Source organism: Scardinius erythrophthalmus, assembly GCF_964197995.2.
Source record: "Scardinius erythrophthalmus genome assembly, chromosome: 3".
Lineage (NCBI taxonomy): Eukaryota > Metazoa > Chordata > Actinopteri > Cypriniformes > Leuciscidae > Scardinius > Scardinius erythrophthalmus.
This window is the reverse complement of record NC_138223.1, coordinates 21,290,526-21,362,614: the sequence shown is the minus strand read 5'-3', so window position 1 is coordinate 21,362,614 and position 72,089 is coordinate 21,290,526. Positions and strand designations below refer to the sequence as shown.

The 72,089-nt window shown below is 38.0% G+C and overlaps 4 protein-coding genes across 14 annotated transcripts in view; 2 read left to right on the top strand and 2 right to left on the bottom strand.

Annotated features, from left to right (window-relative positions):
* LOC308688695 (uncharacterized protein) overlaps positions 1-1,019 on the top strand; it is an 11,872-nt gene extending 10,853 nt beyond the window's left edge. For 9 of the 10 annotated variants that reach the window (XM_081361950.1, XM_081361945.1, XM_081361947.1 and 6 more), the window contains one exon: positions 1-1,018. This exon is cut by the window's left edge and continues 411 nt beyond it. In XM_081361950.1, coding sequence (XP_081218076.1) covers positions 1-556 — 556 coding nt within the window. In that variant the 3' untranslated portion in view covers positions 557-1,018. The other variant, XM_081361953.1, reaches the window with a different exon arrangement.
* Positions 1,020-1,287: 268 nt separating this feature from the next.
* On the bottom strand, positions 1,288-5,455 carry LOC308687828 (uncharacterized protein). The gene is made up of 3 exons (XM_081360655.1): positions 4,726-5,455; positions 2,755-2,878; positions 1,288-2,389 (listed from the first exon to the last, which is right to left on the bottom strand). Exons 1-3 carry the CDS (start codon positions 5,334-5,336, stop codon positions 1,637-1,639), a joined length of 1,488 nt encoding a protein of 495 aa, XP_081216781.1. The 5' UTR covers positions 5,337-5,455; the 3' UTR covers positions 1,288-1,636.
* An 8,818-nt stretch (positions 5,456-14,273) lies between these two features.
* Positions 14,274-43,239, bottom strand: LOC308688538 (periodic tryptophan protein 2 homolog). 2 transcript variants are annotated; one of them, XM_081361668.1, is made up of 21 exons: positions 43,046-43,239; positions 42,715-42,827; positions 42,491-42,585; positions 36,905-37,004; positions 36,664-36,807; positions 36,255-36,390; positions 35,125-35,390; positions 34,322-34,465; positions 33,533-33,603; positions 33,307-33,443; positions 33,085-33,233; positions 30,461-30,608; positions 29,227-29,377; positions 28,939-29,119; positions 22,580-22,727; positions 17,433-17,541; positions 17,240-17,305; positions 16,849-17,067; positions 16,595-16,745; positions 16,096-16,170; positions 14,274-14,776 (listed from the first exon to the last, which is right to left on the bottom strand). In XM_081361668.1, the coding sequence occupies exons 1-21, from the start codon at positions 43,061-43,063 to the stop codon at positions 14,629-14,631; spliced, it is 2,769 nt and encodes a 922-aa protein (XP_081217794.1). In that variant the 5' UTR covers positions 43,064-43,239; the 3' UTR covers positions 14,274-14,628. The 2 variants fall into 2 exon arrangements, with proteins under 2 accessions (XP_081217794.1, XP_081217795.1); XM_081361669.1 differs by having other exon boundaries at positions 43,156-43,219.
* Positions 43,240-46,745: 3,506 nt separating this feature from the next.
* LOC308688977 (thymosin beta-11) lies at positions 46,746-49,021 on the top strand. Its single transcript, XM_081362467.1, has 3 exons — positions 46,746-46,842; positions 47,804-47,916; positions 48,136-49,021. Exons 2-3 carry the CDS (start codon positions 47,817-47,819, stop codon positions 48,165-48,167), a joined length of 132 nt encoding a protein of 43 aa, XP_081218593.1. The 5' UTR covers positions 46,746-46,842; positions 47,804-47,816; the 3' UTR covers positions 48,168-49,021.
* The last annotated feature ends 23,068 nt before the right edge of the window (positions 49,022-72,089 follow it).

Genomic DNA, 72,089 nt, shown 5'->3' with positions numbered 1-72,089 from the left:
TCGACCACGGCTAACGTCCTCACACTTTAGAGAACTGTGCCATGTTCGAGGTGAGAGTACAGCACAGCAGCTCGCTCAGAGGATTTTGAAGGGCACTGTTCAAACTGCTGCCATGAAGAGGGGCCTGGTACTTGAACCTGTTGCCATTGAGGAGTACTGCAGGGTCAAGAACACAAACTATTGGCCCTGTGGGTTTATCATCCACCCCGATGCCCCCTGGTTAGGGTCTTCTCCTGACGGGGTTGTATTTGACCCAACCGAAAACCCTCCCTATGGTTTGGTTGAGATTAAATGCCCAAATTGCAAGAGCTATGTTGATTGCAAGTACTTGAAGTTGCATGGCAACACAATGCAATTAAAACGGCAGCACAGCTACTACTGGCAGGTCCAAGGCCAGCTTCTAATAAGTGGAATGGAGTGGTGTGATTTTGTGGTGTTTGCAGAGGATGACATGGTCATCCAAAGAATCTACAAAGATGCAGAGGTTGCACAAATCATTAGGGAGAAGGGGGATCACTTCTTTTTTTATTTTTACATGGCTGTGTGTTTGAAATAGATACTGTTACTATTTACTGTTACTCTTAGAATAATTTACAGTAAATCAGTTCTAGTTTTGTATGTAAATCTATTAAATTTAATCAGTTCAGGTTTTATAAATTTGTAAAAATAAATCAGTTTTGTATAGATGTGTAAAATTTATGCCCATTTTTTTGGAAAATACAGTTTAAAAACAAAACAATTTAACCACTAGATGGCTATTGTCACATTCACCATCTGTATTCTCAGCACTATACTTCCCAGTATCCTCCGTCATCATCATCGTTGTTATAACCGCCTTCACCTGTGTTTCACTCATCATCATCACCGTCACCTGTTGTCTTTGTCATTATCTCTGTGTATTTAAGCTCCCCCTGTTTCTCTGTTCACTGGCCGGTTATTGTTTGTGTTCATACACACAGTTTTGGTTGTTGGATTGTTTGCCTGTTGGAATATTAAACCTTGGTTATTTTTGTACTTCGAGTTCGCCTTCTTCATCTACCCCGAGACGTTACAGCTATAGGGCTCCATTATGCTATTTGCTATTTGACTACCTGAAAGATATCTTTTCACAAGTTGGATTCAGTTTGAGTCATATCTTAATATTTATGAAATCACAATTATAACAAAAATAAAGAAATTGTCAAAGTTTAGCATTTTTTGTACAAAAAAAAAAAAAACCAGTCTCTCAATAATATTACATTTATGATTAGAATCAAACCTGAACAAAATGTTACAATGAGAAATGTTGGAGTCTTAAGATGTTATAATTTATTCCAATCATCTATTACTAACTGTAACAGAACAGAAATGAACAATTATATTACATATATTACATATTGGGTAAAAATACATGACCATCAAAATGGAATGAATAGCAATAACAAATGAGCAAGTGTGTGTGAGTGCATATAAAAAGATATGTATAGATTTTTAAAAATGAACAATTAATAACATCACTACATTTGTGGATGTTTGTAAACATACAACATATACAGTAGCAGTTCAAGTTTTGTATAGATTCGTAAAAATGAACAATAAAACTTGAACAAAGATATTGGAACTGATTGTAAACTGATACATAAAAATTCTAGACCATTCATTTCTGTGTTGCCCATGCCTTAACCAGTGGTCCATTTTGGTAATTCACCAAGAGACAAGCGACGGTGAACAACTGGTCAATGCTCCCACACACTGACAGAGGTATTTCTTTATCAAACAGTTTGTTCTCTTTTACTCGCCTGATGCACCTCTCAACATGCACTCTCACACGGGCAATAGACTGTGTCTGCTGGACATCCTCTTTGGCCATCTGTTTGTTTCTTGCAAGGAAAGCAGGTCGGTAAACCTTTCCAGGAAAGAGATTGTCCACAAGAAAGCCTTTGTCAACCATAATGGCCATCTCTGGTGTGAGGAGTTTTGCTATTCCTGACTGCTTAAAAATTTCCCGGTCACTCATGGAACCTGCATACAAAGATGACACAAAGGTGATGGGACCATGAGGTGCAATGCCAATCATGGCCTTGAAAGTGGTGTGTGACTTGTATTGGGAGTAGACTTCGCTGTGCAAAAGAAGAGAAGAGGGAGTTTGGCAAAAGATTTCTGTGCAGTCAAGCACCACTTGTGTGTCTGGGAACAAAGCAAACTCAGGTGGTAGATGAGCCTTTACTTCCTCTGGTGGTATCCACAGGCGGATGGAACCCAGTAGATAATAGAGGAAGTGTGTCCACGATGTAATTATTCTGCTTGCTGTGGTGGTATGGATGTCGAATCGTTTGGCTAGGTCCCTCAAAGGCAGGCCCACAGAAAGGTGCATCAAGAAAAGCAGTAACTCATCTATCGGTGCTAGTTTCTGTTAAAAAACAAAAAACACATAACACACTAGAAATAACTTGTACTGTAGTATTATTGTATGTTGCCCTAACAAATCAGCTGAAAACACCCTTGATTAATACTGGAGCCTTTGACAGTCAAGATATGTCAAGTAAACTGTAACAAATATTAAAGGTACTATAAGCGATCTCGGTTGGCGTTTGTTTTTGCTGCAGTTTGTGGAGGCTGGGCTGTCTGCAGAGACTGTGTTTTTTTACAGTGTGTTCAGGGGACAGGCAGCTAGCGGATAGTGAGGAAATGTTTGCGGTATGTGAAAAAAATGTTTTGGCCTAAAAAACGTGTGAGATCGCTTATAGCACCTTTAAGACTAACAACATAACTTACTGATGGTCTCAGAAGGCTAGGTTCTTTGGAGGCATCATGGACACTGGTGATCCGTACCATTTTAGTTGTTGCAGCAGGCTCCACCAATTGCCAAAAGGCCTGGAAATGCTTGTATGATGTAAATCTGCAATGAAATTATAATCACTTTAGAACTTTATGTTCATAATAATACAACAGGATGACTGACATGTTATTGACTTCTGGCTTTTGTTGACAGAACTATGCTACGTGTATGGAGCTGTATGTGAGGCTTGGGCTAGTGTTGCTTTAAACAAGGGGGACTAAGAGCAATTTGCGCCCCTGGAGACAGCCTTCACAACCCAGCAAGGGTGGGTAGTAACGGAACTACACTGAAAAAAATGATTTAAGCTACATTTAAACAAATGCATTAAGTTGAACTAAAATAAGTTCAACTTAATACATTTGTTTAAATGTAGCTAAAATCAATTGTGTGCAACCACTTACCATACATTTTTTTAGTAAATTCAATTAATCATTTTTTCAGTCTACTTGTAACGCACATGAGTAAAAAAGTAGTTTTTCAAGGAACGTGTACTCTCATATTCCTGCTGTTTTAAACCGTAACTATTTTACACTTTCCAGCACATCATACAAATATTTGTAAAAATGGAACAACATACTTTTTCAAATTTTACTTAAAGTGTAAGTTGTAGGTTAACCACCACAGCCAATTAATGTGTAAATTAAAGTGCTCTATATGTATATATTTAATTATTTCTGTCTTAAAATGCGTTAAAATAACATTTATTGGGGTTTCTTCAAAGGTAGCGTGTTTTTTCAGTAACTGGTGATGACGTCACAAGAGGAACTCGCAACCCATACTCTGCTAGATTCCTACTGTATTATGGCTATTTGGAGAACGACTGAGGATGTGGGAAACCATCAAATTCTTTATGGACCACAGCCCTACAATTTTTAACCGGTCAGGCGTGAGAGAGGGGAGCCATGGTTATTAATGCTTGGTGTGAGGAGAATGAGTGGAGGGTTAGCTACGTTAGAGCTAGTGCAACCAGGTGCAAACTTAACCCGGATAATATAACAGAACAAGCAAGTCTTTTCAAAATATTGCCGTCATGTAGAATAGCAAGGAGGGACAACGACTGAAGACAATATTTACTTACAGTAAGTCAGTCCAAATCAGAGCTGCACGTTAGAGATGCACGTCAGGCGCAATCGCTTGTCTCATCGCCGCCTCAAACGTCATGTAATACCCTTCCTCAATCCACGCGTTATCAATTTCTCACGATTTATTAGCGATGTTTATTGTCAGAAAGAAAAAGAGAGATCGATGTCCCCATCACTGTGTGTGTGTGTGGGCTATCAGCAGTGGAGAGTGTGTGCTGCCGTGAGGTGAACGCGGTTTGTTTAGTGGAACAGCTCGACCCGCGACCGGCTGATCTGACGTGCCTGAACCCGTTTGTTTAGCGAATAGCTTATTCTCATTTCAGGCATGATCACGGTCCCCTTGAAGTCAGCACACACGAGCATGTTTACAATGGAGTTATTTTATCCATAATTTTTTAATCAAATAAAACATACAACCAACTTTTCTGCAGTTATGTAAGGCATCTATAGCTGCTAGCGTACGGTAACTCTTCTAGTGAGTTCCTCTTGTGACGTCACGCCCCATCTAGTGGAAGGGAGCGGTTAAAACCACTGTTAAAAGTGCCAACTTTTCATATTATATCAGCATTTTGGTATAAAAAACAATGGTGGGCAGTTCTTATCTTTATGTTTAATAAACACATTGCATTATCTTCGTGAAAAATTTAACCTGCAACTTACACTTTAAGTTTCTCAAAAAGGAAATTTTACTTTTACTCGAGTACATTTTTAAGGGAGTAATTGTACTTTAACTTGAGTATAGATTTTCAGTACTATAACCCCCACTGCAACCCAGACACACAGAGTTAGGCTACTACATACAATTGCATAATTGCATGGACCAACCTTGTGTAAAAACGAATATCCTCATCGGATCCTTGGAGGTGTTGGAGTCCAAACCGAGACAGTAGATGCAGTGACTGGACTTCTTGTTGTAGCTCCTCTACCTTCCTCCTCAGGGCTTCGTTTTCATCTGCCAGCTGATGTGTGACAAGAGCAGTAGTGGGGGTGACACAGTAGGCGTGATCAGGATGTACTACTTCCTTTTCTGTGACCACCTCGTTGTCAGACTCCATCGGTAGGTCAGGGGAAGGAGGCCTTGGCCGACGTTGCCAGACATTAAGCCGAGGTGCCGGTACGCTGAACTCATTCCAGGCAAACAAACAAGGGACACTGCCTTTCTTCAGTCGTTTCTCCCCCCCAGTCGTCGTTACAAAATCCTCAAAAAGGAAATGACAACTGCAGACACGAGTGCATTCAGTTGGAGTGAAGCTATCCCTGCGGATCTTGACTAACCACTTTGATCTCACCTCAAGATCCACAGGGAAGCGATGAAAACTAATCGTTCCATTGTATTTCGACGAATTTCCACACATCGGCACACAACAGTGTAAAGACGATCGTCTGGATTGACGCTGAAATTTAATTCGTTTTTCTTTTACTCTTAAGAAACTCATAATTGCTGTCTAACTAAACTATCGCGCTCTCTCTGACTCTCTCTCGCTCTGACAGGGGATAACATCGACGTAACCGGAAGTCGTGCGGCCTACCGTGACAACCCGGAAATATCGAACGTTCTATTTATGCAACAAGCTTCTTGTTTACATGCTATTCTGTAATTTACTGCCAGATCGTATATTGTTTAACATAACAGCAATTACAGTAGTATTGTTGTATACAACATCCCCAATTTTGAGATTTTTTTTTTTTTTTTTTTTTTTTTATTGCACATTTAAAGGTACATACATTAACAGTGAGCAGAGAAAAATAAAAATAAAACAAGAGGGGTATACGGACATTAAAAGAGATTGAGATAGGCTACACAAATCAATACAATATTACAGTATGTCAATATAACACATTAAAGGTACTTTACAACAGACTTAAGGATATTATTTGTTTTAGAAACCTTTGAGTTTAAAGGTTTTGACATTTTCTTAAAGGAAGAAAAAAGGGACTTTATATCAGAGGAGAATAATCTAAAATCAGGATTACAATGAATGGTTCTGGCTTTGTGAAGATGAAACTTGCCCAGAAGACAAAGTAATAATACCGTATAATTAAGATTAACATCGCTAGAATGAAAATCTGACAAAAAAATGATAGATTCTGACATTTGTACCAATTTGCTACAACAGCAAAAAACTAACAAGGTAACATCTGACCAGAAAGACTTAGAGAATGGGCACTGATAAAATAAATGTAGGATAGATTCTTCTTCAATACTGCAAAAGGAACATAAAGAAGATACATTCTCAGAAAACCTGCTCAAAAATAAATTACAAGGGTAATATCTATGAACAATTTTGAAATGGAGTTCTTTAATTTTATTAGGGATAAAAAGCTTGTGAGAAAATGCCCATAAGTTATTCAAATCAGAGTTTGGATAATAGATACTCCATTTAGATCGTGCTTTAGGAAGGGTTCTTGTAGTTGAAGTAAGAGCATTTCTAATAAAGAAATTGTTGCATTTTTTATCTAATACATTAACACCATTTATTGCGAGTGTAGGAATATAGTTGTTTAAACAATAGTATCTTAAATGCGCTTTAAACAAAGTTCTTACACTGACAGAAATACTTTTAGTCACCTTATTAAAATCTCGTACAGAAATCACAGCACCTTTCATGGACATAAACTCAGAAAAGGAAAGAAGGTCTCCTTGAGCACTGAACAAATCAGAAACAAACAGAATATTTTGATCCACCCAATCCTTGAAAAAAAGTGATTTGTTACCACATAGTACATTTTCATTATTCCAAATAATATACGTGTGTGGGGAGAAATTATGTTTGAAAGCAATCTTCCAGGATTCTAGAGCTTGTTTATGAAAATTTGAGAGTTTAATAGGTAATTTGCTGCACTTAAAATTACAAGATATTAAAAATTTAAGGCCACCACAGTGTTTAAAGATTAAGTTAGGGATCCAAAACCAGGTTAAACTATTATTAGAAATACAATATTTAATCCAGTTAATTTTGAATGTCTGGTTGATAGTTTGAAAATCTAAAGCGTTAAGACCACCCTCCTTGTAACTTCTTATCAAAGATTTCCTTTGAACACATTCCACCTTATTTTTCCAAATAAAACGGAATAGCAAAGAGTCAATAGATTTAATCGTTTTTTTATCAACAAATAGGAAAAGAGCAGGGTAAACCAGGCGCGATATGCCCTCAGCCTTAGACAGCAGGACTCTCCCATAAATTGTCAAGTCTCTCTGCAGCCAGCAACATAGAATTTTTTTGGTTTTATCTAATCTTGGTTGAAAATTGTTATGAAGACGTTCTGAACCTGATCTACAAATATCAACCCCAAGGTATTTTACCTGATGTTTAACTTTAATACCATCAACAGAAATTTTATCCGAATCATGCACATACAATATTTCACTTTTCGTAGGATTTACCACCAATCCAGAAGCTTTGGAGAAAAGATTAAAACTGCTTAGGGCACCAGAGACTTGTAAATCATTTTTAAGAAAGAGACAAGTATCGTCAGCTAACTGACTAATTATTAAAGTATTCTCACCAATATTTATACCCTCAATATTTGAATGTTTTATATACAAACTTAGAAGCTCAGCGGCCAATAGAAAAAGAAAAGGAGAGATGGGGCATCCCTGGCGAATACCTCGGCTCACTGAAAATCGGGGAGAAGTTCCGGAAGCTAAAGAGACACAACTGTTAATACCATTATAAAGTGTACGAATCATTTTAATAAAAGAACAACCAAAACCAAACTTAGAAAGGGCTTCAAAAATAAAGGAATGCTCAACTGTATCGAATGCTTTGTAGAAGTCGATAAACAAAATTAAAGCCTCTTTGTTTATAAATTCAGAGTAATCAAGAATATCTATAATTAATCTAATATTATTAGAGATATGTCTACCTTTTAGAAAACCAGATTGAGTGTCAGAAATTATGTCTGCCAAACAAGGCTTGAGCTTTTCAGCATATATAGAAGCCAATAACTTATAATCAGAGTTCAAAAGGGTGATCGGGCGCCAATTATCTAAAAATTTGTTATCCTTATTAGGCTTGGGTATAAGAGAGATGAGACCTTGTTTCATTGATTCTGTCAATTCACCTTTCAATGAACACTCAATAAGGGCTTCGTAAAGAAGAAGTTTAATGGAGTCCCAAAAGACTTTAAAAAATTCAAAAGGTAACCCATCTGGCCCTGGGGATTTATTATTTGGCATTCTTTTGACTATATTATAAAGATCATCTATATTAAAAGGATCCTCACAAATTTTCCTATTTTGGTCATTAATTTTAGGAATAACAGATTGAATCTTATGAAAAAACAAAGATGAAGCATTGGGGTCAAAAGAGGAAGTATACAAATTTTGATAAAATGTAAAAACATGGGAAGAAATCACAGAGGGGACATTAGATAATGTATTATTAATATATAGAGAAGAGATTTTTTTATTACTGCCGCGTTTCTTCTCTAGGTTGAAAAAGTAGGCAGAATTTTTTTCCCCAAACTCAAGCCAATTTGATCTCGATCTAATAAATGCGCCCCTTGCCTTTTCCAGAAAGAGATCATCCAGACAGGCTTGTGAAGTATAAAGAGATTCCTTGTCATCCTCACCCGGGTTAGGGTTCTTTAATATTTCATTTATTTTTTTAATTAAGTCTGTAATTTCCTTATTTTTAACAGACATTCTATTTTTCCCAAATTTAACCGAGAATTTCCTACATTCATATTTAAATAGCTCCCATTTAGAAATGGCCGAGATATTAGTCTGAGATTTAACACTCTCTGCGATTTTCTCAATCTCCTGACAATATGATTCAGACAATAAAAAGGAGCAATTTAACTTCCAGTACCCAGGGTTCACTTTTCTTCTCCGCTTGGATTTATCATCCGATAAAGTAATGTCAATTACTGCATGATCTGTAAGAGGTGAGGGTGAAATTTCTGCTGAAACCAAAAATGAAATTAAAGAATCTGATACGTGATTTTTGAGAAAACACTCATTCTTTATTATTTTTTCCCACTGATCTTCAGTTGTATTTTATTAGCAATTAAGTGATTTTACCTTGCTTATGTATAGCTTTTATTCCAAATAGTAAATATGAATTTACACAAATGTTCATGTTAAAATATTTGTTTGCCATTGTTTCTTGTCAACATATCCACAGATAGCCTACTTATCAAGAAATCATAAAAAGCATGTATGTAGCCTACTATTCACCACTAGGAGTCTCTTGACCAACACAAAATAACGTAGTTGTAAACATTTGGGCTGATTTAACTAACATAAATAATATTTGTAATTTGTAATATTTTTAATGTTTAATTTTAGAGTTGTAATATTTAGTTTTAGAGTTTCACCGAAGTTTGATTGACAGGCGGTCAGACAGTTATCATCAGAATTATACTTAAAAACAGTTAAGAGGAAGGTGAGCACAGTTTATTATTATTATGCTATTATTATTATTATTATTATTATCTAGCCTAAATGTATTTGCTTGTGCATAAAAACATTTAGATTTGTATCAACAGGTACATAAAAATTTTGGCACAATAGTCATACAAGCCGGAAGAGAATTAACATAGAGCCTATAGTTTCTCTTTCAATTCTCCCATGATTTTTAACATCACACTTAAACAACATATCCTGATATTCATTCATGCTGTAACTAGAAGAGATAATCGATCAGTTCACGTCCTGCTTGGACAGTAAAGAGTCACAAAACGGTGTGTCTATTTATTATTTGAATTTCTTAAACATTTTCAAAACTGTAAAAGGTTAGGTTATATAAAAATAAAACATTCATAAATTATTTCATGATAAAAATTAGCCTACTGAACTCAGTTAGGTATAAACGCAAATAATAATAATAATTCATTATTAATATCAGGCTAGTCTAGGCTACATATTTAGAAGACGCTTTTATCCTAAATGGGAACAAAGCAATTTGTCAAATTTCAGTCATAAATTAATATAAGATTATCACATAGCCTATGAACACAAGATTTTGACGCAAATTCAAGTGTTTGTGCGAAGTGTGGAGCGCGCTTGCTGCATGCCACGGAGGCGCGGGCGCGAACACTTTCCTATCAACAGTGGGAACAACTTAAAATAGCCTGTAATAGCTGTAAACTCACAATAACAAGAAAACATTGTGCTTTTGTAAAATAAAATAAAACAATCAGCCGCATGATCTCCGTGAACTGGAGCGCGTCTCAAAAATGAACTGAAACAGTGTATAGGCCCTACTGCCTCACAGTCAGACTTGAGGAATAGGCTATACTGTACATAGCTTGAAATGGCTACTTTTAAATAAACAAGTTCAAATCGAAAGTGTCTGATTATGTAATCCGTAAAGGTTCATTTCTATAAGGCGCATCCGCAGCGGAGATTGAGATATGTTTGCAGACACGGATTTAAAAAAAAAAAAAAACACGTTAAACAATTAAAATGCCTCTTTATTTTTTCAGACACATTTATTATAATAAGCCTACTTTTGCTGGTGCTTTGCAGCAAGATTTATGCGTGCGCTTGAGCTAGGCTATATACCATGCATGCACCCAGTATTTAATTAATATAAACGTGCGATTAGTCGATTGCTTAAATAAATTACTACTAGTTGACTACAAAAATCTTTAGTCTATATGGCAACTCTAATCAATACATTTATTTGACATTTTTTACTTATTATTTATTGGATAGTAATCATCCAGTTATTTACATTACATTAGTTGAGTTAACATAGCCTAATTAGTAAATGAACGAAAAAAAGAGATTAAATTAATATGCTAACCATGTATTTGTAGCATTGCTTGTTCTTACACGATAAAGACTGTTTTAAAGGTGACAATCCTTTATACGTGAAGATTATACTGTATTTGAAGATTGTTGTATTGTATCTTCTGTTATAAAGATGAAGATTGACATTTCGTTAGTTAAAAATAATAAGCACATAAAAAAAATAATAAAAAAAGTTCTGTTATGCGTTTTGACTACTTTTTGTATTTTGTATACCCTAATTTGATCCCTAGGTAATGAAGATATATAACTTTTTTAAAGGGCCTCGTTTTTCCTGGACCCGCTACAATTGAGAATCACTTTAAGCATGCACGCTAAGACAATTTGAAGTATTCCACTTAATACACAATATACAATAATTAACAACGTACCGCTTGCTGTTCTAGTGAGGACGGGCCGAAAAAAATATTCCTCCAATTTATACCCACCCCACCACATACACCACAATTTTCTCTCTACACAACTTTAATAGTTGGGAATGCATTGCTGTACTATTTACTACATCTCACAATCAATAGTATATTGTTTATACAATTGTTAGTGATATAACGGATTGCACTTTATGGACTTTTTATTGCACTTATATTGTAAGATTCTCTGATGTTATTTCGTTGTTATTATAACAATGACAAAAAAATAAAGAAAAATTAAGAACAAACAATATTTACAAGACGCTTTTATCGAAAAAAGGAACAAAGCAATTCGTCATATGTCAGTCATAATACAGGTTAGACAATAATAATACAGGGTTTTATTTGATTATCACAAATAAACAAGATTTTGACGCATATCCAATGGTTTGTGCGGAGTGGAGCGCGCACTGCGTGGCACGGAGGCGCGGGAGCGAACACTTGTATTTTCCTATCAACAGTGGAAACAACTTAAAATGCTCATAATTTATGGTCATATAGAAAATAATAATACATAATTTGCAACTACTTCTATTTGAGTAAACTCACAATAACAAGAAAACGTTTTGATTTCGTAAAATAAAAGAAAACAATCAGGCGCGCTTTCATGATCTCCGTGAACTGGAGCGCATCTCAGTAAAATCAAAAAAAAAAAAAAAAAAAATCCATATTAATTTGTGAATATTTTAAATGTTTAATAAAGGGGCAAAACGTCATAAACAAAAAGTCAAATAATAGTTTACAAACTATTTTTTAAAAAAAGTTTACAGTCGTTTTTTTTCACCACTGGTGACTTAGGCTATATATAAAAAATAGTAGCCTATTTTTCAATTCTATTCTTAAATGATCTACAGAAACAGTGTTTGCGCTATCGAGTTGTCTGTTTTCTAGTTTACCAAAGTGCTGTAGCCTAGGCCTTTTAAAACTATAAAAAATTAAAAACACAATAACAACCCTAACAATAAGCTATAAAAATGCAATAGCCTATTTGTTTCTTCTTATTTCCATCTTTGTGGGGGCATTTGGACCTCAAAATGTGGGTTAAACAACACACACACACACACACACACACACACACACACACACACACACAAAATCCTATATATAAATCACAGACGCAGACGTCACGTTATAAGACAGACGCAAGTGTCACGTTCATTGAGACGAGTGCATGTTGCACAGTCATATTAAAGAACCGATCGCAACCGCTGGCACACTGCACTGAGCCGTGTTGAGTAGAGTGTTAAATACGTGTTAGAGAAAAAAATAATTAATAACTTCACTGCCACACGTGAATGACGCGTGACGTCTGACTCAACACTTCACTGCCACGTGTGATTTACGTGACGTCAGCGTGACGTCTGCGTCTTAAAATGAATGGAATAAATAGCAGAAAGAAAAAAAAAATAAGACGTTGAGTGAGACGTTCATTGAGACGTTTGCATGTTGCAAAGTCATATAAAAGAACCGATCGGAACGCCATATGGAGAGAGGTTCCTGAACAGCTCGATAACGACCATTTTGACGTTTTCCCCTTCGCGCTCAGGTATCCCGGCAACACGGAGGTTCCATCTGCGTTTGTAGCTGTCCAAACCGCTGCATTTCTCATTAAGAGCTTTATTTTCCTTTTCCAACTTCACAACTTTTGTTTGCAGAGAAAGCACCTTATCCGTCACGTCCTCCACCTGCTTGTTGATAGCTTCAAGCGAGCAGGTGAGGTTACAGATTGAAGCAGTGTTTTCCTTCACCGATGCCTCGACGGAATGCAGTTTTACCAATGACTCTTCTTGTAATTTGCTAACCTTTTCGATTGCCGCTAGCAGCACAGAGTTAGAGACCGTGTCGGAGGCATTGGAACGAGATTTCTTCAGAGCAGGGGACTTACTAGGAGTGTCAGGAGAGCCCCCAAATGCATCTTCTAGACGCCTTGTGTAGTTATGTGCCTTTAGATTTTCGTTGTTTGCAGAAGCCTCGACAGAGGCTGTATCCATATTTTCGTCCATGGTTGTATCAACGGAGCTAACTTACTTCACTCAGGCGTAGAAACTAACTAAAATAAACGAAAGAGGGTCCCAATAACGTTAAAAACAGTCTTAAAAGGATATGTTGAGATTCCACTACAAGTTATATAAACAGATTGAGCATAGAAATTCAAGCCTCAAGCACAGCACATAGAAATGGATTAGAGCGTAATAAAGATGCTGTTAACACGGCGCCATCTTGACCCCTCCCCCCAATTTTGAGATACTATGTTTCAGACTGATGACTGAGCTATTTCCTACGATTATGTAAGCAGCACCCTCACTATATTCAGAAGCACCCTCAGTGATTTGGTTCTAGAACCGGGCCTGTGACAAATACGTTATAATAACCGTAATTAAACTACTAAACCATACCTGTTTCATCTCTATACAGCACTCTGACTCTGTAGGCATTATTGTCCGACTCGAAATGAACGCCGTTACTGAGAGTTTCTGATATTATCATCATTCCGTGAGGTGAAATTGTCCTGACAGACTGAGCGCGAGCTCATGAAGCTCCGCCCCCTGTGTCGTCCAGCAGCACCTCATTTGCATTTAAAGGGCACACACTGAAACAGGTCGTTTTTCTGAGCCCCAAAAATGTCAATTTAAACATGCTGTAAAAAATGATCTGTTGGGTATTTTGAGCTCAAACTTCACATACACACGCTGGGGACATCAGAGACTTATTTTACATCTTGTGAAAAGGGGCATATAACGGGACCTTTAAGTACAGTCCTAATTTACTTGACAGATATAATTTGAATGTATGTGTATGTAAAGCAGGACTGTACCTGTCACCCATTTTTGTGAAATTATTTTGTTTTAAACATAACTAGGCTTTATATTTTTTTTAGGAATTAGGTCATGGCTTAATGGCCATGGGAAAAATGTGGGTCCCATGGCCAAACCAGTTGAGAAACACTGGTTTATACAATTCTATGCCAAATATGCAATTCTATGAAAATATAATGGACAGCCTGCCACAAAGCCTGGCATTAGAACAGCAGAAAAAAAGAAAGAAATGAGACAAATAATTACAGGTATCCTTTGGGAGATGCCATGCTCAATGACAAAGCATTATTAGTCCATGTAGATAAGCTAAGTCTATTATTTTTATAAAATAAAATCCATTAGCTCATAAGTTCATCAATGTTGTTAAAGTGAAACTCTGAACACTTTCTATATTTAAATCATTTTATTTTTTACACAATACAACAAAACATCTTTCAGGATACAAGAATAATTATAATAAAAAAAAAGTATTATCAACAGGTTTATCAATAGTTGAGCACGTTCATTTTATATATAAAAATCTAAAATGCATCATGTCCGTTCTAGCAGGTTTGTAGGTACAGAATGCCTGTTTACATTGACAGACTAAATAGACCAGCACAAATAAAAAAAACAGAACACATCTCCTCCTGTTCCTTGTCCTAGCCCTGACCTGCTTTCCATTTATTTGGGTGATGTGCTGGCTCTAATGTTTCATTTGAAAAGTTCATGATATGCATTTCAGTTTTCCACCATTATAGGCTCATTCATCATTCTCCTCACCATCTGCAGAGTCCATTGTCTCTGATGACGACTCTTCATCACTGAGGGACTCTGCTGCTGTTCTTTTCATCCCTCTCTGTTTGGACAGAGCAGCGGCATAGCGAATGTTGTAAATGTTCCAGTCACAACTGGAAAGAAAACGAAAATGTTTAATCCTGATGAATAACTGGTGTGTGTTTTAAATATACACTGAACAAAATTATAAACGCAACACTTTTGTTTTTGCCCCCATTTTTCATGAGCTGAGCTGAACTTTTTCTATGTACATAAAAGGCCTATTTCTCTCAAATATTGTTCACAAATCTGTCTAAATCTGTGTTAGTGAGCACTTCTCCTTTGCCGAGATAATCCATCCACCTCACAGGTGTGGCATTTCAAGATGCTGATTAGACAGCATGATTATTGCACAGGTGTGCCTTAGGCTGGCCACAATAAAAGGCCACTCTAAAATGTGCAGTTTTATCACACAGTACAATGCCACAGATGTCACAAGTTTTGAGGGAGTGTGCAATTGGCATGCTGACTGCAGGAATGTCCACCAGAGCTGTTGCTCGTGAATTAAAAGTTCATTTCTCTACCATAAGCCATCTCCAAAAGGCGTTTCAGAGAATTTGGCAGTACATCCAACCGGCCTCACAACTGCAGACCACATGTAACCACACCAGCCCAGGACCTCCACATCCAGCATCTTCACCTCCAAGATTGTCTGAGACCAGCCACCCGGACAGCTGCTGCAACAATCGGTTTGCATAACCAAAGAGTTTCTGCACAAACTGTCAGAAACCGTCTCAGGGAAGCTCATTTGCATGCTCGTCGTCCTCATCGGGGTCTCGACCTGACTGCAGTTCATCGTCGTAACAAACTTGAGTGGGCAAATGCTCACATTCAATGGCGTTTGGCACTTTGGAGAGGTGTTCTCTTCACGGTTGAATCTCGGTTTTCACTGTAAGGGGCAGATGACAGACAGCATGCATGGCGTTGTGTGGGTGAGCTTTTTGCTGATGTCAACGTTGTGGATTGAGTGGCCCATGGTGGTGGTGGGGTTATGGTATGGGCAGGCATATGTTATGGACAAAGAACACAGGTGCATTTTATTGGCATTTTGAATGCACAGAGATACTGTGACGAGATCCTGACCCGACCCCCCCCAAACCCCTGCAAAGGAGAAGTGCTCACTAACACAGATTTAGAGAGATTTCTGAACAAAATTTGAGAGAAATAGGCCTTTTGTGTACATAGAAAAAATCTTAGATCTTTGAGTTCAGCTCATGAAAAATTGGGGCAGTGTCACCCCAAAAAGTGTTGCGTTTATAATTTTGTTCAGAGTACATAGAGAATTGAACTATATTTAAACTTTATCCACAAAATTATGGATAAAAACTAATAAATACATACATTTCTATTTTAGAATTTTTTAACGGGTAAATATTTGTGAAAAAAAGCTTACAGTTTGGACAGATCATCACTATGTCTTTGGATGCTCTTCAGCAGCTGTTGTACAGTAGGCAGTATGGCTCCAGATCTGAAAATGACACACGACAGTCTTACGGTGGTCACCAACAACAGAACAACATTGATACTCTGAATACAGCACTGCAAAATGGGACTAATCTATATATATATTATCTAAAAAGATAATATATATATAAATATAAATATATAAACTCTTTCCCCGCCAGCATTTTTTTAAAATAAATTTGCCAGCCAAAACGTTCAACATTTTGAACATGCAGTATATCAAAATAAAGAACAGAGCATCTGTATACACACATTTACATGTTTTCAATTACTTGGTAACAGTTGAATAGTTGAGATTGACAACTGTTTGCAAAAAAACACATTTTTTTTTTTTTACTATTTGTGCCCCCCCGGCACAAATTGTATTTAAGAATTTAAGAATTCAATATCCAGTGTGAGCTTATTCTGAAAAGAGTTATGTTGCTGACCGATTCTTGAGCTTCTGTCCATGTAGGGTGAGCAGACACTGAGCCCAGCTGAGGTAGAACTGCAGGTGGTTGGACTTCTCTAATGTTGAGGCCACAAAGTTTAGAAGCTTATCCACATACACATCTGGAAGTGAGCTACATACCACTGCAACTAAAGCATCAAACAATAACATGTAAAGAATGACAAGAAAATTAAGCATTTTGAATATGACAAGAAATCACAACAGATGTGAGCGTTTTAAAAGGGAACGCACTTTGGTCATAAGGGACTGCCTCCAGAACTTCTCTTATGAGTGGAATTTCATTCAGACGAAAAGACAGCAAAATTGCAGATGTCCACTCTTTTTTCGTCACCTGTCGCCGTATGCTTTTTGGTGTGACATCCATGTCCAGATCATATGGGTCAAACACCAGTGAAGCGTCAAGAGAGTAAATCAGCAAACCTTCAGTGGAGGCTGCTGCCCAACTGCGTCCTGACCGGAGAAGAATGCCAAAACTTCATTCCGTTATGAATTTCATTATTTAATGAAAATGTTGGGAAGTCTTGGAATGTTGGGAATGTTTAGAAATATACTGAAAGGATTACTGATGTGCAATTTGTTATATCGCTCTTAATGTGTTGTACTGTATAGACAAAAACTATACCAGTAGGTGAGAAGCGGAGAGAGCTAACACGGATCTCTGGTTTAAAGCGTCTGGAGCTCATATCACCTGAGAGATATGGAGAGAAAGGCATTAGAGCAACATTATATTCAACTATACTTTCAATGCTCCTAAAAGCATAACCCTTAGTTAAAATTGATTGGCAGGTTTATTGATAAATGAGGAGTGGACTCACCTCTCTTGACTCCGGGAAGACTGAGCTCTATTCCGTCTCCATCCCCTGTACCTTCATCCACTAAAGACAGATTACCAAACTCTGTCATCTTACGCCTGTCGAGGAACTCCTGAAAACACAAGAACATGACAGAATTGCTATATAAGCTAGAGTAAAATAATGTTGTAATGCTAATCTAATGATTATTGCATGAATACAATTGATTTAGAGGCATGTTAATAAAAAAAAAAGGAAACTACTTTTTAAAATGGTCATGAACAGCATTTTTTTATTTCTGATTCCTGAGGTGCACTTATAAATGTTAGTAGGGTTTTTGCCCTTTGATTTAAACACTGTTTAAATAGGTGGGTCTCTTTTAAAGGGGACATTGGATGCAACATTAAATTTTACATGTGTTTGCATATGAATGTGTCCTAGCAGTGTGTGGACACAACCACCCTACAATGATAACTCCAAAAATCTCCAAAAAACCTTAACCGTCTCAATTATCAAGCCGTTTAGATTTTCTGAGCAGTATGACCCCGCTGACGGACTGTCAGCGTATAGGCATTGTTTCCGCCCTCAGCCAGTTGTACACTGTCCACCATTTTCTCCGTTCTCGAGCAGCAACAATGTCTTGTTAGCAAAGTTGTTGGATGTAACAGTGAACATAACAGTCTTCATTTACTTTCGACATCAGAGACGCTGAAGACGCAGTGGATTACTTTAAGTTTATGGGGGCACATTCCCTTCAAAAATAAAATTTGTTTATGTCTGAGTGAATCATTTTACATCAAACTGCTTTGTGAACAAGGGTCAATACAAAGGGACAAAACACAGGTTTTGCTAAAAAGTTGTTACTCAATGATGGATCAGTACCAACTGTTCATGATCCAGCTTATAGTCCCAGGAGCGATACTAGTTACGGCAGTAATGAAAGGGAGAGTGTGCACTTTATTACAGTTCATAGGAGTTGTATTACGGATATAAATTTAAAAAGAAATAATAAACAGAATGTTTTATTAGTTTATTAAGCACCCCCCGAAAATACACAAGCTCTGTATATATTTTTTTACTGTTAGTTGTAAGTGTTTTTGTGTAATTTGATGTGTATGTTGATGATAATGCAAGGGAGAGAGTTAGTTTATGGATAAGACTTTAATGCACCCTTCTTATACCGTTTTATTCAGCTCTTACAGTGATTTTCTGGAGTGAAAACAGATGCTTCATGTTTTGTGTGATGTACAATGAACTTCATAAAACTCATCAGTAAAGTTTTGGCCATCATTCGGAAGGGGTCTGCTACAGCAGGCTTGTATTAATAGTGGATAAAAGTAAGATGACAACATAAGTTAGAACAGGCATAGTTTAGTTTAATTACAGTTACATCTCAATGCAGCATATATATTCTCTGGCTCTGTAGGCATCATTGTCCGACTCCGGTTTGAACTGAATACGGCTACTGACAGTTTCTGATATTTTCAGTGCGTGAGATTGTCCCATTTTGTTGCTGGTATGAGCTATTAAAGCTCTGCCCCCTCTTCTTGAAAAGGGGCCTGGATCACCAGCTCATTTGCATTTAAAGGGAGATGTTTTTGCTCACCCCCCCCAAAAGTGGAAATTTTAACATGCTACAAAAAATTATCTGTGGGGTATTTTGAGTTAAAACTTCACATACACACTCTGGGGACACCAGAGACATATTTTACATCTTGCAAAAAGGGCATCCAATGTCCCCTTTTAAGACTTATATGTAAATGCCCACTGCTATTATTGGCAACATCTTTGAACCACACAGTATTGTTATTTCTGGTTACAAATATCCAAATTATCACAGAAGTAAAGATAAAAGTTTATAGTTTGGATATAAACACAGAAATCTACCTTAGCAGTCAAAAGAGCAAAATCACCTTTAAAACTAACATGGCGTTTCAAATAACAGTTGTATCGATTACATCGTTACACCACTAGGTGACATCAAGTGACTATTAAAGTATTTGACATTGAATGATTCATTCAAAAGATTTGTTCAAAAACACTGATTCATCCAGTAATGAAACAAGTGAAGTAGTTATGAGTGAGTCAATGAATCATTCATTCAAAACCATTTTTTTTAAATCATTTAATTAAATTTAATATTTTTAAATAGACTGCAGCAATATTTTTTTGTCCTCTAGTAAAATAATTATTCCTAGCTAGTTTAGCTAAAGCTAGTTTAAACTTGTAAAGATTGCTCCATTTAGGAATAACCGGACCACACAATTTGCGCAGAGATGTGGAATAAAACATCATTCACTTATCTTGATTCCAGATGCGTTCTTTCTGACTGCTAACAGCAACACTACCGGTATTTATTTGAATGTTGAGCCGCAGCTCATAATGATGTGATCGCTTCAAAATTATTTAAAGCAGGGTTTCTCAACCTTTTGCCTACGGCGACCCACTTTTTTTTGTATGCCTTTCATATGACCCACTAAGGCGGAAAATAAATCAATAACTGAAATGCCTTTTTAGACCTAGGCTACACTGTATGCTTATAATTAATTTCATGAAAACAAACATTTTCAATAATTAGGCAGACTATGAGGCAAACTGATTTTTACTTGCGTCAATGTGACACTTGAGACTGCCGCTCTAAAATGATGATATCCAGACGCGGTGGAATTTAGGAAAGGGTGACTCGTAGTGTCGCACACAAACTAGCTAGCTGTTGTCAGCCTATTCCTAATTTTGTTTTTGTTGACATGCGCACACTGCACACATATACAGAGTTTCCCACTGTTTGCGCATATTAACTATTCTCTTACATTGGTTCTTTATTTGTTTTAGCCAGCAGACTTAATATTTATCCATTTCTGGTCATAATTTGGAGCCAATGAGCATATGAACCGTTGTGCCGTGCTGCTTATTTTGATCACGCAGTAAAAATTAGAATCCAAAACAAGGACTGGTGGGACGTTGTCCTGCTCCACTTCAGACGCTGAGTGAAAGGAGAATTCTATGCTATTATGTATGCTATGCTATCTATATTTGAAAATGGATGTATCAGATGAGGATAAATGTCTTCTAAGTGTCTTGTAAGTTAACGTATTTCTATTGTTGTTCTTTGCAGTTTTACACCGCTTCCATTAAATGCACTTAAAGTCAGCTCTGTCTTGGGTACTTTTTGGAGGAGTGTTAAGCTTGCTGCATAGCTATGTATAAGTACACATGGTGAGGGCAGTAAAACAGACTCAATCGGATCGACCGGTGTAACACCGAGAACACAGAGAAAGTCTTGCGACCCCCTATAGAATGATCCGGGTCGCAACCCACTGGTTGCGAAACACTGAGTTAAAGTGCTATCAGCCTGTGCCATCAAGTTTCATGCCAGAACTAGGTAATAATGCGAGGCAAGCACGTCACATGTATCTGATCTATTTTTAGCAGCATTCAGTATGGGATTTGACTGTTCATAGATTAAGTAATCTATTTCAAATGGATCATATCGACTGTATCCAGGGGTGGGGTTAGACTAGCCGCAAAATTTTCATTTAAACGTAATTAAATTAGTCGTTGCACACATCCCTAATTAGGAATCCTTTGAATGCATCCTTTGTATTCATCTATTATGTAATAAAACCTAGAAGTGGAAAACAATCATTTTCAGAGCTTGGTTTCAATAAATGCCGTTTTTGGACTAACAAGGACCTAACCTTCCGAGTTCCAAAACTTACAGTATGTTTTTAATCACACAATGACCTATTATGTCAAAAGATGACTTTATGACCACTTTAATAAGTTAATTATTAGACTATATGACCACTTTAATAAGTTAATTATTAGACTATACTGAGCTCATGTCATGTACCCATAAAAATGCTCCGATACCAACAACCGATACTATGCAGCGTTTGTACACTTGTGTCCAGAAAAGGAAACAGTATAAAGGGGATAAAAAAAGAAGGCTGTCTATGAAGTAAGTTATTAGTGGAATATTACACAAAATATAGTAACACATAGCTGTTGTGCGCGAGCTAATAAAGAGAAAAACACGCAGTGGATTGAGCACGCAGCGGCACAGACGCGCGAGCTGGTCGAGCGCATCCCTTTTTCACTGATGTCAGTGGAAAGTTTGTAGTTCAGTTGGATGTCAATGGCAAAGAAAGTAAAACGAAGCTTGTAGCTTATTATTAACGTTAACACACGAGAGGGAGCGAGAGAGAGCGAGAGAGAGACTGCTGATCGTTAACTCAGCACATGCTATTTGGATTAAAACTAAATCGTATATGCAAGTCAAAACATGAACTGTTACCTGATTTATGTATAACGAGTGATTCCCTACATTATTAATTTACAGGACGTGTGCAAGTCAAGAAGTTCCATGAACGCAAACATTCAAGCGCGCGCCCCGAAAACCAGCGTCTCAGCGCAAATACTGAATTGAATTGTCTTTCACGTCTCTTGCTTGTACTGGCGAATTCAAGTGAACATAGACAGTATATTCAAATAGGGTTTGTGCGTTCGGTCTTAAAGGGGCAGCAGTCTTATAAACCTGATGCTGTGTTTTAATGTTAATCAAACAATGGACAAATAAATTACTCACTGCTCTTGACTAAATAGGCTACCTTTTGAAACTTCACAAAAAGGTTAAGGTTTACAAAAATTAAAAAAATTAAATTACATTTATTCAGTAATGAATAGGCTATGCAGGCTTTTTTTCACATTTGATTGATTACTGTACTTTTTGTTGTAGTATCAAAATTGGAATCACTGGTGTCTAAACATGCTCTAAATATGATAGAGCAATAAAATGAAGAGTGAAAGTAACAGAAGCTCATACAATACATTTTAGCAGGCTTAATTAAGCATGAAAATAACTGAAGGAAATATTTATCTGAACAAATTAAGCCAATATATTTGATTTCAATATATTTGATTTATATTCTTTTGGTTTCTCAACCAATATTTAACAATTACAAATGCAGTGAAAATACAGGTATTGGTTATATGGTATCAGTATCGGCGAGTACCAAAAATGAAACTATCGGTATTGGACTCGTTCTGGAAAAAGTGGTATCGGTGCATCCCTAATTAATAAACTAATTTACTCAAGAAATCCTCTTAATATGATCCAAATAGCAGTTTTGTTATGTCTAGATCTACAGTGAGTACAAACAAGCAAGTACCTCCATAGCGTCCAGAGAGAGATTACAGGAGATCTCAAACTTCTTCTTCAGGATTTGTTCCTTGATGTTATAAATGCACACAAACTTTGACTGTCCACCTGCAAGGATCGATTCACCATCCGCAGAGTAGCACAAGGAGGTGAAGGACCTACAAATCAGTTAGAGGAAATAAGTGATTAATGCCGTTTTTACATACACATAGGTTCAGAAGGGTAAAACAAGTTTATTTGGGGTGGAAATATTTAGGCACCTCAGAATTCATGCTGTTGTTAATTCAGGGAGTCACAAAGCAATACGATCGACAACCTTTAAAGGGATGGTTCAGAGTAAAATCAACCTACGGTCCTTTGCACCGTGACCTCGAGCCAAACTGTCAACCAGTAAAAAGTTGCCTACATTATTCTTAGAGGTCGACTGATAATGGTTTTTGGATGGCCGATGCCGACATCTTAAAAGAGATATTATTTCGGCCGATATACTTCACATTTATTTGAATTAATATTTAATAATTTAGAACAATGATTTGAAAATCTCTAAATTAAACAGACTTACTTTAGATGGCAAATTCTTGATTCTATAATAATCGTATTAATTATTTTTCACAAATAAAGAAACTTTTTTATATAAATATAAATAATATTTTAAATATTTTTTAAATAAAGACAATGTAACACTAATTTTACATACAGCACAGGGAACATTATATGAATAGGACATAGTGGCAACTGAATATAGCGCAGCATTGTTTGAAATCAAGGTTTTAAAGTTTGTTGCTCAAGTGAAGCTGAACTCCCCTGTACACATTCAATTCACACAGACAGACCGTCACATGCAGAGTAACACGTTCATGCAGGCAACAAATGTGCACTTCAGAAGATCTGACAGCCTCAACATGATGCTATCCAGTATTCACAGGAATCAGCTGACGGTTTGAGGGCGTCCAAGTTTTCCCTGCTGTTTGTGTGCGCAATATGCTAATGTTTCGTCTTGACGTCACAACGAAACGGCTTATGACTCGTTTGAAAAAACATTAATTTAATTGACTCAAGAGTCGACTCTTACTTTTGAAAGACAATAACTTTATATACGGTGCACTTTCAGATTTTAAATTTTGCAGGATGTTTTCATTCACTTAGAGCTATGTTACACTAGCCTGGATGCCAGCCAAACTTAGTACCGCCCACAACATTTGAGGTCGGGAAGTTCAGTCTGGACTTGATCCGTTGTGGAGTAATTATGCTCGAACCAGAGCTGTTCGGACCAATCAAATTATCAGGGCGGGCTTTATACGATGATGGACAGAAGATCAACAGTAACGTAATCATCCACGTCACCAAAGAGCGCTTGGGATGAATTCGTTTACAACAATGACTGCCGCTGGAGAATTGAGATTACACGAGTTCACACTTACAAATAAGTCAGATAGAATAAATGCATATTTGGTGTGTTGTCCAAAGTACTCCCCCCGTATTCTTGGCTGTGGAAGAACAAGCCAAGAGCGAGTCGGGGTGGTGGAGGGATGCTGAAAACTGTCAAGGAATGTTAGGTGAGTTGACAGAGTGAATATATATATGCTTCCTCTCATGCTGATAGGGTAGACATGATAATTGTTTGATGACAAGTTGATTGGATTGATTATTTGAACGTGCTCCCCCCGGACTTGATTTATGAAACATCATGTGTAGATTCCGCCATCGTGTCTATTATAGAAGATATCGACAGCGCATTCATTTTAAAAGAGGAACAGAGAACCGCGATCAAGGCATTTGTCGAACGGAAAGATGAATGAAGAACATACGTCATTTACCCCGTTGCTCTGATTGGTTGTAGGTCTATCCAATTGAGTGCAGAGGCATTTTCTTTCCTGGTTCGGTTGAAACACGCCCCTTAATCACAGCCCAATCAGAGAATGTCTAATAAGGCGAGAAGTTTCACTCAGTACACTTCCGGCTTCTGAACTGGTTGCAGTTCCACTCTGATTCCATATGAGGGCGCTCAGAGGACGAGTGCAGAATGAATGGAGGTCTATGGCGCTATACACATCAAAATCCACTTTTCTCAGGATATAATTTTTTGTCTAGTAATTTGAATGTTGTATTCGAAAGGAGATGCAAAGAAATTACACATTGCTGGGTGTTAGATTTTTTAGAGTCACTTATTTGCTTTAAAAAGTCTTTTAAAGTGTCAATGACGTCATACGACCAGAGATACTGCTTTACGGCAATCCTTCACTCACTCTGGTGCGTTCGCGCTCTGCACTTTCTTTTCACTTGAGGCATCGACAACACAGCTGACACAGGTAAACACACGTGCTAGAAGAGTTTTTGTTTTGTTTGTTTCTGGTCCCGCTTCGGATGACACGATGCCATCAAGCTGTATCTCTGGTCGTAATCAGTCTTTCACTGACCAATTAGCGTTCATTAGCAGAATGCTAGCGTGTTATGGGCAACAACAACTCAACCTGTAAGAAATCAAAAGGACTTAAGTACTCGTTCATTCAACTTTCGACCTATAACCCATGTTGAACTTGCAAAACCTACAATCAAATCTGACATTTCTCAACGGCAATCGGGTGAAAGACACATTTAGCCGTCTAGCCCCATAGACTCCCATTCATTCTGCACTCATGGACAATCGCCCCCAGTGGAACTCTGGTGGAACTACAACCAAAACTCGGTACAATAGGACTTAACCCTCTGGGGTCTAAGGTGTTTTTGGGGTCCTTGAGATGTTCTGACATGCCCTGACATTTTTGCTTTTTTCAGTTGCTTATAAACATATTAATGGCATAAAAAAATTACACACTATTTAGCACAAACAGGGCTACCATGAAATGTGAGCAACAAGAATGTACATGTGTGCATTTTTGAGAGAATAATGTTTATGCATGGTTATTGAAAAAACTAAAAACTAAAGTTTCTGAAATAAGGCCATAAAACACATTCTAAATATGTGCCAATAAGACTTTTGTCTAAAATATGTCATTGCCTAGTGTTTTTTCTTCAAAATGAAGTGAAAATCACCCTGCCTTATCATTCACATAACACAATACATTGATTTGAATTTTGCAAAGCACTTTCTGTTTGGAAAGCCAATATGCGGAGTGGGCGTCTACGGTCATGCATATATAGTGCTTCACACCTGAGGAGACAATGGGGCCCGCATACTTAATTAGCCATTCATTCAGGTGAGTCACTGAGCCATAAGAATGCAAGAGCAACAGTTGGAAGCATCTCAATTCTTTTTTATTTTTCCACATATTGTGCTTGCAATTTGGCCTATAATATCCAAGGAAAACATGTCTAGTAATTGTGCAGTTAATTCTCATACTGTTTTTTCAGTTTTGGAATATTTATCCTCTCCCCAAATTTGTCAATAATAAAACACAATAAAAGTTAGAGTATAAAAGTATAAAAGAAAAGGCTTATATTTACCTTTTAATAGTTTGTTTACATCTACCTTGTAAATATATTTTTTTAATAAAAAGGTTACAATTACAAAGAAAGTGTAATGTTTCTTTGTAAAAACTAAAGTATACATTTTATCATACATATTTCAAAGTTAAGGATTTGATTGATTATTTGATAACTTTATTTTTGACAAAACATATTATTTAACATAAGCAAATATTGGCAAACTTATTTGAAAGCTTATTTGAGGTGGCAGATATTTTACATTAAAAATGTATAATCTATCCAAAACTAATCAACGAAATGTTGTCTTTCATATGTCTGTAACATAGGTCTTTCATTTTTATTATAAGAAATATAAATGTTAATTTGCAGTTTAATACGTTGCTTATACAAATACATTTTATTTCAACATATTTTAGTCGATATTTACTGAGTGTAGCAATACAGTTTGCTAAAACCGAAAAATTCATACACAAACAGAAACGCCTGACTGTAACGTTGTTTTTAAGAAATATAAGGGCATATAAATGTTAATTTTCAGTTTAAAGCGTTGCTTACAAATAGCCTACATTTTATTTCAACATATTTCTGTCGATTTTTACTCAACTCAGTACGTCAATACAGTTTGCTAAAACATCATCATTCATTCACACAGAGACGCAATTTAAATGTAAACTGTCTTTTTGCGAGCTGTGGTAAACAGCGCGCATCTCTGCCGTTCATTCATTCATAAACAGAAACCCGATTCACGTGAGAAGAAAAAAAACTTACAGTATTCCTCAGCTCGCTCCTCGATATACCCGCACTTCTGAGGTACTTTTTTCATTATTGTTATTCCTCACAGCGCTGTTAAAGTAATGATCTGAATAAACTTGTGTTTCTCGAGCTGATATGGGGACGTTCACAGGATTGCGCAGATTGCCTCATTCATTTGCGTTTGAATAGCGCGCGCTCTCCGTAGGCGGAGTCACATTACATTTGAATTACTTGTAATGAGGTCGACTGGAATCGCTCTCTTTTAATACAGATTTCACAAGATGAGAATATTTGTTTTTTATATAAATGACTTCATTTAGGAGAAGAGAATTCAAGCTTCATGCCTGTATGTCTGTTTGCCTGTTTGACTGAGTATTCGCTGAGTTATTGTTCATTTTCGGACGCGTTTCAGAATGGTCTTCACTGACACAGAGAAGGCAGAACTCGCATCACGTTTATTTTTCTTTATTTGTCAAAAAGCACAACACTTTGTTTTTATTGTGAGTATACACAAAATACACATTTAACAGAATCGATTGATGTATGAAACCTGCTTGTAATATCAAAGTCCACAGAGCAAAATTAATTTCTTTTGAACTGAACTGAAAAAAAGCGAGCTGGTATCGCCGGCGATACCGTCGACCTCAGGGGGTTAATAGGGAGTGGGTAGGCTCTCCGTAGACGGGCTCCGGCCCAATGGAGCAGTATCAGACTCATATTCTGACTAGAATCGGAGTATGACGACGTCAGGCTAATGTTACACACTACATGAAAGGTAATTTAAAAAAAATCCATAATAGGGGCCCTTTATATATGCTTGTATTTTTTTGAATTCAGTATCATTAAAATGATTGAATTTCATTATAGACTTCAACTCAATATTAATACAATTATTAAAAAATGGCTTTTATGCACAATTTTTATACAGAATTTGGGGGCGGCAAAAAACGTGGTCACACTAGACTTTGAGCACGCAAAATTTCTATGGATACTGCAGCGGGCGTAACATGATGTCACACTCTGCTGCGTCTTTATATAAAAAAAAAGTTCAGAATATAATACATCCAAAATGTAAAAATATGCAATCTACTCCACTTTGCGGTGATCCTGCAGATTTATGATTTGCGTTTTTTAAGCAAAGAGGCCGAGCTGTGACATATCAACCTTCTATTGGTCACACGTCTTCACATGATAGAGATTTGCAGGTGAGAGTTCACCAAGCTTGAATTTTAGAACGCCGCGGAATTTTCTGTCTCCTGCATTCACATACATATAAATGGAAGTTAATGGACCAAAAAGTGTAATATGACCGTCCCTTTAGATCAGTGGTTCTCAATCCTGGTCCTGGGGACCCACAACTCTGCACATTTTATATGTCTCCTTTATCTGACACACCCAGTTCAGTTCAGAGCTCTTTCCTAACGAGATGATGATCTGAATCAGGTGTGTTAAATTAGGGAGACATACAAACTGTGCAGAGCTGTGGGTCCCCAGGACCAGGATTGAGAACCACTGCTTAAGGGCGTTTTTCCACTGGGTTCGTTTGCTGCGGTCCGAACCCGAGTGCGCTAGTTCCCGGCGCCCCCCGCAGCGTTGGTCTGGTTTCACACTCAATTAGTTGTATCGAACCCAGGTGCGTTTGCAGTGATCTTACGTCATCGCAAACGCACACGGAAAACGCATGGAGAATACAACTCGACTGAGCATAGCTGTGATTTGTCTGTTTTTTTGGTGCTATTATGCACAACATAGTGAGAGACAACTACATTTATGTTCATTACATGCTGTAATTCAGCACATATTCAGGGGACGCCGTGTTTCTGCTGCTCGCAGAAGATTTTTCACTGATGCGACAGTGATACGCATGCGCGGGATACTATACTTCCTGAACAAGCGCGCACCCGAGTCCGTGTTGCTTGCACATTAACGCGAACCACACTACGGTTCGGGAGCAACCGAGCTCAGACCACCTCCTCCAGGTAGTCTCGGGTTCGGTACTCTAGTGCGCACCCGGGTCCGATGACAGCGTTCACATTAGCGATTTTTCATGCGAACCGTGCCCCGGTCCGCACTAAACTGCCAGTGTGAAAGCGCCCTTAGATCACCAAAAATTTAAACCCCTAGAGTACTGAATAAAAGAATAGCAATTTGGAGATCATTTCCAAGCCCATCTGCTACTGTCTTACTTACTTTCCCTTGGCAGACTGTTTAGCAGTGATCTTGTCTGTCTCTTTACGTCCCATCTGCAGGTCATGGCGGCCAACAACACAGCCAGTCTGTCCTCCAGTCTGAGGGTTCCAGAATGTGATCTCACCATCCAGACAGGCCACTGCCAACTCTTGACCATCAGGACGATACGTTACAGCCAGTCCTGAATGAGCACAGGTGCAAGACATCTTAAAATAACTTTTCTTTCCAATCCATCTGCTCTATTTCTCTCTGAATAGTTTCACATCAACTGTCACTTTGTGAACTTGCCATCAGAGTTGAGCCGCAGGTTCTCTTTGGTCTGCCAGCTGTCTAGCATGTCCCACAGCCGGACAGTTTTGTCCCATGACACACTGGCAAGCACAGACTGGACTGGGCTGAAGCACAAGTTGCTGACCGGACCCTCATGACCACTGAGCACCTGCACCAGCAATAAAGAGTTACAAAGGACTGAATTCTTGGCCTAGACGGAAAATTATGGACCCACTGGGACAAAAAACTTAAGGCTTCAAGTGAAATTGAACAACAAATTTCAGTAACGTCATTTCCAACAAAATCAGTCCAAACCGAACTTTGTATGGAGTTCGTATTGGGAGTTCAAAACAGCTTGCCGTAAAAGTTCGCTATGACTGGTAAACACCTTTGTACTACCATTGGTCCGTGGCGATTACAAAATAGGTAATAATTAATTCATTCAATAATTAATTTCTCCTGTTCAGTCCTTGAATGATTGAAAACATGAACACACTGGAGAGCTGCTTTATAGTTGAAACTGAAGTTGTACTTCTGATGAAATGAGACACTGACACTGTTTTTCATGTTTAATACGGTAAAGATGCTTGATTTTAAAGGCACACTATGCAGTTTCCGTTTTTCTCAAACAGTGATCCCTAGAGTCGCAGTGGGAGTACTTGTATGTAACGTTACTGTCGTAAATACCACTCACGCAAAGCCGTCGTTTTCTTTTCTTTGACTCTTCCGACCAGCGCTTTCTTCGTCAACTCTGCCAAAGCTGTTAAATTAAGGTACAAATGTTGCATAGTGTGCCTTCTATTGTAGGCAATCTATAGTATTACAGTGCTACATAAATAAACGTCACGTGAACTGCAGAGCTTTCCACGTTGTTATGATCTGATGCTATTCTTATGCTTTTTTTTTTAAATGCTTGCTGTTTTCTCAAATTTGTTTTGTTTATTTTGTTAAGAGAAGAAAGCGTGCAGCACATATTTACATATTCATCTAAACACTGCTCTCACCAGTGTGGGAGGCGTTGGATGTTCGCTAACAGAATATCGTTGTTCACATATTTCAAACCTCTTTTTACCCTAAGCGAAGAACGAAAAAGAACTTTGCAGCGAGTATATCAGGGCCTTATTTCAAACCTAATGTTTAGTTAACCAATAACTACAGTATCATTTCTATTTTTACACCATTTAAAGAAAAAAAAGCTGTTTATTGATATAATCTGACAACTGTATGGAGAAAAAAAAAAAAGATATTACACCTCTAGCAGTCGTCCAGTCTGCATGGACCAAAGGAAGATCTCATAGGAGTCCTGAGAACCTGCACACACCAACTCCCCACTACTGTCCACTGCCAGAGAGGAGAACTGGGCTGGTCGTGGTGATGTCATGGTACGGAAGTTCCGGTATCTGAGAGAACAGAGTTTAGCACACAAGAGTTTATTTTTTAATCTGTACCCAGAAATATAGATCTATCTATAAAATTTTAATATCGTGCAAAAGTTTGTGTATTTCAGTAATTCAAATTAAAAGGTGAAACTAATATATTTAGTATATATAACTACATACATATGCATGGTTATACTTTTCAGAGGGCCGACATTTCTGTATTTAAAATCTTTTTTTTTTTTTTTATTGATTTCATGTAATATTCTACATTTCTGAGATTTTGAATTTGGGGTTTTCATAAGCTGTAAGCCATAATCATCAAAATTATAACTTTTGCATGATATTCAGATTTTTTTGAGTTTCACCTGTATCTATCTGCAAGTTATTTTTGTTTTCACAAAGTCTGAGAGTAGCTCAGACGCTTAAAGATTGGTCTACTTTTGACTCACAATGGATTCAACTCAATTTCGAACATGGGACTAATAACAAAGATGAACTTGTTTATCAGTGATGCACCATAATGATTTCTTTACAGAAAATTTTTCTTTAGCCAAAACCCAAAAATAAAGTTTGTTTAATAATCAATTAATTACTCAAATTTATTTAATAATAAACTCAAAAAAAATTTTTTTACAGAAGACCATTTATATATAAACTTTTCTACTCCAATTCATTGTTGAAATGTACAAATTTTAAATTGTCTGCCATAAAAAAAGGAAAAAAAAATTAAAAAAAAAATTAAATGCCATTACTTAAAAAGATTAACTAAAAATAAAATTAACAGTGCATATATTAAGCCAATGCTCCTCTCTAGAGTTGTTTTTCTAGATAACTAAGGAGCTAGGGGAGGGCGATATGACAAAAATATCATATCACGTTTTGTTTTTCAGGAAAATCACGATTTTATTTTCAAGTTGGTTTTGCTATTTTGCAAGTGACTGAGCATTACAGCTAAACTAATGTCCCTATTTTTTAAAAAAAAACATAAAATAAAGAATGGCAGACATTTAGGCCAAAGTGGCGAAGATAAAAATCTTTGTCATTTTCTTTATTAAAAAAATAACAAAGATACACATTACACAACTTAATATACAAATGAAATAAACAGTGCTTTATTTTCCACTGTATAAATTATACATTGATTCTTATAAAAGCTACTATTAAAGTTCTCTGTCAAGAGCAGTGAGTGATTCTCTCTTTGTGTTTTGTTGTTTTATTAACATTAAAGGGATAGTTTCTGCAAAAATGAAAATTGTCATCATTTACTCTCTCAAGTTGTTTAAAACCCAAATAAGTTTCTTTCTTCAGTTGAAAATAAAAGTTATTTTGAAGAATGTGGGTAACCGAACAGTTGCTGGTCACCACTGACACTTTTTCTTACTTTGGAAGTCAATAGGGACAAGCAGCCGTTTGGTTACCCACATTCTTTAAAATATCTTCTTTTGTGTTCAGCACAAGAAAGAAATTAATACAGGTTTGGAACAACATTAGAGTGAGTAAATAATGACAATTTTCATATTTTGGGTGAACTATCTCTTTAAAGGGTTAAGCACGAGACCGCCATGACGCATGCGCGAGAACTGAGAAGGTTGAGCCACTTGTACTATTTTAACGATGTCTTTACTAACTTTCTGGGCCGGCAGACGCAATTACCAAGTAGCCTATGAAGGAGTGAGACAGCTCTCAGATTTCATAAAAAATATCTTAATTTGTGTTCCAAATATGAACAAAAGTCTTACAGGGTTCGAACCACATCAGGGTGAGTAATTACTGACAGAATTTTTGGGTGAACTAACCCTTTAAGGACAAGCGGCAGGATGTTTACTATTAGGTAATTGTCACTTTAAGACCGGCACGCGATGCCTCTAATATACACGCACCAGATTTTCTCTCAAATGTTTGCTTTCACTTTAGACATAACCAACTCGGTTTATGTAAACCTTGTGTGTATTTGACAATATTAGCGCAATTAAGACTCGAAAGATAACAGTCCAGTAACCAGGCACTGTTTGACAGGCTTTTAGTGCCTGTGCGATTCGGGTTTATGCGGTCAGAAAAGCGCATGTTAGAACAGCGCATCAGCACACAAATTAAATGTTTAACCAGCAAGGCTTTAAAGCACATGCAAATAATGAACTTTTGTGAATTGCAGTGTCCCGTACCTCTGCATTAACATGTGATGTGAATGTCCATCATGTTGTAGCTACAGTTGAGCATATGTTGAGAAGGAAGCGCCAGAACTGCAACTGATAGAATGCACTGTAGCACGATACTACGATATTTCTTCAAAAGCAGATCGGAGACATTTTAATCGTCCATGATCAAAAATTGTGATATCACACACCCCTATGAGCTATGGTCATTTAATGGCTTTCCTGAGGTAAATGTAACGTTATGTGACATCGTTTATAAGCTGTTTATTGACTTCTTTCTGCAGTTGAAACACTGAGTGATTACAGAAGACATGATACATTTCACAAAATGAACAACATGATACCTGTGCAGGTCAAATGCTCTGACAGTGCCATCTAGTGAGGCGCTGACCACCACAAAGCCACTGGACGTGAAGGCAACATTGGTGACACTGCTGGAGTGTTCAGTGAACGTCACAAAACAGAGGCTACTGTTGGTGTTCCACACTTTTACCTGGAAAGTAGCAGTTTAACTTAATCTCTCATTTATTTATTCTCTCAATAAAAACCTGTGTTAGAAGACTCACCTTCCCATCATCCCCTCCAGTAACAAGATACTGACCATCAGGTGAATAAGCCAAAGAGTTCATGTTGTTGAAGTGTCCTTGCTGTTTGAAAACATAGGACTCACTCTGCCATTCCCAAACCAGCAGCTGGCCCAGACCTTTAACATAGAACAGACGCAAGAAATTATAGCAAAGGATAGCACATGGTTGTGCTCTTAAGAAAAAGACCTGGTTGTAAGAACAATACCTGAACAACCAAAGCCAATCCAGTCACCAGTGGGGTTCATAGCAATGGTAGAAATCCTCTGATCTGAAATACTAGATGCGAATTCAATAAACAATTCAATAAACAGCATGGAATAAATTTACAGCAATGTAGTCACAAACAATAGTGGTTGAGACTAAAGATAGATGAAAATCGAAATCCAAGACACACTGGAGGTTGAAGCTGGGTAAAAATGCAGAGACCTTCATTTAGGCAATTTTTATATAAAGATTCTTAAAACCTCAAGATCTTTTACTTTAAACGAATACAGCTTTATATTAAGATGTCCTTGTAAGGCTCCACACAATAACATTATGTGAACAGTGAAGTCCGATTCACAAAAAATGGCTCTTATGAAATTGTCTTTTTAAAGAACCAAAAAAAAAAAAAAAAAAAGAAACACTTTCTTAACTCTTCAAAAACAGCTGCGACACATAATATGTAAGCTTTACTTCAATTTTAATTCACACAGAAGTTTTTTTTGTTTGTGCTGATTATTTTGTTGTTAAAATAAACAGCAAATTAACTGCACAGTTTGGGCTCTGTTGTTCATTTTTAAAATGTATATTCTTGTAACATACCAAGTTAGAAGGTTCCCTGAATAATTTACAACATTTGCTGAAATATCATTGTTTTTCTAAATGTAAGTAAAAAGGGCATCATAACTGAAATATGCCCAAAATACAATTCAAATCGAGAGCTCAACCGCAATTGCATCATCCCAACTGGAAATATAATTTGACAAATATTCACTTGAAATATATGGCAAACCTGAGTGAGTGAATGAGGTCAAATTCTGGCATCTCATGCAGGTGGAAAGCTCCAGATGCGAAGCCGGTCACAAGAATGTGTGTTTTCTTGTGGAAGGCAGCCGCTGTCAAATTGTTGAAATCCCCTTCCTTGTTAAAATAGTGTCTGTTTAAATGCAATATTAGAAACACATCTTTGCATGTTATTATACACACGAGAGCTTTTTCCATGCTCTACAATCAGTTTAAAGGCCTGTTCAGACCAACACAAATGTTCAACATGAAAATTCAGCCCAGTTTTCGCATGTAATTTGTCTGTTCAGAATAAACACTCTTCGACAGTAGTGGTGCTTATGGAAGCACAGAAACAGCGGTACACAAGGAAAGCGGTTTGTTATGCTCATCAAGATGCTAAAATACACCAGTTAATTTTTCCCCCCTTTTTATACATTTTCTTATGTTTGGTCATAATTGCCTTTATGTGTTCATTGTTCAAAATATTGCAGAATACAAATACGAATCACATATACTAATTAACATATAACGTCATCTAGCAACATTAAGCAACTTTTTGAGCAGGCTTTAACTACGTCACATTGCAAGTAGTTGGCAATTGTGATTAAAACACCTCTTTGTAAAAAAATCCATCATGCAAATCATTTGTTTTAGTTTTAAAAGGTGCATTCACTGCCGTTCATTCAAATTAAAATGATTTTCGCACCTTATTTTTGCATAACATTCGTCTTGGTGTGAACAGGCCTTAAGAATTGACCAAAAGATTGAAGAGATAAGGATAGTTTGGGAGAGATAAACTGACAAACTCACTTGCTCCTCAGTGAATAGTGAACGTTTTTGATGCCTTCCACCTCTTTGGGTGTTTCTGCGCTTCCTTTAATCACATCATCCTCGCCTACAATTTCCACAATATCATCATCATCATCATCATCTTTTTCCTCCCCTACTTCATCTCTGCTTTTTTTCTCCTCCTGCATCTTCTTTCTCTCAGAGTATTTTGGTCCCTTCCGTAAGCCCTCGAGCTCAGTGTCACTTTCCCATACACACAAAGTGCCCTCCTGGCTCACTGTGTACATCTGTAAAAACAAGTGAAAAGCAGCTTAATGGTGCCACATTTAAGCACAGGTATGTCATTAGAGCACAGCTAAAACTAAGTAATTTCAGTGTTCCTTTCAAACTCAATCCCTCATAACACTACACGAAAGCTTTCAAAGACTAGGTTTGTTATAAACTAAAGTTCTGAATATTATAGATAATGAAAGAGAAATCCTCCCACATGCAATTCCATATTGAGACTGATCAAGTCCTATTAAAAGAGCTAGCAAATGAGCGGATTAACTGAACAAGATATACTACACTGAAAAATGTGGTGCAGAAACTATTTTCACTTAATTGTTAGTTAAATTTCACAAATAATTACAAAGAAACACCAAGTAACATCTAATTAAATGTTAAACTTTGTAGTTGAATAACTGAAATAGTATTTTCTTGTAAAACACGCTCCAATAATTGTTTTATTTACAACTTTCCAAAAAAATATTTTTTACAGTGTACACCAGGGTTTCTTGTGTGGGTCAGGTCAATTGAGGATGGTTATGATGTGTAGCTTATAAAATTAAAAAGTATTACTTTGAAAGACACTGACATTACATGACATTTTCTGAAAAGAGAAATGTTTAAAACAAAAATTTGGTTAAAATGGAACCACTTCCCAAACCAACTGGTAGGTTCTGTTTGGGAAGAGTCTAGTTTTGTATTATTGCAATGTTGCAGAACTGCAAGAAAATATGCAATGAATTAACCTATTATGACTTCTTCATGTTTAATATACAACAATATGTTGCAAAATACTCTTGACCTGATAAAATCGTAAAGAAAGGGCTGCTAGTTGATTTACCCATGTGCTACACAAATGCAGCAGAAACTTTTTACAAACTTACATCCAAGCTGTCCTTCTCAAAGAAACAGCCCACTATGATGTCCTTATGACCCCCAAGCGAGTAGTAGATGAGATTCGCCCATCTTTCTGCTCCAAAGATCCAAGTGGTCATGTCCTTGCTACCAACAGCAAAGCACCTAGTTATCAGAGAAGGAGAGTGAGAGTGTAACTGGTTACATAGTGGTAAAATACAGTCCAAGAATAGTTTGCAGTGTATTATATATCAAACACATTACTAAATACCGTGGGAAACCAGTATGTAAAAATGGACAAACAAAACATGTGATTTATATTTGTTATCGCACTGAAATAAAAGAAAGAAAGTATAAATCGCACTGTAACAAAATGACTGCTGTGAGGCGGCATTCATACATCAAAGGCAAGAATATAGAAAAAAATATTTTACGCACTTGGAATCATCCGTCCAGTCGATACAAGTCGTCTCATCAAATGGTCCATAATAACTCTTTTCTAATGCAAATGCATTAAACTCTCTGTTTTTTCCAGGCGCATCATACATTAGAGCCACTTTTTTCTTTGTTATTACAAATTTCCTATAAAAAATTAAAGGAACATGAAATAAGAGCTACTCATGCATAAAGTCATATTGTGTAGATAAAAAGTGCTGTGTGCAGGTGTGTAATAGCTGACCTTCCATCAGGGGAGAAGGACACACTGTGAACAGTATTTTGGAAGTGATGATGGTAAAGTACTGCCCGAGTGACCAAGCTGACCAGTATGGCTGCTCCATCTGAAACACATTCATCAAACGGTGTTAAACTCAAACTTTTCTTGGCATAAAAAATAACCAACAAGCTGTAATGCCACATTTTTCCAACTTAGACATTGGAGTCCAAAACTACGCTTGTTCTATGGTTCCATTTTCTCATTCATTACATTGTTTTTCCCTTACAAATGATATTATTAGCATCATAATTGGAATGAAAATCTAAATATTAGAAATCATTTCATTATTTCTTAGTATTTGGTACACCTCCCTTTTTCTTGAAAGGGTTAGTTCACCCTAAAATGAAAATTATGTCAGTAATTACTCACCCTCATGACGTTTCCAACCCGTAAGACCTTGGTTCGTCTCCGGAAAAAATAATGAAGATTAGATGAAATCTGAGAGCTTTCTGTCCCTCCATTGACAGCAACGTCATTGCAACTTTCAAGGTCCAGAAAGATGGTAAAGATATAGTTAAAATAGTCCATGTGACTACCAGTAGATCAACTTTTTGTGCAAAAAAAAAAAAACTAAAATAACGACTTTTCAACAATTTCTTCTCTTCCATGTCATTCTCCTACATGGTTGACGTAGTGTAAACAGTGCAGCGTTTCTGGGTTCCATGTCAGAACATTGGCTCATTATTGGCCGGCTCCTCCGTCAGCATCACACGCATCACACACATGACCAGCGTCGGCCAATAGTGAGCCGACGTTCTAACGTAGAACCCAGAAGCGCTGCACTGTTTACACTACGTCAACAACGTAGGAGAATGATGTGGAAGAGAAGAGATTGTTGAATAATGTCGTTATTTTTTGGGGGTTTTGCGCACAAATAGGATTCTCGTCGCTTCATAATATTAAGGTTGAACCACTGTAGTTACGTGGACTATTTTAACAATGTTTTAACTACCTTTCTGAGCCTTGAATGGCTGCTCTGTCAAGTCTTCGTCGTTGGTTAGGAACCTGGGTGTGCTCTCTGATACCAATCTTTCATTTGAAAGCCACGTTTCTAGCATCTGTAAAATCGCATTCTTCCATCTTAAAGCTGCCTTCGGCAACATTTTTTTGATCATATTCAGTGAAATCGACACTATAATCCGATAGAACAATATAAATAAGGTGGTTTTAGAAAAAAAACCAGAGCTTCTAACTCCACGTGGAGCGTGTTATTTGTTTAGCAAAAATCCACCGCTCCCGGATCCCCCCGGTGACGCGCACGTTACAATATCACATGCACACGACACGCCTGAAGATTGCACGAAGCGTGATGGCGGAGAGAAAATCTACTAACAAGCTTCCAATTCCTTGGTTATTGCTATCTATGGATAGATTAGCCAGGGCAGCCTACCTCCGAGTCCATGGTGTTGATCGATGCTGAAGAGACGGACGAGTTCACAGAAAATCAGTTACACACGCACTGACGAGCACGATCTCGATGGGAGGGTGCTCGCTGGTAGTGGGGGAGGGGCATGAGAGTTGCAAACATTCAAACTTTTGACTAAGTCGACCCAATCTGCCAGACTTGCCGACTGCAGCTTTAAAAATATATCTAAATGACGACATATGCTTTCAATGAAAAATGCGGAACAGTTCATGGCCTCATGGCTAGATTATTGTAATGCTCTACTGGGTGGTTGCCCTGCATGCATAATAAACAAAGTCCAGTTGGTCCAAAATTCAGCAGCTAGAGTTCTCACTAGAACCAGAAAGTATAACCGTATCAGCCCCGTTCTGTCAACACTGCATTGGCTCCCTATTAAACATAGTATAAATTTTAAAATATTGCTGATTACTTACAAAGCACTAGGCTAAATGGTTTAGCTCCCCAGTACTTGAGCAAGCTCTTAATGCATTATAGTCCTTCACGTCTACTGCGATCTCAAAATTCTGGCCAGTTGATAATACCTAGAATATCAAAATCAGCTGCAGGCGGTAGATCCTTCTCCTATTTAGCACCAAAACTTTGGAACAGGCTTCCTAACATTGTCCGGGAGGCAGACACACTCTGTCAGTTTAAATCTAGACTAAAAACACATCTCTTTTTCCTGGCATTCATATAGAACATTATACTTTTTTATTATGCAAATCAGTTAAATGATTATTAGGCTGCATAGATTAGGTCAGCCAGAACCAGGGACACTTCCTATAACACCTGATGTACTCGTTACATCATAAGAAGAATGGCATCTATGCTAATGCTAGTCTTTCTGTTTATTCCGAGGTTTACTGAAGTCAGCCGGATCCGGGCCGTATCCAGATCAGATGGTGGACCTGCGCCTGTGCCCATCCACAACGCATCCCTGAAGTACCAGCCTCATCAGCCCTGTGAAGGCCTCATCGACACGACAGCCATCGGCACTGATCCTCAACAAACTCGTCTCCATACCGGCGTGATGACTCCGATCTTCAACCAGATGGAACTGGATAATATTCTGAATGTTCCGATCCAATCGGACCTGTAATGCTGCCTGGATCATAATCATACACTGTTCGCTCGTTGGCCAGAGGAGAACTGGCCTGACTGAGCCTGGGTTCTCCCAAGGTTTTTTCTCCATTCTGTCACCTTGATGGAGTTTTGGTTCCTTGCCACTGTTGCCTTGGCTTTTGGCTTGCTTAGTTGGGGACATTTAATATTCAACAATATTATTGATCTGCCTTACTTAAGGTGGACGATGATGCAATTTTCTTCTAACATCAAAGACACAACTTTCTTCTAAAAAACAAACTTTGTTGTATTATTTTCATGTTATCACTGTGAAGCTGCTTTGATACAATCAGTATTGTAAAAAGCACTATATAAATAAAGATGACTTGACTTGAAAGTTGCAATGGCGTTGCTGTCAAAGCTCTCAAATTTCATCAAAAATATCTTCATTTGTGTTCCGAAGATGAACGAAGATTTTACGGGTTTGGAACGACATGAGGGTGAGTAATTAATAACAGAATTTTCATTTTTGGATGAACTAACCCTTTAAGTAGCATATACTTGAGCCGGCATGAACGCCACAAGTTTGTGTTAAAACCTGATGATCCATGTTATTCAGCATGATCTGAAAATGTTACGAAAACCTTGTGCTTCTTTGGAAACAAGGAAATCTGGGAGATAACATGGTCGATGTCAAAATTTTGCTAACTTGATTACTGACACAGAAAAGGTGCAGAATCATTAATATTACATTTTATTTGCATTTTATTTTAAAGGAGACATATCATGCTTTTAAATCGTTCCTTTTTACATATAAATCATACATTTGTAGTCTATATAAAGTGGAACGGCAATGCTTGGGTCTGAATTCCTCATTATTATAGCTCCACAGGCCCCTTTTCTGATGTGCGTCTGAGAGCAACTCGTTTTGGTGCGGTCTCTTTAAATACAATTGAGACACTTCATACCCCGCCCCCTCTCCAGGATGCAGAGGTGACACTCGGTTCAACTCCACCCCGTTCGGCCATTTTTGTAGTTTGATAGCAGAGATACGGCACAGAAACTTTTTATTCACACGTTATTAAAGGTGCATTAAGCAAGATTCTGAGTTTTTGCAGAACTATGCCACCTCTGGCGGCAAGCGAAACTGCAGCCAGAGATGTGCACGCTCACTAGACAAAAGTTTTCTTTTTTTTATCTTACGTGGAGTTTGCGTTGGTGTTTGAAATGAACTACAAGCAGGTCTCTTATAATCCATCTTCTACGGAGAATGCCGGCGAATACACAAACCTGCCAGACATCTATGTGAGCGTGCCGTGAACGCGCATGACGTCACGCCCAGTCTAAAATTCCGGCCCGAATCCCTCTTATTTATTTTACTTTACAGGATTATAGAGACAATCTCAGTGATCAGAGAACGGCTTATTCAGCCCATCAGGCAATTGTTTAAGCATGTATGGGTTAGAAAACGGGTATTTTTAACATGAAAAGTTGCTTAATGCACCTTTAACAAAATGTCAACAACGGAAGACTTGTCCAAGCCAGCCTTACATGTTCGAGCCAGAGTCGGAGCAGGAGCGAGATGAAAATGAAGACGACGAACCTGCAGAACAACGTCTTCATATGGATGTATTGCAATGGTGTGTTACTGTATTTACACATGAAACTTTGGTCTTCCGACCTTTTACCACCGTGTCGATTTATTTTGATTAATATGTGCGAGGGAGAGAGAGCAAGACAGCGTCTAGTTTGGAGACGGTGTCTTGTTTACATTTTCGCCTGGCTCCGAAGTAGGGTTGCAAAGGGGCGGAAAATGCGGAATAAAAAAATCTGTTACGGTTGACATTTTCTTCCGCGGTAACGATATATACCGTCATACCGCCCAGCCCTACTTATGTGGTAAACAAAGTTATGCTAGCTTATTTAGCATCTAACTTATCAGCTTGCTATCTACTAGATGAATACATTTGTATGTGATATTTGCAATTTAAACATTTAATAAATATATTTCCCCATAATATCATCAAAACTTACTTCACTTTGTTTAGTCCACAGGCTCAAATGTGTGCCTTCAATGGTCTTGTGCTTTGGGCTTCTGTACATGTGATGGAGGCATGCACAGTGCCAGTAGGGGGTGTGGTCTCAGTAGCCCTGCAGTAATCAGTGTGCTATGTGCATGTGATTGAGGAATGGCATGGATATTCAAGTGTATTTGAATGGCATCTGTTTGTTTTAGTCAAGATTATGCTAAAATATACTTTCCTCAACTATATTTAAGTTCCCTATGAAGAGCCAACCCTCAACTTTGAAAATTCCCAGTTTATTCCCGTTTATTCCCATAAATTCCTGTTAATTCCCTTAAATTCCCTTAAATAACCATTAATTCCCATGGAAAGTTTCCATCTTTGAAAATTCCCATAATTTTGCAACCCTACTCCGAAGAGAGAGAGAGTGCGTGCGCGCGACCGGGTCTCTCTCTCTCTGCTCGTTCTTTCAGTTAAACATGAGCCCTGTCACAAGCGCGGCAGTTCATCTACATTAGACGGTGTAATGAAGCGTGTGGGTTACTACATCCAACAACTGAACATTTTAACTTACCCTCTCGTAACTTCTGCATCTTTTAGCTTGGACTACAAAATTGCAGCGAGAAATAAAAATGGCGGATTGCTCGAAGTGTTGAGCCGGTAGTCGATGTCCTTATTTGGCAGTTCCGCTGCAAATACTGTGACGTAATAGTTCACAAAACGTCATAGATAACAGAAAAATCTGAACAGGTTGAAAAATAAGGCCAAAACAGAATATAAAGATATCAACGAAGCACCTGAAGAGAATAATTTCAACTTTTCTGTACTTCTAAACACTCCAAATATACAACAAAATGCATTTAAGGGCTACAAAAGTGGATTTAGCATGATATGTCCCCTTTAAACAATTTCTTTGTTTCATAACCTTTACTCTTATTTCTCAGGATCAAATATGATTTGGGATTATTTTCAAAAAGGACTTTTTTTGAACAAGTTTTGAACACAGTCATGTTCATTACAGAAAAAAATACGCATGGAGAATGGTGGACTTTCCAATACCTTCATCTACAAGTATGGCAAGATTCCCATCTGGAGAAACTCCAAAACAGGTGATGTTCTTTGTGGTGGACACTGGTAAGGTTTCTGATCGGTTACTGAAGAAATACGAAAAATAACATTCCTCAGCTGAAATCAGCATAACTTTCGCTTGTAAATGAGAGTGTTTTCAACTCACTGGGCTATGAAATCAGTTTGTTTCAACGTTATGACATAGAAATACTCACTTTTTCATATCAAAGACGGAGATGCGGTTCCCGACAGGACTGATGACAGAATTCCCATCTTTAGAGAAAGACAGGTTCCCGTGGCGATAAAATGCCCCTAATAAGTTGGAAAACTAGAAGGAAATGCAAACAAGTTCAGTCCAAACGTTCTCTTTCAGGCATGCACATAATAAAAACAATTAAGTGTCGCTTTTATTTATTTAGTATATATTATGAAATATTTATCAACAATCGTAAACCGGCAGGCAAGATCTCACTAAAAAATATATAAGGAACAGCAATACAATTATTCACAGGAAGAACATCACGAATAAAATAGCGTCTGTCATACCTTGTATGCAAACTTCATGTTTTTTTTTTAGATATTACGTTATGGATGAACCATTAAGCATCAAAAACCTATCATTCTACACGTGAGAACCTCTAAATACATGAACGCACATGTGTTCAAGATCTCTTCTTCTTCTTCTTCTTCTTCTTCTTCTTCTTCTTCTTCTTCTTCTTCTTCTTCTTCTGTCTTTTATTGGCAACCGCACTAAACAGTGCATTACTGCCATCATCAGGTAGCTTGGCTCAGAAACATTTTCCTATTCCTCTTAACACTTTCTAACCATCCCCACTAGCCTACATATATATATTTATATATAAAAAATAAACACCCACTGGCGTTCAGCTCCCACTGGTGTTCAGCTCCTCCAGTTTCCACCCCTTTAACTTACAATAATTCACTATATCCTTGTTTTTTTTTTCAGATATTCTTTCCTTTACCCACAGTATATTTTCATCTTATCTGCACCCTCTACCTCTCTTATATATACATTTCTCCTACATTCTTTTAATAAATCCTGTGTTATTCAGAAACTGAAACAACACCTTTACCGTACTATTTCCTATATGTGAGTGAGTCTAATATATTCTTTGATGTTAACTCTTTTCCTTCATTCTTCCATATTTCTTCTCGTAGCACTTATCTTTATTCATCATAATCCTTACAATTTATAATTACATGTTCAACAGTTTCACTCTGTCCACATTTCTCACACATTCCCGTTGGATGTTTTATTGATGTAATGTTGTATTCAAACCTGTATGTCCCATATCTTGTAATTATATTTTCGTCCCTCCTATTTCCCCCTACTACCTGTTCCCAATTTATTTTGTATTAAATGTCTCCCTTTAGTCTCATTATCCCAATACTGTTGCCACTTTTTAATCACTTTCTCTTTTATTGCTGATTTTATTTCTCTTATACTATGTGGTAGTTCAATTTCTACCATTTCGTCATCTACTGCTTGCTTGGCTAATTTATCTGCTTCTTCATTCCCTTTAATTCCCACATGGGCCGGAACCCACATGTACTTCTATCATACCTTGTTTTAATTCAAAGAGATTTTGAAGGATTTCCATTACTATGTCTGGCCTTGATTCTGACATTTGGTTATCAATACTGACTATTGCTGAAAATGAATCTGAACATGTGACCGCATTTTGTATTTCTATTTCCTTAATTAGTTGTACTGCTAGCAGAATAGCCATCAGTTCACCTGTATAAAAAGTGATCGCTTATTCTAGCTTTTTTCTTTATCTGTAACTTTGGAACATTGACTGCCACTCCTACTCTCCCCCCTTTTTTGCATCTGTGTATATCTGTATATTATTTCCGTACCTAAGCCCTAAATATTCTCATTACTTCCATCTCACTACTTCCTTCTTTTTGTCTTCAGTAAAGTTAAACCTACTATTGGCTGAGGAAGAATCCATAAAGGGTAATGTGGGTACACCACTCTTTGTACACATCTAGGCTATTTGCCTATCTATCCCCATCTCCTTAATATCTCCTTCAACAACCCATCCAAAACTCTTTTGTTTATTCATTCCTTGTTCCCAACATATTCCTAGTATATTCTTTGTTGGATGTACTTCATCCTGACTCTTAATATTTGTCCAATATATTGCCCTTAACTGTAACTTCTAATATCAAACGGCATTTCATTTATCTCTTTATTTTATTTTATTTTTTTATTGCATGAATAACAATTACAGAACATGAACGAAATAAAAAATACAAAAAAGTAAATACATAAAAATGCCAGGGTTAAAGATACACAAATGCAAAATACAAAAATTGAGTGAAAAAAAAAAAAAAAAACTAAATAGACTAAACAAACAATAAAAGGCTTTGACATTTCACAAAATCTTAAAAGTATTCAACAAATACATGGTTTTAATAGCTTTTTTGTTTGTACTGTCCTTAATGGAAACCATATAATTTTCTAATTCTTTCAATACCACAGAAAAAAAAAGGTTTCTGATTAGTAAATTTACACAGATGAATATGAAACTTAACTAAAATAATCAAAAGATTAATAATATATGCTTCCTTTTCCATACTCTCCTCATATTGAAAAATAAAAATAAAAATAAATATTACATGTTCATATAACAAAAGAAAATTACATTCCAATTTGTTATTTATAAATTTAGAAACTTCCCACCACAACCTTTTGGTATATTGACAGTGCCAAAAAATATGCGGTACAGTTTCTGGTTGCAAAAAACAAAATGAACAATTTACATCTATGTCTTTGTTAAATTTGGATAGAAAATGTTTAGCAGGGTAAAATTTATGTATTATTTGTAATAATGTATTTATATTATTTGTAATAATGTATTTATTCGGTAACAACCAGACCTTATTCCAATTAATAGTTCCAATAAACCTTGACCAATAGGAAATGACATGTGGTTTACTGATTAGCTCTTTTTGAAAAAGGTAACGTATAGCCTTATTATTTTTGCTTGTCGAAAAACAAACTTTACCACAAATCGTATCAGCTAGATGCAATAAAGACATACGTTTGGAGTATGAAATACCTCTACATAAAGAGACAACACCCGAAGAGATAGCACCAATTACAGAGGCAAATTCTTTAGGGGAAACCGGGAGGTTGAAGTATGAAAGAAACTCATCATAAGTCATTAAATACCCCTGATAATTCAACTGTCCAACCACAAGAGTTCCCTTATCAAACCAAGTTTTCAAAAATATACTCTTATGTTTGTACAAAATATTACAATTATTCCAGATGTAATAATGATGTGGAGAAAAATTATGCTTGTAAATTAACTTCCAAGCCAAAAGTGCTTGCCTGTCGAAAGCTGACAGTTTAACTGGAAGTTTCTCGATTCTGTAATCACACATAAGAAAAAAAAGGGAGCCCACCAAGTTGGTCAAAAACCGATTTAGAAATCATATTCCACACGGAATCAGTGTTTTTTTTAGAAAATATTTCAGCCAGTTAATTTTGAAAGTGTTATTTAAAATAGAAAAATCTAAATAATCAAGCCCACCTTTTTATATGAATTAACAATTACAGATTTTCTAATATAGTGTATACGGTTCTTCCACAAAAAAAAGCAGCATAATTTGATCAATTATCTTATTTATTTTCATTTCATTTATCTCTACTTGCATTGCTGCAATAGGTTTAAGATCACTTCCGGATCATTACCAAAATAAAAGCCCCTACACTAACACATAAAAGTACCCCAAAGATTATTGCGAAAGTATACACTTAAAAAGATTGTGCCAAGGTACAAACGGTGGGGGGTTGGGGGAGACGTAATTTATATTGCATATGGGATATATTTCACAGTAAATGTGTTTTAATTGATCATTTGTAGATATTCTTTTAATTATTTTTCTTTCCTTTAAAAAAAAGAAAGAAAAAAAGACGTAAGCTAATCAGACTAAACTGTTGAGCAAAATAAATTAAATTTCATTTTCTTGCATAAAATGAAATGTAACAGTCTAACATGTCCACCAGGTGGCGTCTTAGCACGTTGCTAAAATATTTTTAAATGTAAAATAAAAGAAACAAACAAATAATACAAAGATGTATTTTTGTTTGTGGGTATCTGCGATTAAAACCAACAATTTAGATAGGATAATGTTACATTCCTATTACCTGCCCTGAACCCTGTTCTGTTCTCCAGTAGAACTGAGAACTGACGTCAGCTTTTGATTAGCATATCTCCCTCTATATATGTCATGCTTGCGCATTGGCGCGCCACAGTAACTGCAACGTTATTCAGCTAAATACTTCTAACTCCAATCCGTCTACCAAGGTATGTATTTTAGATCTAATGTTACGCACATAAAATAATTATATTGGCACCATGGCAACTATTGGTAAAAATGCAGACCGTTATAGGCTATCAGTAGCCTATGTTTATTGGACGTGTGAAATCTGTCCTTTTTCAAATTATTTCTGAAAACATATGTCTTTGTATTTGAAGACGTGCTGTGTTCAAAGCATCTTTATAACATTCTAAATAGTAGCTATTAACAAATACGCAAATGTTGATTTAAAGTCGATAACTCTAGGCGATCAAGGCGGTTAACCTATTTTCCTTTGTTAAGCCTCTTTGTGCTGCAAATGCATTAATAAGGATGTGTGTCTCATGTCAGTTGGCACATTTGCTCCCTTGTATCAAAGGCAGTAATGTGTTATAACGTGTGATTGGTGAACAGGGCGTTAAAAGAAACGGCAGCATTGTGTGCTGGCTGATAAAGCGGCACAGGGCGGTGTTTTTTCCTGAATGTAATCACGTTCTCTGAAATCCAGTCGAAATGATCTGTGCGACCATGCTCACGAAAGAAACCGAGCTGAATGAGCAAAAATCTGTCAGATTTTTACTGACGCAAAAAAAAAAAAAAAAAAAAAATATAGAAAAAGAAAAGAAAAGAAAAGATAAGCAAAACGTTCCGCTGTCGTATTGAATCATCATTTGCGCCTCTCTTGTAGGCTAGTCTCAGCGTGGGAACTGCTATTGTTATGTAAATATTCATTTTTGCTGTCTCAGACGCCATTCAAAAAGGGTGCGGTTTTGTTCAGTGCTGTGTGGCACTGTCATGAACATTAACGGGATGTGATGCAAATCGCCTCCAAATGAACAATAGATTGCAAGACCTTCATTGCCTCGGTGTTTTAGCGAAGCAACCCTCACTCTCTCCTAATGACTTAAGTGCTTTTGCAGACAAGAACGCAAGAAAAAAAAAAAAAATTATTCTCTTTTGTTCCTTAAGCACACAACCAATCATGTCTGACAAACCAAACCTGGAAGAGGTCACCAGCTTCGACAAAACCAAGCTGAAGAAGACTGAGACGCAGGAGAAAAACCCACTGCCATCTAAAGAAAGTAAGAATTTCAACACACAATTGTCCTTTTTTTTGACATCCAGGCATTACATAACTATAGTAAGCTGTGCTTGGAAACGTCTATATCTGTGTCCTTAGGTTATAATTAGTTAATCTTCACACAGAATGTTATCAAATGAGATTTAGAAGCACAAATTGAGTGCAAATGTTGGCAAAGAGGAGGTGAATATAAATGTGACCCTTCCTTCTTTGTCCACAGCCATTGAACAGGAGAAGCAGGCGGCCTCGTGAAGACACAAGCTGCCATCATGCACTGTGCACACTCCCTTCCCTGCATTGCCTTCTTTTCATTCACTTTTTTTAGCAGTATAACTTTGTAACCAAAATGTAAAAAAAAAAAAAAAAAAAAAAAAAATCTAAAGCTGCATCACTTTCGGATGGGATGAGCCGACCCTCTAGCAACACCTAGATGCGTCTGGACCGCCTCCCTTGTCCATTCCAGCGTTGGGAAGAAAAGAGAAAGCTTCTACTTCCAGGAGCATGTGGCATGGATTCATCTGGTGCCCATGGTGGGCTATTTTGCATTGGTTTCGACTATGCCATAGGACGGGGGGGCGTGGCCTAGTGGATATCCCCAAATATTCATCATCCGAATGAGGCGTGGCTTTTTGTTGACAAGTGACCAGCTCACAAAGTTATGGCATTGTATTTTTTATTTCAAATTTTAGGATAAACTGCACAATCTTGGATTTTTATGTTGGTAATGATTAACACCTTCTTGTTAGTGCTGCTTCAGTGAAATGCTTTTTTATTGCTAAGAAATAGGAGGAGGAGAAAAAAGCAAATTCAGTCTAGATGTGAAAACACTTCTAAGGACCGGGTGTTGTATTTGAATTGATTGTGCCCTTTTTATCGATGTGGTTTTGGGGTTGCTTTGTGTTGCACCCTGTCTTGGTTGTCTTATTGTATGGCGGTTATCATCGTTCAAAATGTAAATTCAATGTGAATGCTTTCAGCTGTAGATCAAATTTCTTTCTTGGGTTTTGTAAAAAGAAAAAAACTCAGCAACCATGTTATATTGCCACAAACCATTTATCGATAATGGAACATTGAAACTGTTGTAATAAAAAACTTTGTTATCAGGATTTTTATGTGTTCAGTCTTTGTTGTAATTTCCCCACATGCAAGATCTGAAAATAGATAAAGTTCAGTTATAACGCTAACATATTAATGTCTAAATATGCAGTCTCCACCCTTAGTACACTGAACATCCAATTAGCTCGTGACCATGATCTGTTCTGGTGGGGATTTCTGAAGCCTGCCTCCTGCACCATGGATTAGTGTTTTCCTCTGCAACCTAATTACAATGGCATGGTGACACAGATTCCATATCAATGTTTACAAAGCAAGTCTCAGGTTTAAAAACATTTTAGAAGTAAAAATATATATATATATCTATAAAATAGATATCAGTGGAGGAAACCAAGGGAAAATCCAAAGTGAAACCATTTTAAACAGAGTTTACCATTTCACTTTGCTTCTATCTGACAATGAATAATCCCAATCATCTTTTGTTAATCCACACCATAATTTATTATCATCATTACCCTCTAAACTCTCAGCCAATTTTGACTGTTTTAACTGCATATTGCATGTGAATAAAGAGGACAGTTAAAATGGCCACAACTTCCTTGATCTCATTCGCTGATGATTTTCTCTACTGTAGAACAGTTTGGCACACTTAACATCAGGATTTTAGCATGTGTCCTTGTAAGTGGATTGGTGTTAAGTCATTTACACTTAATACTGTATTAATCTCTTGGGAATGCCATTGGTTGGACTTGGAGGCGAGGGGCTTCAGAAGATTATTTGTGTTCATTTCATGTCACAGTGACATCACAAGCAGATAGATTAATAAAATTTCTGCAAGTCTCCCTCACTCTCATCCATTCTCTCCAAAATCTTAATCAAAAATGAAAACAGTTTTGAGGTACGTATTAGATCTTTCTAGCTTATAAGTTATATATCATGTTATATTGGAGGTTAAAAAAGTATTCATGTCCTGGTGAAGACAAGAAATGCCAAAGGTGGCTGCTTAAATAAAGTGCAAATTCAGGCATGCCACATAATCTGTTAATAGCTGTCTGGGCAGAGTATATTAATGGCTTGGTCCTTAGGGCTTCTGTTATATAACTTTACCTAGTAAATTCATTGAATAGACTTCTCTGTTGAACAAGGCCATGGGCTTTGTTTTAGGAGCTGCTTTTTGGCCTTGGCCTGTTTTTAAATAATCTATATTGTTAAAAGCGCTATATAAATGAAGGTGACTTGACTTGACTGTAATTGGGTCAGTTTTTCTGCAATTTATTTATAAAGTGCAAAAGTGTTATTATAGGGGAATTGATTTTTTTATGATAACTTCGAAACTTCGATAACTTTAAAGGCAGACCTACTGTTAGCTCGGAGGTTGATAATCGATGGTTTGCTTAAGAATATTGCTAATATTGCTATGCTAAAAAATATTTGTTGTCATTGTCATTTGACCAGCGCTAGTTGTGTCACTTCACTGCCATTCATAAATCCTCCCCCATTACCTCATGGGATTGTAAAATGTCCAAAAGTAAAAAAGTAGTAAGTCATCCGACCAGTTTTATGAATACTGAATTTAGAAATGCTACTCTGTTCACATACCTTTTTTGCCTACTATATATAGGGCAGTTTGCAATAAACGTAAAATATATAGTTTCTAAATACATAATCAATATCTTTAAATCAATAGTTTTAAATGTATCCATTGTTTTTTATTTGATTATAAATCATGTGCAATGCTGAGATTACAGTTCTTTCCCTCATTAAAGCTGTTAATTACAGTCTTGTACCTTTGTCTTTTTGTCCGTTTTTCAAATACTTTTTGCTTCAAATCAAAGTTTATAATGTTGTTATTCACCTCATAGCTGGTTGGTTTGCTTCATGACTTGTAACTCTTGTAACAAAGACTTTCTAAAAATCCTTATGGGAAAAATACTTCTCGAACCAAGGCTGCTGAAAAAGTAGTCTTACAGAATAATAATACTGTACTGTAAAGAGCCAAAGTGAATGTTATGAAATGTATGATTACATGAGCACTTTCCAGGAGAGCAACTTAAAATGTAAATATCTGAATATCATTCATTGAGACCTAATAGTCTGTTGATAATGAATACAGTATCAAGCCTCCTCTCTCCCAACTGTCTGCCTTAATGTTACTGACATCTGTTAAGACACAACCTCAAAGCTGCCCCACTGTGTGACCTCAGCAGAAAGCTACAGTCTGGCTGGCCCATTGATCGTTCCGGTATTTCTCGACTTAAGCCAATGGGAGGCCATTTAGCTTTTCACAAGCCGTTGCACATAGAATTGTGGTTCAGTGATCTTTCATGTCTCAGTGTTTGGCTCAGACAGACAAATGAAGTTGAGCCTTTGGGATGCTGGCTACTAATAAAGAGTGCATTGGAGAGGGACCTCAAATGGGATTGTTTTAACCCTTAAGATTGCATATCATTTTAAATGAGCAGATTTAACAGTTGCATGGTAGACTAAAAATAAAGTGTAGGTGGAAAATAGATAAATAATTATTATTAATTAAAATAAGGTCAATAACAAAAGTGTCAAGTCAAATTTATTTAAATCTTTTCACAATACACATTGTTACAAAGCAGCTTTACAGAAAGTCAAAGTTTTGAATATACAAAGTTTTTAATATAATATAGTATATTTAGTGTTATATATTTAGTGATATAGTTTCTATAGTAATATAATTATAATAACTAGATGTACCGCATCGCGGTACAAAATATGACCGCCACTCAGGCCTGCACTGGCTTTCCACAAAAATAAATGACATGGAGTAATTTGGCTGTATTGCGTGTTTATGTATATACCTAAAAAAAGTAATAGTATGTGCATGTCTGTCTGTGTGTGTGTGTGTGTGTGTGTATGTGTGTGTGTTTGTGTATGTGTGTGTCTGTGTGTGTGTGTGTGTGTGTGTCTGTGCGTGTATGTATGTGTGCGTACATGTGTGCGCGTGTGTGTTTGTGTGTGTGTGTCTGTGCATGTGGATTTGTATGTGTGTGTATGGGTGTGTGTCTGTGCGTGTGGATGTCAGTGTGTGTGCATGCTTGCGTTTGTTTGTATTCCTGCATGTGTGTGTGTGACAGTATCATCCTAAACCAGCAACCCTTCGCTCAACAGCACCATCTACAGGCTGATGAGTGTACAGTCACTAAATGTGCACATAAATGAATTTATTTTATACCCCCCCATGGATGAAATTCTACAAAACTTAGCAGAGGATACCCCCAGAGGATGTCAAGTTAATCATACACATGAAATATGGTGCAGTTCTGAACATCTCCACTGAAGATAGGGGCGATTAAAGCAGAATAATATTGCATTTTCATTTTTTATGGGAGGGGCGCAAATCACAAATGAGTGATTATGGGCTAGGTTGATGTGGGCCCTTAAGAGCAACATACCATAAAAATTTCTTCATCCTCTGTGCCACGGTTCAGGTAGTTATTTAGGAAAAACTGCATTTTTTTGGGTTTGGGGGGGCCCAGCGCGGGGGGGGGGAGTGGCCCCCGGGGACCAAACGAAATTTTTCCGTAGAAGTCTAGTGGGGCTACATGCCCACCAAATTTCATGTTCCCCGGTGTTTCGGTGTCCCTGGTATCGTTGACGAAAAATGTATGGGGGCCCCAGCGCAGGGGGGGGGGGAGTGGCCCCTGGGGACCAAACGAAATTTTTCCGTAAAAGTCTAGTAGACCAACATACCATAAAAATTTCTTCATCCTCAGTGCCACGGTTCAGGTAGTTATTTAGGAAAAACTGCATTTTTTTGGGTTTGGGGGGGCCCAGCGCGGGGGGGGAGTGGCCACCGGGGACCAAATGAAATTTTTCCGTAGAAGTCTAGTGGGGCTACATGCCCACCAAATTTCATGTTCCCCGGTGTTTCGGTGTCCCTGGTATCGTTGACGAAACATTTACGGGGGCCCCAGCGCGGGGGGGGAAGTGGCCCCTGGGGACCAAACGAAATTTTTCCGTAAAAGTCTAGTAGAGCAACATACCATAAAAATTTCTTCATCCTCGGTGCCACGGTTCAGGTAGTTATTTAGGAAAAACTGCATTTTTTTGGGTTTGGGGGGGCCCAGCGCGGGGGGGGATTGGCCCCTGGGGACCAAACGAAATTTTTCCTTAGAAGTCTAGTGGGGCTACATGCCCACCAAATTTCATGTTCCCCGGTGCTTCGGTGTCCCTGGTATCGTTGACGAAAAATTCAGTAAGGTGACGAAAAAAAAAAAAAAAAAAAACTTTGACAATCCCTATATGACCGCTTTCGCTAGCTACGCTAGCGGCGGTCATAATTATTGGCAAAACTTTAGTTTTGGGTCAGATTCTCACTATTAACTAGTTGCTTATTAGCATGCGTATTAGAATGTTGGCTGTTTATTAGTACTTAAAAAGCTCATACTAATGCCTTATTCTTCATGACCATATTCTACATTCTTTGTCCTAGCCAATTCCAACTAAACTTAACAACTACCTTACTAACTATTTGTAAGCAGTACTTAGAAGTTTATTGATGCAAAAGTCATTGTTAATATAGTTAATAGTGAGAATTGGACCCTAATCTAAAGTGTGACTTAATTATTATAGTAATATAGTAACATAATTTCTCAGTGTTTATAATTTGCCTTATAGTCGCATTTAGCAGATTGGACAATACTTATAATTCGTGATAGTATATAAAAATGGGTGATAATATAGTAAGAATTAGCAAAAAAAAAAAAAAAAATCATAGTATAAAGTATATCGCTTTACGTGAGTGTACTGTATGTAATAAGCAGCGGTTAATTTGGATAATGTATCTTCAGCAGCCATGACATTATAGTAACAATTCTATCACTGCTACTTTACAAAAATTCCATCTGTTGATCAAAGTGGTTTACTATAAGATAAATAGAGGCCTCCACTACTGTTTCCACAGCAACCTGACTTACATGAGAAAGTATCAGTGTTGTAGACACTTTCAAAGTATTAATGACATTTTCACAAGTCTGTATATGTTTTGTATCACTTTGCATTTTCTCAGGATATAAGAATTCAAAGCAAAATCATCTCAAATATAAAATATAATATAGTCTCCCAACCATATTCTTCTGTTTAACTGCCTGCTATTGTGTAATATTGTGAGTGTCTTAACAATGATTACAATTTTCAAGATTGCAAAGCGCATGCTTGGAAACAGCAAGACACCAATAGAGTGCATGGTAGTTGGAGGCATGTTTAAATATTCCATGTCCAATTAGATATTTCAATGACCATCATCAGGTCCAGAAGCAAACTGCAATGTTATTTTACACAAATAATTAAATTAATAGACAATTGACAATTGAATTGCTATGTTGCATAACCTCACTCAATATAATTCCTGTGGTTTCTTTTGTTCTGCTTGCTGTAGCCTCCCTTTTGAGCAAGAGACACCCCCTAAAATATGTGCAATAACGACCACAACCACAGCCAGGATGCTTTGCTCAATCATTGGCCTACACAGTAATTATATTGGTGTACTACTCATGTGTATTTTATCTGTACACTGTTAGAAAAAAAAATCTGTAGAGAAACGAATAATGTCCTATCAAAAAAGGACCAGTAACTTTTCCCTTATGTTTATGGATATTTCCCTCAACCCTAAAAAGCAATACAATCCAATAGGGGTGTAACGATTCATCAACTACATCGATGTATCGATTTATATTCCTATGATCCAACTACATTGATCTGTGCTCGGCAAGTTGGCCTTCCGGACGACATATATCGATCTAACATCGTTTTAAAAGGTAATGAATTGATTGTATCGATACTAGGAAATAACACATTGGATTTAAGCAAGTCAGACTTTATATGGATGTTTTTTCTTAGCACTTTTAATGATAAAGGCGTTAAACGTTACTCGATTCAGTCTGCCGATCTGTGACGTCGTCGCCATGCGTGATGCGCCAGCAGCGCAAAAACAACAGGCTTGTTCGACTTCATGCAGCTCTGCACAGACCGATCGGTGGCTGACTTGAAGCTGTGCATGCCGGTTAGAAATTTTGTCCGACATGATACAGCGCCGACGCCATGTGACTGTGACGTGTGCCATCAAAGTACCGCGAGAGCGATTCGAGAGTAGCCGGAGAACTCAGCCAGCGCAGCTTCTCAAGAGCGGCTGCACTGGGCTGCTGGAGCTCTGATAACGACACAGCTGTTCCACGATTGGCCGGATTCACCGCATGACAATGATCACGTGTGTTTCGTGTTTATTCGACCACCTTTAGTTCCTCTAAAGCTCACAAATCAGTTTTTTATAACAGCAAACACTTTTTTCATGTAGTTGTGGTGTTATATTGTGTCATGTTTGTCAAATTAAAACTGATTAAAATCCACTTCATTGATAGTAGCTTAAGTTGAACTTTATTCTTGTTCAAACAGATGCTGAATGAAGCAGTACATAAAGTATTGAATGAAAATGTCTCAGAAACATCTGTGTATTATTTGGCAAATATTGCATTTATTTCACTTCAGCTGTGGTAAAGTATGCAAACACCACGTGAGCGGTCACTACGGGAAACAGAAAGTGTCCGACTTCACGTCTCCGTTTGCAGCTCCTCCCCGCCTGCACGCGGCTACTCTCGACGATCGGTTACATCCAGCCGCAGCCGATGTCGAACACACCTAACAAGAAGCGCAAAGTCTCTCACCTCAGAAAAACGGACTTTCCTGTCCTCTCAGCCGCTATACTGCAGTAGCGCAAATGCGCCGGCGCGCGCTGTATCACTTCACTAAAGCGCAAAAGAAATATGAGCATGCAACGTCATAAATTAGTAAGTTACGGAATAAAAGTAAAATACCAATAAATTACGTTATTGGTACGTACGATATTGTGTGTTGCTATTTATCAGGAGCAGTTTCCATGTTTCTTTACCAGTTCTTCTAATTATTGTGTATCACCATGGTAGCCTAATTGTTGTTTGTTGTTTGTAACAAAAATAACAAAATGCCACTTACTGGTTATTTTGTATATTTGTATATGACTGTGGTGGCTCATACCAAGATTGTATTAACAAAAACTAGTTTGGGACTGCTATTTAATAGCTTAACCTCGCATACTTTTTATCAGTATTTGTCATATTCTTACATTTTTTTTTGTATGTTAAGTAAAGGGGGACAGAACTTGTGTGTCAACAATTTTTGTGTAAACAAATGTATTATAATAGGCCTAGGCTATATAATTCCTAAAAAGGTGGGTCGCGGCTTGATGACCATAGGGAAATGTGGGTCCCATGGCCAAACTATTCAAAACATCATTCATTGTTGTGATAATCGTAATTAATAATGGCAATTACAATTTCAAGGGAATAATCGACAATTTTTGTCATAATCGTGCAGTCCTACTTTATTCAAATAAAATGTGAATGCATTTGACATTAATTGTTGTTTACTTGTTTGTTTATATCCATTATTAATTGATACCTGATTCCCTTACAATAATTTTTGGCTAAAAAGTCACTGAATCGTTTCGGATCGTATCGTTCTAAATGAACCAATATCGTCCTTGAATCATATCGACAACCACGAATCGCGATACGAATTGAATCGTTGTTAAAACGAATCGTTACACCCCTACAATCCAACGCATAAGTCAAAATACAGGTTAAACACTTGTGAAATATCAATATAGAAAATTCCTTCATATAAACTGTTACATGTATGATCTGTGTTTCCCCCCTTTATTGTGTTTTTGGTTCAGTCCTGTGACCTAGTGTTCCATGATTGTTCTAATTAGTCATGTCTATCACCTGTGCATTGTCAATCACCTCATTAGTTATCTTGTTAGACCCTGTGTATTTATACCTTGTGTTCTCCTTCAGGCCCCGTTTACACGTACATGGTTATTTTGAAAAACGGAGACATTTCCCTTCGTTTGCGCCCTTCGTTTACACGCAAACGGAGGATTCGCCAATGAAACCGGTTCTTTCTAAAAACTCCGGCCAGAGTGGAGATTTTGAAAATCTTCGTTTGCACGTTTGCATGTAAACAGAGAAAACCGGAGTTTTAGGTAGCGACGTCACAGAATGTGACTATTTTCAGGATTCTGATTGGCTAAGGTGGGCTTGAGCTTCTCGTTACACTGCCACCTACAGGTTTGGCATGCTCTTGACAGCATATACACAGGTTCGTGTGCACGATGTTATTTTTGAAAATGAAGAGGGGTGAAATGTCAGTTTATGAAAATAGCCACCTACGTGTAAACGTAGCCTTAGTCTTTGTCTGTTATCCTCAATGTAAGCGTGAGTGTTTGGGGTTTCCCCTGAGAGTTTGGTTATTAAATGTTATTTCTACGTATTCCTCGTCTCCATGAGCTTTGTCCTCTTTGACAGAATAACAGACCTAACAGTGATTTTTTTTTTTTTTTTGGGCTGTGTTTTTTCCTTTATTTTTCAGTTTTTTCCCCCTATGGCTCTACCCGCCATCCAGCTTCTCTGTCTGGAGCAGGGAGACCGCCCGCTGGAAGAACACACTTGTGACTTTATCCAGCTTGCGTGTCAGACACACTACCCAGACTGCTCGTTCTGTGTATTTTATCACACCAGCCTGAGCAAGCAGTCCAAGGCACGCATTCCAGCGGGCGGTCCGAAGGAGGATTTTGCCGTATTTGTGGAGTGGGTGCTGGTGAACAATTCACCATTCACCATTGGCCCTGCTGAGGATGACATCACCACTAGCCCCACTCCATCACTGCCAGAGACCAGCCATCCACCTCCAGCAAGTGATGCGACGGAGAAGTTGCACGTGCCCACCGCAGACCGTGGAGACCAGCCTGCCGCGATAGACGAGCCTGTACCGAGGATAAGGACAGAGAGTGTCATCGTCACAGAGCCCGGACCACAAACGGAGTCTGAACCGGTTCGTGAGCCGGCAACATTGTGCGTCGCATAGGGAGTGCTTGTGGAGCTCGAGGGCTGGGAGGAGAGCCCCGCCCACACCACTACTGCTGTGGATGAGATATCAGTGGCCTCTGGGATATATTATGAGGAACTGAAGGTCATTTTTGAGGAGAGCCTCATAGACTGGTTTGGCAAGGTAATTCCTGTTTCCCCTGTGTCTCCAGAGTTCCCAGTATCTCCAGTGTCCCTTTGTCACCAAAATTAACGTTAAAGAGGTGTGTGAACTCGCAAGTTTTTGTTCTGGTGATTGGTTTGTAATGATCTGAGCTAGTCATATGACTGTTAGTTCTACTGTGTTAGGCACTTTTTGGTTAAGTATATATGGCCTTTGACCTGAGCATCCTTAGTCTGCGTTTTTCTGTACATTTAATGTTGAAAATACCCATTACATAAAATATTTCTATCACATTAGACACTTATGCCATACTGGATGATGGGTCCGAAAGAACAATCCTTCTTCACCCTGCTGCCCAAACACTTCAGTTAAAAGGAAAATCTGAGAGTCTACAGCTGAGAACTGTGAGACAGGATGTTCAGACTCTTAAGGGAGCTTCTGTATCCTTTACCCTTATTCCTAAAGTGCATCCTAATAAGTCCTATCTCATCAGTCAAGCCTTCACTGCTGACCAGCTGTCCTTGTCAGAACATTCTCACCCGGTGAAATTCCTCCAGCGGTGCAACTCACACCTCCGTCAGCTCCCTCTCAAACAGCCTAATAAAGTAAGACTGCTTCTCCTTCTAGGGGCTGATCATACACATCTTATCATCCCAACACAACCTGTCAAATTAGGCCCTCCTGGAACCCCTGTAGCAATCAAGACCCAGCTCGGCTGGACACTGCAGGGTCCTGCAAGAGATCTCTCTAGCTTTCCCTCTACTTGTTCTCACTATATCTCCTTTAAATGCCCACCTGATGCCATCCACCATAATGTCCAGTAACTGTGACAGATTGATGCATTACCTCAGAGAAGCATGAAAGCTCTGGTTCGTTCCAAACAGGATCAAGAGGCAATGCACCAGCTTGAGACCCAAACCATCAAGGACCACCGGTCCTTGAGACCGTTGATGGCACCCTACCATATGCAGCACTTCTCCTCCGTGTAGACCTCTGGCCCCCAAGAAGGCAGTAATGTCCCGTCTCCGCAGCTGTGAAAGGCGACTCCTTCAAAACCCACAACAGGCAGAGACCTATACCAGCGAGATCCAGAAATTAGTTAATGCTGGGTATATCAATAAGTTGTCATCCTCTGAAATAGAAGATGCCCCTGAGTCCTGGTTCATACCCCACCACATTGTGCATCACAATGGTAAAGATCACATTGTGTTTGATTGTTACTTCTCATACCGAAATCAGTGTCTGAACTCAGTTACTTCCTGGATCAATCCTTGGAATTTGGGGACAGCTGTTAAGAAGTTTTTATGTCCCTAAGCTGCAAGGGGCAAAGCATGTGCCACACCCCTCTTAGCCTGTTAATTTCCCTATTAACCTCTCGCTCCACCCACCTGATCTCAAGCCAATTAGGACTCTATCAGGCTTTATTAACTGCACCTGTGCCCACAGCATCTTCCTTCTGCACATGGATGTACTGTGCAGAGGACTGAATTTTTCTCCTTTCTTTGTTTTTTCCTGTGTGTGTAATTGACCGTGTAAGTGCCTTTGTTTGATAGTTAAATATTATTCTGTATTTCTTAAGTTTGTCCTAAATGTGTTTATTTTTATGCTTGCTATATTTCCTGCTTAGGCATGTTCTTTAGTTATTTAGATGTGTATTTGATTAGCTTATGGTATGAGTAGATGGCCTCATGTATTGTTTAAATTACTTTATTTCCTGTGAATTCAATGTAACATTGGCAGTTACCACGAATCTGATCTGGCATTGTTTTTTGTAAACGAAAAGACTATTTCTGTTCTTTTGTAGAAACCACATGCGCACACACACCTACATACACACACATACAATACCTGCTTGGATGTAAAATAAAGACCTTGATACCTGAGTGACTAGACTGGACCTGTTCTTACTGACAGCCCCATTGGCTTCAAGCTAGCTACCTAAGCATCCCCTTACTCCTTTTCACTCAGCTCTATATTTCGTCACGTCCTGACAAAACTTACCAATTCACAAAATTAACGGAATGCATAGCTGATATAAAAAATTGGTCTCTTAACGCATTATAGTCCTTCACATCTATTGCGATCTCAAAATTCCGGCCAGTTGATAATATCAAAAGCAACTGCTGGTGGTAGATCCTTTTCCTATTTAGCACTAAAACTTTGGAACAGTCTTCCTAACATTGTCCGGGAAGCAGACACACACAGTTCAAATCTAGACTAAAAACACATCTCTTTGACCTAGCATACACAACACATTATAGACTTCTATAATTCAATGTTAGGCTGCATAGATTAGGTCAGCCGGGAACACTTCCCATAAATCCTGATGTACTCGTTACATCGGTGTTTGGTGTTTTAAGCCCCCAATGGCGCCTTCCAGGCAGCGAGGGGATGGGTAGGTTTAAGGTTGATGGTAGGGTTAGCTGCCTCTAAGGAGCCATTGGGGGCTTAAAACACCATCGAGCCGTTACATCATAAGAAGGATGGCATCTACGCCAATATTAGTCTCTCTGTTTATCCCGAGGTTTACCGCAGTCCGCCGGATCCAGGCCGTATACAGATCTGATGAAGGACCTGTGCCTGGACACGAAGACAATGCAGTCCTGAAGTGTCTACTAGTCTCTCCCCTGTGAAGGCCTCCTTCCCTTCCCTTCACCTCTGTACAGATAAAACATTGTCGGGATAATTCCGGTTCGCGTGGCTACGCGGAAGTGATAAGAATTCTGTATTATAAATTTTAAGGCCAGACAAGTAGTTTGTTGAGGGTTGGTTTGTAATGAAGGACTACACGCCTGCGCACATATATATTCAAACATGCTATAGACTAAACGCGTAATACGCATGTGCACGCCATCAGCGTTCTCACAGAACAGTGAACAGTGACAGTGTTACATTACACTAGAACAGTGTTGTGTTAGCGGCCCCTAAGTTAATAACTAATGATCGTTGCGACGGAAGTGAATCAATCAAAACTAACTTTAGCTGGACAATAACTTTATTCTAGAGCTGCTGTAAAGCCAATCAGACAATCTCTGTTACTTGAATTTCCTATTATCACTGTAAAGCTGCTTTGAAACAATCTACATTGTTAAAAGCGCTATATAAATGAAGGTGACTTGACTTGACTATTACCTGAATGCCCGCCCAGCCTCCCTCTCCCACCTCCTCAATCAGTCAGTTCCTCAGCCCTGCCTCCGCTGCTGCTCCAGCTCCACCTAGTCTGGAGGATCCCCTGTCTCCACCTCCAGCCTCTGGACCCATCGCTCCACCTTGGCCTGTCGACACTTCGGCTCCGCCTTGGATCCTCCCTCCCTCGGCTCCACCGGAAACCATCGGCCATACGGCTTCTCCAGGCTCCCTCGTCCCTCCGGCTCCGCCTTGGTCAGTCGTCGACCTGCCTGCACCTTCGGCTCCATCTGACTCCACCTTTCCCCCGGCTCCGCCTTCGTCCTCGGTCCTTCAGCCTCTGTCCTCTGGTATTCCGGCTCCACCTCGGATGCTCATCGCCCCAGCTCCACCTCAGTCTCCTGGACCAGCGGTCTCACGTGGGCTCATCGGCTATTCAGTTTCACCAGGGTCTCCATCTGTGGCAACATCTCTGTTGGTTACAAATTTATTTGCCCCGCTCAGTGAAACACCCACTGAGAATTCTGTTGATTGTGCCCTAGTAATTGGTGATTCGATCACACGGAACGTGAAAATAGAGACACCAGCCACCATAGTCACATGTTTGTCGGGAGCCAGAGCGCCTGACATCAAAGCAAATTTAAAAGTGCTGGCTAATGCTAATCGTAAATTCTCTAAGATCATTATTCACGTCGGCACTAATGATGTTCGACTCCGCCAGTCGGAGATCACCAAAATTAATATTAAAGACGTGTGTGAACTCACAAGTACGATGTCAAGCACTGTAATTTGCTCTAGCCCCCTTCCTGTTCGCAGGAGTGATGAGATAGTTAGTAGATTGTGTTCACTTAACGGTTGGCTGTCTCGGTGGTGTCCGCAAAATAATATAGAATTCATAGACAATTGGAAAAGTTTTTGGGGCAAACCTGACCTGTTGAAAAGAGATGGTATTCATCCCTCCTGGGATGGTGCTGCTCTTCTCTCTAGTAATATGGCACATAGTCTTAGAGCTCAAACATGACAATCTGGGCCTCAGGTCAGGAAGCAGACAGACTGGCTAAACCGACCGTCTGCTAGTGGCCTCGCGTCACCAAGGTCAGATAAATCCCATCACATAGAGCCTCTTTCACCTAGCTATCATCATATTATGTTCTGAGTCTGTTCCCCGAACTTGGAAATCCAAAAAACTTTTAAACCAATATAAGGTTAAAAATTTAATTGATGTTCAACAAATAAAAAACAGCTATAATACAAATGAGCAAATGCTAAAGCTTGGGTTGCTGAATATTTGATCGCTTACTTCAAAAGCACTCATTGTTAATGATATGATTTCAGATAATAATGTGCTGTGTTTGACAGAAACCTGGCTAAAACCAAATGATTACATTACTTTAAATGAGTCCACCCCGCAAGATTACTGTTATAAACATGAGCCTCGTCTGAAACGCAAAGGGGGAGGAGTTGCTGTAATCTATGGAAATAATATTCAAAACCACAAAGGAAATCAAGTTTTAAATATAATTATTTTGAAGTGTTAGTGCTTAATGTAAAAATATATAGTATAAATGATAAATCACGTTTGAGATTTGTGCTGGCTACTGTATACAGGCCACCAGGGCACCATAAAGATTTTATCAAAGAATTTGTGGACTTTCTATCAGAATTAATATTGACTGCAGATAAAATACTAATTGTTGGTGATTTTAATATACACATCGATAATGAAAAAGATGCATTGGGTTTGGCATTTAAAGACATTGTAAACTCAATTGGAGTTAGACAACATGTGTCAGGACCTACTCATCGTCGTAATCATACTCTAGATCTAATATTATCACATGGAATAGATGTTGATGCTGTTGAAATTCTGCAGCAGAGCGATGACATCTCAGATCATTATCTAGTCTCGTGTAAATTACATTTAGCCAAGGCTGCAAAGCCGACTCCGTGTTTCAAATATGTTAGACCTATCACTTCTGCCACGAAAGATTGCTTTATTAATAATCTTCCTGATCAGTTTCATCATCTCAGCATCCCAGATAGCTTAGAAGAACTTGATATTGCAACAGAAACTTTTAACTCTCTCTTTTCCTGCACTTTAGACACAGTTGCTCCGTTGCGCTTAAAGAAGATTAAAGAAAATAGTCCAACGCCGTGGTACAACGAGCACACTCAGGCCCTTAAGAGAGCAGCCAGAAAAATGGAACGCAACTGGAAGAAAACAAAACTAGAGGTATTTCGCATTTTATGGAAGGAGAGCTCGATTACTTACAGAGAGGCTTTAAAAGCTGCTAGATCTGCTTATTTTACAACCCTATTAGAAGAAAATAAACATAATCCTAGGTATTTATTTGAAACAGTGGCTAAAGTAACGAAAAAGAAAGCTTCAAGCACCGAAGTTTCCAAGCAACACAGCAGTAATGACTTTATGAACTTCTTCACTTATAAGACTGATAATATCAGGGACAAAATTATAACTATGCAACCGTCTACTACAGTATCGCATCAGGCAGTGCATTGTAGTCTCCCTGAGGAAAAATTTGATTAATTTGTTGCTATAGGAGAGGAAGAATTTACTAAACTCGTTAAATCATCTAAATCTACAACATGTATGTTAGACTCTATACCGACTAAGCTACTGAAAGAGATGCTCCCAGAGGTCATAGATCCTTTTCTTAATATCATTAATTCGTCTTTGTCTCTAGGATACGTACCAAAAAACTTTAAGCTGGCTATGATTAAACCGCTTGTTAAAAAAACGCAACTTGATCCTACAGAATTAATCAATTACAGGCCGATCTCGAATCTACCTTTTCTGTCAAAGATATTAGAAAAAGCAGTATCTTCACAACTGTGTTCCTTTCTTGAAAGAAATGATATCTGCGAGGATTTCCAGTCTGGATTTAGACCGTACCATAGTACCGAGACTGCCCTCATTAGAGTCACAAATGATTTGCTCTTATCATCCGATCGTGGTTGTATCTCTCTATTAGTGTTACTCGATCTTAGTGCTGCATTTGACACCATTGACCACAACATTCTTTTAAATAGACTAGAAAACTATGTTGGCATTACGGGAAATGCACTAACATGGTTTAAATCATACTTATCTGACCGTTATCAGTTTGTAGCAGTAAATGAAGAGATGTCTCATCGATCACAAGTTCAGTGTGGCGTACCACAAGGCTCAGTACTAGGACCGTTGCTGTTCACTCTGTACATGCTACCATTAGGAGATATCATTAGGAAATATTGAATTAGCTTCCACTGTTATGCCGAAGATACTCAGCTCTATATTTCTTCAAAACCTAACGAAACTTACCAATTCACAAAATTAACGAAATGCATAGCTGATATAAAAAAATTGTATGACTCGTAATTTCCTACTTCTAAATTCTGAAAAAACAGAGATTCTAATTATTGGACAAAAAACTTCCTCACGTAATAACCTAGAATACTGTCTAACACTTGATGGCTGCTCTGTTAAGTCTTCGTCGTCGGTTAGGAACCTAAGTGTGCTCTTTGATACCAATCTTTCATTTGAAAGTCACGTGTCTAGTATCTGTAAAACCGCATTTTTTCATCTTAAAAATATATCTAAATTACGCCATATGCTCTCATTGACAAATGCGGAACAATTAGTTCATGCGTTCATGACCTCAGTGCTAGATTATTGTAATGCTCTACTGGGTGGTTGCCCTGCACGCTTAATAAACAAACTACAGCTAGTTCAAAACGCAGCAGCTCGAGTTCTTACCAGAACCAGGAGGTATGACCATATTAGCCCGGTTCTGTCAAAACTGCATTGGCTCCCTATTAAACATTGCATAAATTTTAAAATATTGCTGATTACTTACAAAGCACTAAATGGTTGAGCTCCGCAGTACTTGAGCAAGCTCTTAACTCATTATAGTCCTTCACGTCTATTGCGATCTCAAAATTCTGGCCAGTTGATAATACCTAAAATATCAAAATCGACTGCTGGCGGTAGATCCTTTTCCTATTTAGCACCAAAACTTTGGAACAGTCTTCCTACCATTGTCCGGAAAGCAGACACACTCTGTCAGTTCAAAGCTAGATTTAAGACACATCTCTTTGACCTAGCATTCACATAATACATTATAGACTTCTATAATTCAATGTTAGGCTGCATAGATTAGGTCAGCTGGAACCGGGAACACTTCCCATAAATCCCGATGTACTCGTTGCATCATGAGAAGAATGGCATCTACGCTAATTTTAGTGTCTTTGTTTATCCCGAGGTTTTCCCGCAGCCTGCCGGATCCAGGCCGTATCCAGATCTGATGTAGGACCTTCGCCTGGACCTGATGACAACGCAGTGCTGAAGTGCCAACTAGTCTCTCCCTATGGAGGATCCCACTACCACTATACAGATAAGGCGTTGTCGGGAAAATTCGTTTCGCGTTCCTACCCCAAAGCAACAAAATAAAATAAAATTCTTTATCAAAATTGATAAGGAAAGACAAGTACTTTGTTTAGGCATGGCTTGTAGGGAATTCCAAACCTGTGTATATTCTAACGCACATAACTATAGAACCCATTCTAAATGCGCATGTGAACGCCATCAGCGTTTCTCACAGGTTCGCGTTTAAAGTCTGTGTAGAGGGAATGGTGTCGTCTTAGCGGCCCCTAATTTAATAACAAATGATCGTTGCGACGGAAGCAAATCATTCAATACTAACTTTAGATGGAAAATAACTTAACTCTGCTATAAAGCCAAAACAATCTCTGTTACCTTAAATTATACGCTTATCTCTGTAAAGCTGCTTTGAAACAATCTACATTGTTAAAAGCGCTATATAAATGAAGATGACTTGACTTGACTTGACTTGACTAAAAGCACTTGCTAGTTCTCAGAAGTCCATCAGAAGTCTGGAGTCAGCAGCTATTATGACATTTCCTTGAACAACTACAATTCTGCTCTATAGTGCAATGAGTGTGTGAGAGAACGTGTAGCCTATGTGGGATACAGTTCATTGTTGACCAGAGACAACTGTCTCCTTCCTCATAGTTACATGACAACACAAACATCCACTGTTCTCAGTTTTTAAACTTTGTCACTTCCTTCTGTGTTTCGGTGTGATGTATTAAGGAACATGTATACAATATTAATTTTCCAACATTACAGATATGTTGTACCTTTGATGAGTGTTAAAGGATAAACAGGCCTGTCTTTTCCTTATCATATGACACACTGGATATTATTAACTTATTATTTTGGACTTCTCTTATGTTTGTCTCGCAAAAGATGTGTTATAGTATATCAAAATATTCAAAGCACATTTGAAGGGATATCTTTAAAGAGCAGAATGTAATGTATGTTAAGTACATTGAAAAGTGTGTCTAGGAAGAGAGACTGCTGCTTAATTACCTACAGGTCCTTTAATAATGGTGCATTCCAGTCACACGTCGAGGAGACTTTAATTAGCCCAAGGCATTCTGCACCATCTATCCGTTCTGTGTTGCTGACCCTAAAACAGTCAAACCCTTGCACATAGAACCCTTCTTCCCCCTTATTTATGTTCCTCAAAGTTCCTCAGTGAACAGTTCTTTAAAAAAATTATTTGTGTGGAGAACAATTAAAAAATCTAAAGAACCTTTTCCACTAAAAACTGCATTTTGTGTAATGGAAAGGTTTTATTGACATTAAAGGTTCTTTATGGAACCATAGATGCCAATAAAGAACCTTTATTTTTAAGAGTTAATTACATAGAGATTTCAGAGTGACATTGTGTTGGGTTAACCAGTCAAGAGGAAACATAAGGCCACGTGTTTGTAACAGTTACCAGAATATGCGAATAGTATGCAAATCAGATTAGATATGTTCTAAATAGGATAATTTTTCAACATCATAATTTGTTTTTTACTCTTTATGATGTCTTACATCAAGCAATGCAATGTTTTTGAGCACAAACAAATGAGATCAGGCACAGAGATGTGTCTAAGAGTGGAAGCTTGGCTTATTTGCAAAGCCTAAAACCCTATTAATCTCATCACCTTGTGTTGTTTATCATTTAATGTCGGGCACCAGGACAGGAAGAGGAATTGTTCCAAAGCGCTCTTACACTCAAAAAAATGCTGGGTTGTTTCTGTAAACAAATTGTTGGGTTGATTGTGCTGGGTCAAAATCTTGGATTGTTTGGGGTACTGTAAATACATTATTGGGTTGCTCATGCTGGGTCAAATGAGTTAAGGGGGTCATTCACAAATATTTTGACCCAGCAACTGGTTACTTTTTCATTCTTTGCGGAACTTTCTGGATTCTTAACTTCTGACTCGAGGAGCACGCCACTCGGAGCAGGCAGTGTTTTATGGTAAGTTAATATGAATGTTTACCTATTTTAATAAGTTTTGGTGGTAGCAGCAAGCTAATTTCACTGTTCAACATACAGTCTTTGATATGGAAGTGTGAGGGGTAAAGTATTTATTCTGTGAAACATTAAATAGCCACAGCTAGCTGGTTAGATTTTTTGACAAAATGCCGCATCGTTAAATCCTTAGTTGAAATTAAACCAGCTGGGTCAATATATAATTGTGGGAGATTTTGAGTTTGAATAATTCTGGGAAAAACATATTTATTTACAAAATATTATTATCTTCCCTGATAAATCATCCCTGAAATATTTTGTTTTTAGTCATTGCCAAGCTCAGGCATAATTGATTTCAGATATTTAGTTTTAAAAACAAGAAGATTACTCATTATTTGGTCAACTATGTTACGGACAAAACCTATAAGTTTTAACTTTAAGTAAATGGCAGACATTTAAAAAAATAATTACTCTTGGAAGAATATGTGTCTATTTACCTACCTTTTCAATTAAAATACCCAATTAATTAAGAAAATACACATTTTGTTCAATTGAAACCCCAAATTTCAAGTACTGAAGTAACCGGTCTGTATATTTTGTTTCCAAACTGCTTGATTCATGATAATTTTCTTGATGAAATTATGATGAGGTATATATTTGACAGCTACTCAGTTTCTAAATATTTACTTGGAGATTAGGGAACCATTGAAATACATATATTTTTTAAAAAACATAATGGTAACTTAATTGACAGCCCAGTATCATAGTTGACAAAAGTAACATAGTTGACTGGACATGACAAAGTAGGATGATGTATTTAACAAAAACAATCCTAAACTATATCAATTATTATATGTTAGCTAATCTTTTATTGCATTTAATCAAGACCTGTTGAATATTTCATGACATAAAGGAGAAATACAGACGCACATCAGTTTACAAGGATCAATCACAACTTTATTAACAAGCACATATATCATGCATCATATATCAAGCAAGAGATCCTAACATAGAAAACAACAACAACAAAAGTATCAAAAATTCAACCATGTAAACATTTTGAAAATCTTGTTTGTGGAATGAAATACAGTAGTGCATTGTACTGAACAAAAAATAATAGTGCACTGCAATAAGTAACAATAACAAAATAGTGTTTTATTCTGTTGGTTAACAGAATAAATGTGCTGCATTGGATCAAAATTTTAATTCAAAAACATTCATATGACAGAACCCAAGTAAAACATTGGCATGCCCTCCAACTTCCAGGCACCCATGAAACCGGCGGAGACAGAACACACTCCCCATTTTCTAACCCAAGAACATGGCCAATTATGGTTTGTTTTTTCAATGACTTTGTCAAGCTCAATCAAGTAATCTTTGAGTGTGTGTGTGTGTGTGTGTGTGTGTGTGTGTGTGTTTGTTTGTGTGTGTGTGTGTGTGTGTGTGTGTGTGTGTGTGTGTGTGTGTGTGTGTGTGTGTCTTTATCTGTGCGTGTGTGTATATCAGAGGTGTATAGTCCAGGTGCCAGAAAGTAGAAATCCTGTCCAGCAGCTGTTCCAACCATCACTAAACCAGCTCCTCTACCAGGTAGATGAGCTCGTTAGGGAAAACACCTGTTCTAGATGTAGAGGCAGATCCAAAAACATGGCAGGATTTTTACTTTCTGGCACCTGGACTATACACGTCTGGTGTCTATATGTGTGTGTGCTTGTGCCACGTGTTTGTTAGCGTGTGTGTGTGTGTGTGTGCGCATGTCCTTAGCCATATGATTTGGCAATATCTTCCCACACATCTCTTTTTATTTCAACATGACGTGCTGTCAGGTGCTGTGGGGCAGGAATCAACCTGAGCACATCCTCAAATGGATACCAGAGCGCATCCTCTCGCATTGGCCAGTAGTAACGATTGTGTCCCACTCTGTGCATACACTTAACATGAACATGTGTCTCACTCACTTCAACAATGGTTCCAGGGCAAACCTCATCGTCATATCTGATGGCACACCACTGACCAACAATGTCATCTCTATCCCACTGTACTTCAAGGTCTGGTTGTTCTTGGTGCAATGCAGGAACAGCAGAGTTGACTTTGAAGTCGAAGGCCTGAGCTTGGTAACACTGACATTGCAGAATCTGCCTTGTTGAACACAGGCAGCTCACATCACGGTATGTCAGTTTCCCTGGTGCTTGCGTGATGACCTGGTGAATCCGCATAGTGCATGGTACAGCGGGGAGTCGTTGTGGCATCTGCTGTATGGCCTTTTCCACTGTAGCCTCTTCAATGTAGAAGATCTTGACAGCTGTATTGGTGTTTACCAATGCATTGAAAAGATGTTTAGCAGTGGAAATGTCTTCACCTTGGCTCACCAATCTGTCAGCTGTTCTCTTCAGAAGGCCTCCTACCACATCGGGGGCACCCTTCCCATGGCTGGCCTCAAAAAAGTTCCAAGTGCCCGCAGTGAAGCCCTGGTTGTACAATTCAGTTGTCAACATGTAAAAGTTGCCCTTCTGCCTGTATTGTGAGCAGGGACCATCACTGAAAAAGTGGATAATTGACACTGTTGGGCATGTTTCCTTGAGATGGTTAAGTACTGGGGAGAGGTGTGCCCATATGGCAGGTGGACCCTTTTCTTTGCATGGCGAAATTGTTGTGAAGCACAAGTGGTCTTCCTCACCACCAATGTAGAGGACCCCTGTATGAAGAGTTGCTTGTTGATGAGAAGAGGCAAAATGGACAGCTTGAATCTCTTTGTGAAACTTGCAAGAGAAATCAATGTGTATGAGGCATTTATTACTCTTCATGTTCTTTTTCAATTCCCTGTAGTAGTTCAACTGGGTCTTGATGTTGAACAAGTGCCTTTTGAACTTTTTGAGCTGTTTCTGGAAAGTCTCAATCAGGTCCTCCAAAGAACTCTCCATTTCCCTCTTCACGGTGATATTCACAGGCAACTTTTCTTTGCTGTCACCACTTTTCTTCTCTCTGAGGACAGTTTCAGTTGTCCACTGCACACAAGAAATTTAGGTTTGACCATCATAGCCAGACTGAATCTTGAGGTCTTGTAGTTTGCAGTTCTTGCATTCCGCATACATGCATGGCTTAAATGTTGGATTACAGCAAGTTTCCTCAGCAAGAGATTCCAACTCTGTTCTCTCCAGAAGTTTAAGTCCATGAAGTTTCTCCACGATAAATTCCAAGTTTTCATGCACTTTACATAGACACGTATCTCTGTCTGCAATAGTTGGATGGACTACCCAGTATGGGCGCATTCGGCAGAAGAGAGTATAGGAAAGTTTGCTAGAGACGTTTTCCAGCAGGAATTTCCTATGGAGGTTTTTCATGGTGTCAGTCATAAACCGCTTCTGCTTTTTTACTTTTCCCTTTGTTACGGTCTGCTTTTTACCTGCTGTTGAACGACTTACGTCATCCCTGGTGTAAAAGGCAACAACGTAGTCTTGCAGTTTTGAGTGTGTGGATATGTATTTCTTCCTGGCAAAACAGGCTATTTTCGTCCCCATTTGTGTTCACATTCTTGCAGAATCGTTTGGCTGAGACACCCAGTGTGTCATGAATGATTTTCTGGAACCTGTATTTTTTCAATATTTTTCCAGATACGATTCTGGCGATTAGGTTCCTGGTCTTTTCTTTTGCTGCACACTGAAATTTTTGTTTGAGGCTTTTCACAAGTGCATGATGATAGACCAGAGTTCTCCGCACATCATTACTGACTGGACTTGTTCCGAGCATCCTTTTTGTTCTTTTCCTAGGAGAGTCGACACTGCACAGTAGCCGTTCATAGCGCTTACGGTATTTGTCTGATGTGTTTGTTTGAGCTTTAAGCTTTTCCTTGAGTTTGTGATTCTCAATGTATATTTTCTGGTACCGTCTTCTTCTAGTCCTTCTTCCTTGTATTCTCTGTCTGAAATTACATGAAGACATTTTTAAATTATTTTTTAACATTGCAGGTGTCACTTAAAGCATTTGAAATTAATTGTCACCATGCCACCATGTAATTTTGCATTTTAATCTAACATTATAATCTAACAAGTACTTTTTCATGAGACATTGTTCTGTTTAAGGTACTTTCTACATAGCCTGCCTACATAGTTCTGTTTGAGGTTCTTTCTACATAACCTTCTAACCTTCCTGGTTGTGGAACTGGTTGTTCCTCGCTGTCAGGACTCAGTGGTGGGGTAACAATAGCAGAAGCCTGTTTCTTTCTGCGTCTGCTCTGTTTCTTGGCTCTTCTCCAGGCCTTTCTCTTTGCACGTTTTTCCCTCTCACTCTGTTCAGATATGGGCTTATAGTATGCACCTTGCTCCCTCTTTTCTCTCCATTTCTGCTGGCCTTTTGCTAAGTATGCCTCCCTTTTTGCAGGATCAGCATCTCGCCATGCACGGTAACGGCGCTGCTTTTCTGCAGCAGATAATCGTGGCATTTGCCTGAAAACAAGTTTACTTTTAAAATATTTATTGCAAAGTATTTTATAGTTACTGTACAATTAGAATATTAAATGAACTGAAAACTATAAGAACATGTCATGAATGTCAACTATGTTACTCTTGGTCAACCAAGTTACCTTTGCAGAGTAACATAGGTGACTGGTAACCTAGTTGAC

Bases quoted from the DNA above. Each gene is read 5' to 3' on its own strand.
- LOC308687828 (XM_081360655.1), bottom strand. From the start codon at position 5,336: ATGAGTTTCTTAAGAGTAAAAGAAAAACGAATTAAATTTCAGCGTCAA. The intron at 2,879-4,725 runs GTTGGTCCATGC...ATTTCATTGCAG, and splicing joins GATATTCGTTTTTACACAAG to ATTTACATCATACAAGCATT. The intron at 2,390-2,754 runs GTAAGTTATGTT...GTTTTTTAACAG, and splicing joins CTAGCCTTCTGAGACCATCA to AAACTAGCACCGATAGATGA.
- LOC308688538 (XM_081361668.1), bottom strand. The intron at 33,604-34,321 runs GTTTGCCATATA...ATTCGCATCTAG, and splicing joins GACCTCATTCACTCACTCAG to TATTTCAGATCAGAGGATTT. The intron at 17,068-17,239 runs GTATAGTTTTTG...TTCTCCGGTCAG, and splicing joins TCTCCGCTTCTCACCTACTG to GACGCAGTTGGGCAGCAGCC.
- LOC308688977 (XM_081362467.1), top strand. From the start codon at position 47,817: ATGTCTGACAAACCAAACCTGGAAGAGGTCACCAGCTTCGACAAAACC. The intron at 47,917-48,135 runs GTAAGAATTTCA...CTTTGTCCACAG, and splicing joins CCCACTGCCATCTAAAGAAA to CCATTGAACAGGAGAAGCAG.